This window comes from Saccostrea echinata, unplaced genomic scaffold (genome assembly GCF_033153115.1).
Source record: "Saccostrea echinata isolate AGI-Se365-2 ecotype Australia unplaced genomic scaffold, CSIRO_AGI_Sech_v1 ptg000029l, whole genome shotgun sequence".
NCBI classification, from domain to species: domain Eukaryota; kingdom Metazoa; phylum Mollusca; class Bivalvia; order Ostreida; family Ostreidae; genus Saccostrea; species Saccostrea echinata.
In genome coordinates this window covers 27,425,325-27,497,413 of record NW_026889778.1, presented here as the reverse complement: position 1 = coordinate 27,497,413, position 72,089 = coordinate 27,425,325, and the positions used below count along the sequence as shown (strand labels likewise).

The 72,089-nt window shown below is 33.1% G+C and overlaps 2 protein-coding genes across 2 annotated transcripts; both read right to left on the bottom strand.

The window, feature by feature from the left end:
• Positions 1-5,658: 5,658 nt before the first annotated feature.
• Positions 5,659-7,342, bottom strand: LOC133195169 (uncharacterized). The gene is made up of 2 exons (XM_061331030.1): positions 7,264-7,342; positions 5,659-6,920 (listed from the first exon to the last, which is right to left on the bottom strand). Exons 1-2 carry the CDS (start codon positions 7,340-7,342, stop codon positions 5,659-5,661), a joined length of 1,341 nt encoding a protein of 446 aa, XP_061187014.1.
• Positions 7,343-28,230: 20,888 nt separating this feature from the next.
• Positions 28,231-29,631, bottom strand: LOC133195168 (uncharacterized). The gene has a single exon (XM_061331029.1). It carries the CDS (start codon positions 29,629-29,631, stop codon positions 28,231-28,233), a length of 1,401 nt encoding a protein of 466 aa, XP_061187013.1.
• Positions 29,632-72,089: the final 42,458 nt, after the last annotated feature.

Below are 72,089 nucleotides of genomic sequence, written 5' to 3'. Positions count from 1 at the left end.
TCACACATGTGTAACAAGACATATTGCATCTTCTTGGTTGGGACCCTGTTCAACAGTGTCATTATTATAAGAATTGTGTAGGATAAGGAATGTACTAAGAATATTGCACTACTATAAATTTTTACTACAGTACCTTTATTCCAGCACCAAGAGAAAACTAGAAACTTTGACAAACTATGTTGGTCTCTGTTCTGTTCAGCAATTGATATGACAATGTTAATCTGAGATAGATAAAGTGAAGGAGATTTTGTAAAAATAAAATAAATAAATAAAATAAAATTTGAATTCAGTACCATTTTAGTGCATGGACATACAACATTTGGTAGTAAATTCCATACACGTTTAGTTCAGTGACATGTAAAAATACACTTTCTGCATAATGTCTAATTTGTAATCATTCATTTGTAAAACATGATCACTCGAATATTGCAACAAGTAACCTGTGTATTTAAAATACTTATATTGTCAAAGAAATAAGTGAAGTACTTATTGTCATTGATTGCTGTCCAACTGATGTGTTTGTTTGTATGTTGTTTAATGTCCCTCTCGAGTATTTTTCACTCCTATGGAGGTGCCACCACTTGCCAATGGCAATTTTGTCCTATGCTCGGCACTTAGGGCCATTGAGCAGGGAGGGATCTTTTTCGTACCAGCACCTACTGTGACACGGGACCTCGGTTTGTACAGTCTCATTCGAAGGACCGGTCTCCACGTCCCACAGTGGGATTTGAACCCACGACATAAGGATCAACTCCTTACTTCGGGACTCTAGAGCAGATGCTCTAACCACTGTGCCACGCAAATCTAGAGCAGATGCTCTAAGCATTGCGCCACGCGGGCGACCTGATGAGTGTAAGAATTTTTTAAAACATATAAAATGGTCAATTTCACTCTTAACGAATCTACAAAACACAAAACTTCCATCAGAAACATTGGGAGAACATAGACTTAAGTACATGTATATAATAGTTGAACAGGTGACAAAAGGATAATATTGAAGTTAAATTATGCAACTTCTTTCAAAAGAGGGACTTGCAAGTTAACAAGATGAACATAGTTGAAATATCTGTGAAAGTAAACCAAGAATGAAGTATTTCAGTTGTTGATCCTTTCATTGGCACGAGGCAGTGATTTTGTGCACTGGCAATTTTAAAGCACAATGCAGCCTCTAGTTAAGTGAAGTAACCTCTGAATAAAACAAAAGCAGGTACCGGGTATATTTAGACACAGTCCTGATTCAGTGAATGATGAATCCTTCATCAGATACATGTAAGATAATTAAGGACTCCTGCACTGATTTTTTTTTTTTTAGAATTTGAACCTCACTTTGTAGGACTATGACAAACATCTGATGTTGAACTAGTATATATTAGCTTTGAGCAAAATGTTATGAAGCCAATTGGAGTTAAACACAAGTGAAAGCCTTCACAGTATGATGATTTATGTAAGAGATGTAAGCCATATTGCAAGCATATCTATAATGTGATGGAATGTCTTGTGTCATTTTTAGTAGCATCTATCAAGGCTGTAGCTGATACAACTCTGCAGAAGATTTACACAGTGATATTTTGCTTTTCAACTGACAGGGAAAAAACAGGGGTTTTATCTGACTTCCTCTAACAAGTTACAACTCTCCATGTGAAGCATGTATGTACATTGTATATTTAAAAATGACTAGAAGGCTTGCAAAATATCTGTGAGATAAGTTTAGGTCATATAGGTTAAGCATTGGGTTGCATCAAGTTGGTCATTAGTTTTAGCAATCATGATTGTAGGTGACCAATCACCATATCTCATGTCAAACCTAATCAGCTATCCCACTACATGTGTAATACACTGAGAAAATCATATGACAGTGATGTATACAGTAGCTGCGAACTGAAAAAAAAAAACATACAAAAGATAGAGTGTAGTTGACATTGTAATTAGATAAGCCTTAAACTTCTATATAAAATTATATACTCTTCAAAAATTTATCATGAGTATATTCCAAATGTAAAATTATGCTGGAAGTAATCACCCTGTTTAATATGACAAGAAGATAATCTTTTTTTTTGTGTTTTCATTATCACTAGACCACCGATCAGCTCTTATACAGGAGAAGAAAAAACTTGATGAACAACTATTGTTTTTCTTTAGAAATAAGATTTTCGATGATTTGAGGACTTCACTCTATTTATCATGTAAATTACATTTATATCTTCCTCACTGATATACTTGCATATATAATCCATATCTTATGTCTCTTTTCTTTGTATCAAAACGAAAGACTGATTGATAATTATTGTTTAACGCCGAGTCGGCAATATTTCGGCGATCAAAACGAAATAAATGAAAGTCCAATTGATCTATGTATGCATCACCCCGCTACTTTCGTTATTTCCAACCAATGAAAATTGTCCTTACTTAACTAGAACACTATTGCGTCATATTACCCAAAATGCAATTATTGCACATACATCACAAGTTTATTGCATATACATCACAAGATTATCGAATATACAACACACGATTATAGAACATACATCACAAGATTTTGAATATACATCACAAGATTTTGAATATACATAACACGATATTACACATACATCACAAGATTATATAACATACATCACAAGATTTTGAATATACATCACAAGATATTGCATATACATCACAAGATCATAGAACATATATCACAAGATTTTGAATATACATAACAAGATTTTGAATATACATCACAAGATTATGAATATACATCACAAGATATAGCACATACATCACAAGATTATAGAACATACATCACAAGATTTGGAATATACATAACAAATTATTGCATGCGCATCACAAGATTTTGAACATACATCACAAGATTTGGAATATACATCACAAGATTTTGAACACACATCACAGGATTTTGAATATACATCACAAGATTATCGAATAAAGCAACGTTTTACACGCCATATTTGAACACCATTTCAAAATTTCAAAAAAGTTTTGTTCAGTTTACGCAAAAAGTCGTCTGATTTGTACTTAATACCCAAGGCAGCTTAATGAGCGCTTCGTGAAATTTATTCTTCTATTCAAAATAGAACGGACCAATTCTTTGGTTTATTGTACCGGACTTCCAAAATTCTTGAAGATTTGTCCTTATGTAGCACCACGCCATGCCCAATACATCGAACGATATTTAAAGTTATATTCCCCCCGGAATCACGCAAATCTCTGATATAATCCTGAACATCAGAATCCAGTTCGCCGAGAAGCAAAGGCTTTCCGCTTTTTTTTTTGTAAGGGGGGGGGGGGGGGTTAAGGACTTTAGAAGGTTCACCATCATTCCTCTTATTTTGAAAAAGATAATCTGCTTCAACTTTTTGCACAGTATTTTCATGTAAGTTTTTACTGAAATTTTTTGAATAGAATTGTGCCGCTTTTAAAGCCCCGTCTTGAATAGCAGAACGTGCTATTTTTGCTGTAGTTTCTGGAGAGAAGCGTTAATATTCATCACGTTTTCTTCCTCTGCTACTGACACTTGATGAACTACAACTCAATATTTCTTTATCTACAATATCATTTAGCTTTTCAGTAAGCTCTTTTTCAAGTGTGTTTGCCAACTTTTGGTCGAACAAGCTTGGTTTCACCGGGATTTTTACAACCACCGTTTTCAAGAAACATAACATTTTAAGAAGAGAAGTTCCAGATGCCGTGTGCGTTATATATTATATACAATGGATAATTAGCTATGTGTTCACCCTCTACATTATTCAGTTGAGTACAAAATAGCCAAAGGCCACTTGTTTTCATGTACTAGTATGTACAATCAAAGAGCGATTTTTTTTTTTTCAATGGCAATAATCTCAGTGAACAACAAGATGTGTTTGTGAAACACTGATGTCCCCGTATGGCAAATTATAGCAAAGGCTAAAACTTCTCAAATGCAAATCAAATATGTTGGTACCCAAAGTAAGGTTTTGTCTCAAGGTATATACCTGTGAAATATGAAAGCCCTAGCAGCAAACATTGAATATATATGGAAAAGGTTAAAGTTTTTTCAAAAGTATGTCAAACATCAAGGTCAAGGTCAAATGGTCAAAATTAATGGTACCCCAAGGAAAGGCCTTCTCCGAAGAAAAACACAAGTGAAATATGAAAATCGATGCACCAATCGTTCAAAAATTATGACCAAGGTTAAAGTTTTTCAAAAGTAGGTCAAACTCCAAGGTCAAGGTCAATGAATTACAATTGTTGGTATCCAAAGAAAGGTCTTGTCACAAGGTTTACATGTACATATATGAAGTATGAAAGCCCAACCACAAACCGTTCAAAAGTTATGGCTAAGGGTAAAGTTTTCCAAAAGTAGGTCAAACTCCGAGGTCAAGGTCAAAAGGTCAAAGTTGTTGGTATCTAAAGAAAGGTCTTGCCTTAAGGATTACATATATGAAGTATGGAAGCTATAGCACCAATTGTTCAAAAGTTATTTCAAAAGTTAAAGTTTTCCAAAAGTAGGTCAAACTCCAAGATCAAGGTCAAAGGGTCAAAGTTGTTGGTTTCCGAAGAAGGGACTTGTCACAAGGATTACAAATGTGAAGTATGAAAGCCCTAGCACCAACCGTTCAAAAGTTATGGCCAAGGTCAAATTTTTCCAAAAGTAGGTCAAACTCCTAGGTCAAGGTCTAAGGGTCAAAGTTGTTGGTATCCGAAACAAAGCCTTGTCAAAAGGATTACATATGTGAAGTATGAAAGCCCTAGCTCCAACTGTTCAAAAGCTATGGCCAAGGTGAAAGTTTTCCAAAAGTAGGTCAAACTCCAAGGTCAAGGTCAAAAGTCAAAGTGTGGTACGCAAAGAAAGGTCTTGTCACAAGGAATACACATGTGAAATATGAAAGCCATAGCTCTAACCAATCGAAAGTTATGGGCAAAGTTAAAGTTTTTGCGGACAAACAGACAAACAGCTAGACAGACAGACAGACAGACAAACACGGACGGACAGGGCAAAAACTATATTCCCCCGAATCTTCAATACGGGGGCATAAAAAGAGATAAGGTTTTTTTTCAAACATAAACTTCGTCAAATTCATCACTCTTCAAACTTCTTTTGGGTAAAATTGTCAAATTTTCAACTCGTCATAATAACCAAGATTGCAGTTATGCATTTAAAACACTTTTAGGCTGGTCTTTCTCTATAAATCAAGAGCTCATGAAACATCTGTTATGTATCACCCACCTTTCAGCCCTGCTAAAACGAATAAATGATGATGTATTGTATATAACCCATGAAGCGCAGGGCAGCTTACAAAATTTGAAATAAACCATTCATCGAAATTCATTGCAGGAATCATTTTACTTAAAGCAGGCAAACGGTCTGCACAACTAAGGGAGTAGTCCCATTCTCTATCAAAAATAGACCAAGGCTTTAGAATATATCAAAATACTCTTGTGATTGAAAAGTCCTATTGACCTCTCAGTAAGGTATAAGGGTTAAGAATTACATTTACAACTTAAAATTTAAATTCAGTTTTAGTGAATAATATATGAACACTTCAATATTGAATTTGATTCAATATTTAAATGAAACCTGTAGAAAAGATGAAAAAATCTTGTAATGTTACACATTTTCTAACTTTAGCACAAAGTTGAGAAAAAAATGTTTTAACTTTCCTCTTTGTTGTAATTATTTCATTCAAATCTATTACGATGCAGAAGTAACGAGTTTCCCGAAAATCCATAGGCCTCATAATCTTTTGTTCCGGAAAACATCAGACCAAAGCCTCTTCCGTTAACGGTGGACACCGTAACTTCACCCTCGGTTACTGTAATAGACCTGACATTGAATGTATCATTTCCTGTTGAAATTGTCTCTTCAAATATTATAGCACTTTCTTGTATTGGTAAACCGTTTATCTGAACAGATCCTCGAAAGGAAGCATCAATCATAATAGAGACAAAATTGTTAACATATCCCGTTGGGACGACGATTTTATAGTAGTCAAGGTACTGGTGTATCCCAGGTACTATAGTCATTGAGGGATCTCCCATGTTAGAACTCTTAGAATTCAGTCCAAAGCTTGTAACTAAGATAGAATTTTCTGAAAGAATGAAACACGATTGGGTGCTTGATATATGTGTATCAAAAGTGCTGGTAACATCTAATGACAGTGTTTGGCTTACACCACCGATGGAATAAGTAACATTGGTGTTCTTCATGGCTGTTATTCGGATCTTTGTGTTTCGATCATCAGAATAAGGTGGAACAATATAAGTGTTATCAACGCTCTCGATTGGCGGTAATTGCTCAATAAGATGATCACAGGCACCGAAATTCTCCAATGTGTTGCAATCGTTACCGGAGAAGGTTGCTATGGGATCTGACGATTTAATCACTGTTCCAGTCAGATCTGTACTGTGGGCGATCTGGTACGTTTCAAAGATATCAAGTGTGAGATTAAATGTATCCCCGCTTCTGTAAATTTGGCCCCCAATGTTCAGAGGACTGTTGGTTTCCATTTTAAATGTTATTGATATAGTTGTGTTGTCAGAAACGGAGGCTACTGCCAATTGGCTATTCCAGCTGTTGGAGGGCGGGGTTGAAATTACTATATACTCAGTAGACAGCTGATGTAAAGGGATATGCGTAGTACTTCCAGTTGAATAACTTCCGTTATCGTGACTTATTACAAAAACATCATTAGAAGTTTCAAAAAGAATTGCTTTTTTCTCTTTTCTGAAACTTTCTAGTTCCATTGAACTCGGTAATATGACATGCTGATATGATAAAACATGAATAAATTGCCTGTCTATTTGGGATTTCAGTAATGGATTAAGATTTGGTGAAGTTGTTATATTCAAATCTGTGCCATTATCTGATGTAACATAGACTGACTTTGTAGTAGGCATGATGTTTTTCATGAATAACACCAGGAATGATTTTCCACGGCTCCCTGTTAAAGATTAAAAAATTCGTCCAATTCATCTTTTTTTTAATCTATATTCAATATTATATATCAAAATAGCTCATGGTGTTGTTTGTAAAATCATATTTATTGTAAAATAAAAATGTTTTTTTTTTCGCTTTTCTCCATGGAGGTTCATTTACATAACAAGAAAAGAAACTTATAGAAAAGTAACCAAGAAATTTGATATCATTTAAACAACTTTGGGTAAGTTTGGTGGTGGTTAATTTCATATTTGATGACAAATGTTATTTTGTAAATACATGTACGTGTCATGTGTGATTTTATATATAAAAAAATGATACATGCAGCTCTACGAACAGACACTGACCGATTGTTGTATTTTTGGCAAAAATTGGAGCAGGTGATGTTTCAGTTTTTATGGTAACTACGGCAGTTGTGGCACTCATTTTCGAATCATTACGTGCTTAAAAAAGAAAATATAAGAACTTTCTGAAGAAAGATGAGCAATTATAAAAGCATTAAAAATGTACGCATATCTTAATAACAAATTAATTACCTTGTTTCATTCTGAAATCCACAAAGCTTGTGTCTCTGATATCTTTTTTTTCATATTAATACATGTATTGGTACCGCAGTACATACAAGTAGCTCAGTAAAAAAATAATATCTAAATACCTTCAGATTTCTTGAGAATCATTAAAATGCTCAACACAGTGACAAATATCAAAAGTAACAGCAATATTAGAAGACCGTATTGCCATCGTTTGGGTTTTGATTCTTCAATATCAGGAATTATGACTTTCTCGGCCCGTATTTTGTACTTGAAAAAAGAACAAAAAATATTGATTTTTTTTATATACTAGTATACTAACTAATAGAAATACGAGTAATCAATGACAAAAGATTAACCATCTATGCCAAAATCACAGTGCCTTTATCCAGAACACAACTTAATTCAAGTTAAGATGCATTACCTTGACATTTTTTGAAGGTGAAAATCTTCGAATTGGAATACTGTACAACGCTGCTTTCTAGGAAAAGAGTAATAAAGATATGTAAAACATTAAAGGGAGGTAATATTTTTAATTTGTTTAGTAAAGAAAAGTTTTGTCTCTTTTCTGTAGAACTTCAATTAAATCAGCTTATTCGAGTTTAGGGAAAAAGTAGCACAAATAAGCATGTCGGTTTTTTTTTTTTTTCTAAAATTTAACATCAAATGAATGTATAATTTTAAGAATCCAAAACCTCGGAAAAAACAGATGAATTGCTGCATAATATTTGATAGTTAGATCGTTACCTTTTTATTATATAAGATATCCTTAATTCCCATCCTGAACCTAGAAAAGTTAACATTGATAAAAAAAAATGAATTAAATTGAAGCACTCATTTATATATTACTAAAATTTCCTTAATAATTTCACTAAAGACGGACGCAGGCGATCTCGGGGAATGTTGAATCAATAACTTTTTTAAAAAATATCGATATATATAACTCTTTATATTCTTATCTATGTTCAGTTTGGAAATAGTGCATTAATAATAATTTTAGACTGACCTTTAACCATAAATCAAGAGCTAATAAAACAACCTGATATGTGTCACCCACCTTTCAGACGTAAAGTAATAAATAGTAGCCTGCCGATCAAGCATTGGAGAGCTTATGGGATTTTAAAATAAAGGGAGAGTGTCATTAATGTTCGTTTAAGTAACACGTGCGACAAAAATAAATGATATACATAAGAACACTATGACATATACATATACATGCAAAATAATGTACGTGGGTTCAATTATTCATAAAAATAGGGATTATTCGTGCATAAGGTTTGATATTTACAAATATATGTGAACTTAACCCAAAGACATTTAATAATAGACCGTAGATTTCTATACACCCCTTACTAAAAAGTTCTACTGTGGTGCTAGAGGGATATCCCGTTGATATAAAATACGATTATTGAATTTGTACTTTGCATTACTCATCTATAATTAGTTCAAAATTTTTAACCTTTTATTTGAACAAGAAGAAAAATTAAATACTACATTTAGTGTATTTTGATTTAGGAGGAAAACTATCTCATTAGTAGTTTGTCTTTAAATGGCTGGCCCCTAAGCTGAAAAAAATACAGTAGATAAAGCCAAAATATCAAGCCAGTTATATGTTTAAAAAAGAAGAAGATTTTTAGTAACAGTTGAGATACAGTATCGCTAATCAATGTGAAAAAAAACAAATAAATAACTTCGATGCTTTTAAGCTAATCTCGTTAATGAACATGTGACAGATTCATGTTTCTTATTATTTCATTCATTAAAGATCCTTTGATTGTAGAAGGGTTTTTAAAAGTCCTTTCTCTTAAAATATCTCAAATGGTTTCAAATGCAGATGCCACCATTTAAAGTATATTAGACCTGAAATCGCTAAAAAAATATAGTTCCTCAATAACTTGGGAACTCTATGATTGCCGTCATCAAATTGCAATATTTACATCAGGGAAAAAGTATTTAATTGAACTTTTTAAAACGATTTATGGACTGCTTGGTTACAGCAAATTAGTCTGCCATAAGTATTAGTATAGTAAAAAGGACATTCATGTGGTTGTGGATGATAAAATTGTTAGAGTTTAGGTGTTACTAACATGTTTTGCAAATAAGAATAAGAATCCGTTCTATGCCGAAGTAAGATATTAGTGTCCCCCGCTTAGGGCAAAAAGAAGAGAATGCGCAGTTCGGTGGGGGGGGGGGGGGGTGTCACCACACTGCCCTCTGTATTTGAAGAATTATTAAATGTATAGTTACATGTATATTGAAACAAATTAAAAAAAACGCCAATATGGATATAAAGATTTGATTGCTTATTCTTTAATATATGTATAGAAGATTCTTTTTAATATACTATATACAGAATATTGATCACACTGTAATAATGATTTTATGAGTTTGTACACGCCATACATTGTAACTTTTTTTTCATTTCACATGTTTTATAGTATCATTTAGTAAATCCAAAAAAATAAATAAATAAAAAAAGCCTCTCGCTTGCTAAGTGAGCAACATACCACTAGACCACGGAGGCACTAGATTATATAACAAATTAAATACAAACATTAAGCCACATATAATTTTTATATTCACGTTTGATATTGTCAAAATTTTACACAATAAATGTTGTCTAATTTAGCTTTAAAGTTTACTAAACAGTTCTAATAGATGTAATTAGAATATAAAGTCCGCCGACAACCTGTATTATAGGTAATAACTCTCGACACGCCCCTGTGCTAAAAATAGTGCCAAGCGACTTTTAATACAATAAATAAATTAAAAATTGGGACACTTTGAGAGGGGCAAGAGAGGCCATAGGGAGTTATGGTATAAAATTTCATTGCAAAATTTAAAAGCTTCTTGAGATATACCCGGAAACGAAAGTGTTACACACAGACGGAATTTATGAATTTACGACCTTGAACTTTGACCTTTTGACCTCAAAATCAATAGGGGTCTTCCTTAGGTTACATGGAGTTCTAATGTAAAATTTCATTGCCAAAGCTCAAAGAATTCGCAAGATATCGCGCGGAAACGAAAGTGTTAAAACAGACAGAATTTATAAATTTATGACCTTGACCTTTGACCTTTTGACCTCAAAATGAATAAGGTTCTTTTTAGGCCATAGGGAGTTGCTTTGCAAAATTTCATTGCGAAAGCTCAAAGGGTTCTCGAGATATCGCGTGGAAACGAAAGTGTTACAGACAGACAGAAATACAGACAGACGGACGGACGGACAGACCGACCCAAATTAATATCCCTCACTTTTATTGAAAGCGGGGGACAAAAAAGTCAATGAATGACTCTTACAGAAATACTCAATTTCATAATTAATTTGATAACCAGTTTTTATGCTTATTATTCACTTTGATACCTATATTCCAGTACAGGTTTATTTTGCAATCTTCCACGAGCTATAAGTGTCGTCCAATTGACTAAAACATTCTCTAAGTGACGTAAAGCAAACAAATAAACAATTTCATAATGTTAAGTATCCTTGTTTCCTTAGAAGAATCAGCAGTATATATAAGGTCTAGATCTCTTTACAAATTTCATGCAACCATCTTATATTTAACTGACATGTGTGATTCAAACAGAGTAATCGACAAAAAAGTGAAGGCCAAATATTTTGGACGTGTTAGATAGGACTGATTGGTTGATTTATGTTGTTTTACGTCCCATTTGAGAACTCTTCACTCATAAAGAGACGTCACCATATACGAATTTCTTCACATTTAGACCTATACTCGGCACTCAGAGCCATTGAGCAGTGTTCCTTTTTGTGTCAACGCCTACCATGACACGGAACCTCGGTTTTTAAGGTCTCTTCCAAAAGACCCGTGACTTTCGCTACTAGTGTTGGGTGCTTGACGAAGGAACAGTCACAACCTGTGTTTACGTCTTCGAACGAGAATCGAACTCGGGCCTACAGATCACGAAGCGAATGCCCTACCATTAGGCTACAGTGATCGGCCTGTAACTTAGGACAGACTTTATTTTGTAAAATAGGACAAAATATATTTTGAACGTTGCATGTTAAGAATAGACATGTTTTAAAAAAAAGAATAACTAAGTATCTGTGCGATTCGGGACAGTTTTCTTGACTTAACGCCTGTAAAGAAAAAAACAGAACAAAAAAAAAAATGTAAAATGTAAAATGCCGTTTCAGATTAAACCAACTGAAGATTGTTGAATTGTCGGAAAATAAAAATAATATTTGGAACAGTGTTATAGCTATAGACTAAATTTTTAAGAATAACAATTCGAACTTAGATTATTTTTTTCGGTATTTGAATATCACATGTATAACAACCATTCAATATTAAGGCTGCTATTCATATCTGTCGACAGACCCAGTGTATCACTCCTAATAATCAACATAAAATGCTGGTGTGGACTACTTATACAAAAATATGAAATTTGTATTAAACAGAAGAAAATGAAATGCTAGGAGTAAGGCTCACAAAATGCCATATTTGGCTATGTAGAATTCAGTCATATTTTATCAGACATTGTGCTAGATATTAAAAAGCTCATCTTGATTAAAATCATTTGATGCCCAGTATATGTTTTATGATGTCAACATCAGGAAATGCTTCATTATTCCCAATTCATCAAAATTTCTTTTAAAACTTTCGATATGATATATTGTATTTCAAGATTTGGAATAGATTCAAACCTATTTAAAATTCAAAAGTAATAGAAATAGAACTGTAATTTAATGCTTTTGTTGCAGTGTTGTTTTTTTTAATGTAGGGCTGGGCTCACGTTAAAAAACTTTGTTTTATTGTGTTGAAATTAATACTTTCCCCCCGTGAAATTCATGGACATTGCACTTGTGCAAAACTCCTTCTGCAATATGTGGGTTTGAAAAGGATCTTATTTCATACGACACGAAAGCATGGCGTGTCTCATCGTCTCACGCCACCATCCGAAGTCTGCATAGAGCTCTCTCTTAAATACCCGTGCCTGCTTGATCACATGAGGTATTGTAACCTTTAATATATTACTGCTCTGATCTGAGCTGTCATATTAAATCAATAAAAATGAGTGTTTCCATTGCAATAGAAATAAACAATGTGAAGTAACTGCAACGTAAATTGCGATTATTTATATAAAAGTCGCAAAAAGGCCATTTTCAGACTTGTTCAATATTTTAATGATCTACGAAGTATTTCCTTTTCATTGAACCACGACAAGAATAGGAGAGGGTCGTCTATTTTGGATCTGGAGTCACTACTTTATCATAGTATTTGAAGTTGGACATAAAGTGTTAACTACCTTAAAAAGGGCCATTTTATGCATAAAGAGTACTTAGTTCTTGAAAATAAATCTAAATTTAAAAAAAATGATGAAGAATTGGAATCAATTATTTATTTTCTGATAAGAATATGAAAATGATAAATGCAGATGGCGAAAAAAAATCTTTTGAATTTTGAAGAAATGTAAACATGGAGAACCTGAATATCTAACAATATTATTTTGTTTACTCTATAATATTATTAGTTTTTGAGGTTCACTGCCTACATTGACTTCATTGTTATAATGAGACCAATGTATGACTTTTTATTTTGAATTTTAAAAAAGAGAAAGGGTACTTTGTGTCTTTTTATGGCAATGTGAATTTCTGAGAAATCAAAACTGCTTGGTTTAAGTTGACAATGCATTAAAATGCATTAAATATCAATTGGCTCATTGGTGACTGTATATCTATTTAAAATGACGTAATTTTCTTGCTGTTCAATGCATCAGTGCATTATGATGTCAGGAATCTCATCGTTATCCCCATAGATGAAGCTGTTATTTTTTAAAATCAAAATTTCAGCACAACCTCTGATCCAGAAGTGTCATTACGAGGGATTATCCAAAAGTATTGTCACAAACTGCTATAAAATCTTTAATAATCAAATGTCATCAGCAGTATTTGACATACTAATAACCCCTATCTATTTTGATTTTTGCCTTAAAATTTATTTCACTCAATTTATAGAATACTGTTTAAAATATTAAGAGAAAACACAAGGTTAGGTTTTGTTTATCGCCGCACGGGAAGAATGTGACTGACGATGTAATGACGTTATTTTTCGGCACTCATTGTCAGTTCATCCGAATATCATTTGAACCTGTCTCTTGCGTCCTTTTAGTAATCTTTACTTTAGTAAAAAATTAATTTGAACTTAGTCCAAATGTTATTTCTAACTTCATTCCTTTTTGTGTAGACCTTATGCATCATCAGATTCAAAATAAGTGACGACGAGAAACGTCATAACGACGTTTTTGCTCTGCGGCTATAGACGAAACCCAACATTCTTTTGTAAGTATTGCAGATACGAGGGTCGTTCAATAAATAATGCAATAGGTCATCAAAAAGTAAGAAACGTACGTAATGCATATTCTAAACTTTTTTCAATCACTCAAAGCATTCCCTGTTACCCTTTACACATGCCTTAAACCTTTGTATCCATGACCAGAAAACCTCAGCATACTCATCTTTAGGGATGCCCCAAAGACACTGATAAATATCACTTCCCATGGCATATCTAATATTGTACAATCTTCCTTTGTTTTCATGCGATTTTGGAATAAAAGGATTTCGCAATGGCTTAGAACTATGGGGGAATATGAGGAATGCCAAAGCTCTGTAAACTTTCTTTCTTCAAAATTTCACTTATTTCGCTGTGCTTATTTGAAGCAGCGTTGCAAGGTGCAGGAAAATTACCCTGGTGGCGGTATTTTGACTTCCTTTGAGGGAATCTGTTTACCTTTTCCTCAGTGCAATTTAAACATAAAAGTTACCATTGATAGTCTTTCCCTAGGGTAAATGTACATGTTTTACTGGACCTCTTGAAAACTAATAAAACATGCTTGGAGCCCTTGCTTCTCTTTACAATAATAAAAACGAAAGCTTTTAATTTTCTTTGATTTCACATTTTATTATTGATCTTCCATAAAAAGTGCACCCGTGATTCTTTAATCTTCAGGCAAATTTAACAAATCATCTATTTTGTTAAAATATTTGTTTTTAAATAGACCATTGGCATATTTAATGCGTGATTTCTCTTAGGCAATTTTAAGAGAATAAGACACCCATCTGATAGAAATATTGTTATTCATTTCCGTTGTCAAAATTCTATAAAATGTTGTTATAATGGAATGTTTAGTGTAATAGCAATATCTTTTAATGTAAATCTGACATTTTCAGATATCATGTTGCACATAGCATCGATAATTTTTGGTGTCCCTACAAATTTCAATAGACCAGTTTGACTGCAATATTTTAACTCTCCTTTTTTACTTTTGAATTTCTGAAAATCTATATAGCAATAAAGACTATTCTTTCCACATGTAAAAATCATATTTGTAACATTAGTTCTTCGGCGATTTAAATAAAGAAGCACAGTTTTCACATGCGCTCTCATTTTCATCGTCTTGGCAGAGATCATTTTAAACAGTATTCAGCTCAGTGTAGTGTCCATGCTCACTTTATATGTGAATTTCTATACAAGGACAATAGGAATAATCATGGGTTTTATGTGGTTAGAAGCTCTTTCATTTAACGTTTCAACTGTGAAAAAATAATATATTAAACAGATCTACATTTACTATGATATACTGTTTTTTGCATTATTTATTGACCGACCCTCGTATCTAAATGAAATTTAAGAGCAGAAGTCATAACTGATTGAGTTATTAATGAAAACTGTCCATTATTAAAGCTTTTATGACAGTTGTGACATTACTTTTAGATCAACCTTGGTAGAAAATTAAGGAACTGCGTCTGAAGATTATAAACATATTTTATTTTTGGATCGAAGTGTGTGCTCATATTTTCATTCTTTGCTGAAGGTACTCAAAATCACTTGTACATGTAGGTTTTTTTTCCTTCAAAATTCAAGTAATTGCAATTTCACACAGTTGGTTTTCCGAAATCTGGACTCCTAGAGGAAACTTTTTTTCAGGGAATGAAAGCACAGAGTCTCTCTTTATATCGATGTTGAAAATGGAACATAGGATGTCAGTCAATAAATTGATATTCCTACAGAGCCATTGTATGCATGAAGGGAACCTAGCTCTTTTTTGTATTTTTTTTTTTTTTTTTTTTTTTTTTTTTTGTATACATTGCCCGGTTTGTGTGTTTTTTCTTCGTGAGAGCGACCGTCATGGTAACTCAGTCGGTAGAGTGCTTGCTCCGTGAACGAAAGGTCGTGTGTTCGAATCTCGGCCGCGGATGGCCTAAGTCGATAAAAAATAGGAAGCAACTGTTCCTTCACCAAGCGCTACAAACTTTGAAGTGAAAGTTGCGGGTCCTTGTAATGAGACCTTATAAACAGAGGCCCGGTGTCAGGGTTGGCGTTGGCATGATAAAACTCCCCCACTGCTCAATGGCCCTGAGTGCCAAGTAAAGATCTAAATTTGAAGCCCTTCACCTTATATATAGCGACGTTTCTATATGAGTGAAAAATTTTCGAACGGGACGTAAAACAACATACAATCAATCAAAGAGTCTTTGTGAAAGCAAGGATTTGATGCTATCTTGCTTAAGTATTTTCTGTCCGGATTTTATAAGGAATAAGTGTTCTTCCTTGAAATATTTACTTAGCTAGTATTTTTTTTATGTATATGTCAGATAAATATTAAAACAGGTACAGGTAAATAGTTCAATCAAGTAAGAAATTTAAATTAAACCTACCTTCATGCTTCATAAAAAGACAACAAAATGCTCAACACAAATACATACACAAAAAGACCAAGAATATTAGAAGACTGTATAATTATCGTTTGGATATTGGTTCATATCAGAATCATGTACTTGACAAAAACATTTTCATTTGTTACGTGTATTCAACAGCGAAACAGTCCTTTACACAGCATATTAAACAAAATTACGATTGAGTTATCTTTAAAAAGCATTAGATAACAAAGGTGAGAATCTTTCAAGTCTTTCTGGTGAAAATGAAGATTGATTTATTGATTGTATGTTGTTTTACGTCTCATTCGAGAATTTTTCACTCATATAGAGACGTCACCATATACCGGTGAAGGGCTTCAAATTTTGACCTATACTCGGCACTCAGGACCATTGAGCAGTGAGGAATCTTTATCGTGCCAGCGCCTGCCGTGACACGGGGCCTCGGTTTTTAAGGTCTCATCCGAAGGACCCGCAACTTTCACTTCAAAGTGCCGAGCGCATGGCGAAGGAACGGTTGTTACCCATTTTTTATCGACTTAGGTCAGTCGCGGCCGAGATTCGAACTCACGACCTCCCGATCACGGAGTGAGCGCTCTACCGACTGAGCTACCGTGAACGGTTGAAAATGAAGAAATAAAACCTTAAATTAATTGGAATTGAATTTTTTAAATTGATTTCGACATACCTACACATTTCTTTTACAGAATCTTATTTTAGTGGACATACTTCAAGTTAATTGAAAAAAAAGTTACATGCTGTAATAAATATAAGCATATTTGAAGGTGAAATAAATTTTAAAATTAAATGTTGTTTTAAGTTAACCCTTAACGACGTTGATATTTATAGAAGATGGCTACCTAAATACATATTTCAAATTATTACCTTTTTCTTTCAAGGGATCTCTTTGATCTCCATCTTCAACCTAGATGTGTTAAAGTAAAAGGAATGCAATAAATTGAGCAACCATAAACATTTGTACTTGTACCTGATGTTAGAAATTCCTCAACTGCTTATCTACAGCTGGAGCACGTGAGACTGAGGAACGTGAACCTTTTTTATATTAAAATTCTGTAATGCACCAAGTCTTTAAAGCAAAGAAAAGGTTCTTTTTATCTTGATGGAGTGTAATACCAATGTATTCTTCAAAATTCTAAACAAGATACTCTACTTGTATAATGTATGCCTTTCTCGAGCGTGCAAATTTCTCCTGTCAAAATCTGCACAATGAAAAAGTAGTAAATGCACTCATTTAAATCAATTCCTGTGAAATGATCGATTGTTATTTCAAAGGTATATTAAAAGATTGTTTATCAGGTATCCAAGTAAGTATACCTTGAACTGAAAACAATTATATCTACATGCTGAATAAAGACCGGACCTATATAAATCAGATCTTTTCAGCATGTTTCCATCAATAATAATTTCAAGTCCTGCGCTTCTTCTATGAATAATGAGAACACAATACAGTCTAAATTTTATCATCTGGCTTTCTCATTTTTGATTATTATCGTGGGTTCTAAAAGACATTGATAACTAGTTTAATTGATAAAGTAACAAACAACATTCAGGCAATAGACTACTCAGGTGGAAATTAAATAGTTAGGTGCTGATTTTATGTTCGCGTTATTCTTTGATTATAATTGATGATATACACCGATGATACTTAATATTTAATTCTTAAAGTTTATTTGCTAAAGTATTTGCCTTAATTCAAATGAGATAAAGCTATCACTTTGACTGGGTTTATCTCGATTTCTTCTTCCTCTTTATGTCTTGTAGATTCAATTTTATGTATCCAAACGAGGTTACATTTATATGTAATACTTTTTCTAAAAGACATGATACGAAATGGAATTACATGTACATAAACCGTTCGAAGAAATTTATTTTTATGAACATTAAGTTTAAAATTTATCAAATAGATATGATTTTCAAAACAAAGTACACAATTTTTTAGCTTTTGAAAACTTCAAATACAACAACTGATCTGAGCAAAGTGTAAACTTTTTTCTCTCTTATCAAATGATCAAAACCAAAACGTTTGTTTTATCATGTTAAATTTGTTTATGTCTACTTCAACATATGTGAAATTAAAATGAAAATTAAATATGCAAAGCATTTAAACATAACTAATATGAAACACATAAAAATAACTAACATTTTCTAATAACGTAAGGAATTGGGTTAGTCAATGTATATTTTAATTCAATTGTTTATCTTCATTTGGTAATATCATCTGATATCATCTAGATGTGTTAAATAAATGTAAAAGGAATGCAAGAAACTGAGCACCCATTTTCACATATGCATATACATAATAATAGATGATATTAAAATTTCCCGAACTGCTTACCTACATCTGACGCAGACACCAGGGAACTCTGAATCGATAATTTTTTAATGTTGTTTGCCTTTCTTTTGCGTGCAAGTTCTGTTTCTCCTGTTAAAATATACACAATGATAAAGTGAATGCACTCATTTAATCAACAGCCGGACCTTCTTTTCTACTTATATCTTTGATCAATTTATTAACTTGTGTTTTATATTCAAGACACTCTAAAAATGACGTATCAAACCAGTGTCCCTTCCTTTTATGTATAGAGAAATTGAATTTTAATATTTTATTATCCGCCCCTCTGCTCCCATTATTACGAGTACCAGGATTTTTACGAAGACTGAGTTTTTTTTATATTCATCAACAGAGATGAGGAAATAAATATAAAATCTCTGCGACTGTTTGGGACATTGTTTGCATCGCATCATGTGTATCCATAAAGATTAATATCTTTTCTTTCCACAAATCTATCAATTCCATATGTTTAAGAATTTATTTTAAAATCTCTTTTAAAATCTTTAAACTTATACCATTGTTAATTTTTTTCAATACATAGTTTCCACATTAAAGGATATCACTTGCGTTAATATTGGTTGATTTATTTATAATAAATTTTTCATTCCTTGGAGTCGCCCGTGTGGCGCGGTGGTTAGAGCCTTAGCTCTAGAGTCGCGGAGTAAGGAATTGATCCTTAAGTCGCGGGTTCGAATCCTACTGTGGGACGTGGAGACCGGTCCTTCGGATGAGACCGTATAAATCAAGGTCCCGTGTCGCAGTAGGTGCTGGCACGAAAAAGATCCCTCGCTGCTCAATGGCCCTAAGTGCCGAGTATAGGTCAAAATTTGCAGCTCTCCACTGGCAAATGATGGCATCTCCATATTAGTGAAAAATTCTCGAGAGGGACGTTAAACAATAAACAAACAAACAAACAAATCATTCCTTGGAAAATATGACACCTAAGGTTTCTTTGTTTGGTGCATTAATATTGATTAGCCTATATGCAGTATCATTAATATAATATTAATCATTAGTTTCCTGTCATCATTGCTCTATTTAACCCTTTTCTGAATAAAACTGACAGGCTTTTGCTTAATGTAAAGTCAGAGAAGCGATGAATAAATTTCCATTCCAAGCACAATCATATTGAAAATATTTTTTTTAATTTCCAACAATATGCGCATGCATTTATTGAAATAAAACTACATCATTTTTATCATAAAACTAGCTTTAAAATTTATCTCTTTTCCTTGGTATTTAAACCTGCTGTACTTATTGAATTAGATTTTAATAAAAGCATAGTATTTGATCTAAATTAAATAATATAAATAAATAAGTATTCGTATACCTCAATACCTATGAGACAATCCAAAGAAGTGTTGACTCTTAATTTAAGTCCTTTTTAAGAAAAGCTGTCGATAGGAATGTCACGTACTGAAAATCTTTCCATATGACTTAAGCTAGCACTGTTTGTCTGACTTTCAAACTTTTGGGATTTTGTTTTTTTTGTTTTTTTTTGTTTTTGTTTTTTTTTTTCTCGAACAAATCGAAAGTATATAAGATGCTTCTGTGAACTATACATCTTTGGACATGGACTTTGTGTCGTATCTCCCGGGGAATGTCCCTCCGTCTTGCAGACATTACATCTAGGTTGGTTAGGACAATTTCACCTATAGTGGGACACTTCTCAGTAATTTGTACATAGGGGTGTGCTCTTATTAGAAGGCTATGAGTAGTGATGTATGAAGCATTGCCAGCAAGCATATCTATAGGTTCAGGGTAGGATTTTATTTGTTTTCTGGAAGCGGACGCACGTTATGAATTGATTTCCATTCAAAATATCCGTCATTTTTATTATGTATCATGATGTCAAATTAAATCAAATTGTTTTATAATTCATCATCATCCACATACATTGGGACCCCTTTGACAGTGATTTTTTGTACCTGCTCAGATAGATTCTTGATTCCTGCGGAGAAAGGTTTGTTGTAATAAGCACTGATGTGTCTGTTTCCTACATCAAATTCTCCATGTTGAAGTTTTGATCTGCTCTCTGTGGATTTGAGAAAAACTCTACAAAGGTGTATGTCTTCTGGAATACATAGAATATCTGACACCGTTTTACTTACTTCAACAGATATTTCATATTCTGTAAGACGGTTAGCATCATTAATTATGTTCCTTTAGAATTCCTAACCCTTGAAATAAATAGGCTTGCATGAATGGGTATACCTGTAAGCTGCGAAACAAAATGAAACGAAACCTAACAAAACCAAATAAAAATGAAACGAAACGAATTCAAACAAAATGAAACCTAAATTGAAACCAAATGAAATGAAAAAGAATAGATCATGAACGGCCTGGGAATGTAACTTATCCTTAGCTATCTAGCACTATGTAGCAATCTTGGAAGCATCCCTGGATTGTTTGGAGGGGGGGGGGGGGTTATTATCCGCTAATTTGCCGAAACTATAACACAATAACTTAATTAACTAGTGTATATTCTATAAATATTCATTTACTTGTATTCTATATATTTTTTTTTTATTTTGCAATTTGGTTTCACATTTTGTGACAAGAGGTAGTCCATGTAGGCATACTTTTGTTAAATGTTGATGAATATAAATATTATACTATCAGAATTCCAGAAAATAGAATTATATAACAATTTTAGAAGAAAACGAGGTTCCTTAGGTGTAATATTGCTTAGAAAGCAATTAAAATTATCAATCATATAGATTTCTAAATAGAAACTGCATAGAGATAGGCAGTAATTTAGTAATTATTAATTTTGTATTGATTTTGATCGCGATCGATATAATTTCAATTGGAACTTGCACCAATTTGAAAATTAGCCAATTTCTTCAGTTTTACAATTTCTTTTCAATTTCATTTCAAAATATGATTATGTATTATGTCTTTCTTATTCGAAACTGGCTTTTTGAAAAGAAAAAAAAATAGCCATAGGTTTCAAAAATATTATCAAATTCTGTGTTTTATCTTCGTAAAAAACAATTATAAAAAAATTGAAATTCCTATCTGACTTTTCTGGACATGTTCTGTTAGATATTTATAGTGTGCATTTATTGATGGCAAATTTTGAATCTAAAACATCTTATTTGCGAATAAATCAATTTTACATCTTCTCTGAAAAAATACAAAAAAAAATCCTATTAAATAATAAAGAGCTAAGATCAATCTATTCATGCTGAAACCATATTTCAAAAGAGATGTATTGAAGATCCATTAATTAAACTTTGGTGTAGCATTCCTCCTAAATGCATTAATATAGAAAATATTGGTCTATTAACTTTTCTCTATCTATTTCCTCGCTTTATATGGTGGGTTTCAATAATGATAAATACAATGAAAATGAAATAATAGTAATAACATTTTGAAAGTCTATTCAAATCCCAGGCACTTGGTATTGCTTTTGAAAGCGGGATTGGAGGGAGAAGACAAGAAAACTGACAACATACTGAAAAATCTGTGACAAAATAAAACCAACATTTCGAATAAAAAATCTTTGAATACAATATCATATCAGGATTTGACTATGCTACAGCAAAAAGAGTGTGTGATAGGGAAAAAAAGGAGGGTGGGTGGGAGTCGTTTACATACTAAATCAATAGTAAATATGTAAAGACTACTTGCCTGAATTATATGAAGTTTTTCACAATAATACAACGTATATTTACCATCCAAGAAATTTTATTTTAATAACCCCATTATTTAAAAAAAATCATTTTATATCACTTTTAAGATGCTTCTGGCTGAATGTGCAGTGTATATATAAGACCTGTGCTTAAACTTTTCCAGTCACCCGGGATAGGTAGCTGATTTAATTATCATATTTGAAAGTTAAAGAGTAAAGCCGTAGTTGCATTTCAGAGCGTAAAATGTACCGATTTTTTATCAACGGTAGTTGGAGTGCCTAAACCTTTTGTAAAGCAGTTACTTATGAAGTCAAAATTAAGATTTGTAATTAATTTATCGTAAGAAATGACAATTTCAAAGTGTTGAAAAGTCAAAATCTAAACGTTGTTGATTTTGCAGAGGGGGAGTGGGGTTGATTCAAATTGTGATTAAAAATTTATTTTTGATTGAAACTTCTTGAATGTAGTTTCTCCATCAGAACAGCTATTAATTTTAGGAATAAATTAAAGGTATGGGCAAAAAGAGTAGATAACCTGTATTTCCTAGCAATGTATCTTTGTTTATCAGGAATTTTATGAAGTTTTTGAGTCAAGTAAACAATGTAGCTACGGTAGTTCCAATTTTCCTCAGGCTACTCGAACTATCCTCTGAGTATTAGAATTACATACTAAATAGGAATAAATTAAAGGTATGGGCAAAAAGAGTAGACAACCTGTATTTCCTAGCAATGTGTCTTTGTTTATCAGGAATTTTATGAAGTTTTTGAGTCAAGTAAACAATGCAGCTACGGTAGTTCCAATTTTCCTCAGGCTACTCGAATATTAAGATTTACACAACTGTAGTACACGTCGTAAGTTATTCTTCACAGCAGTAAATGTTTTGGTGTTCAGTAAGGATAGAGTACTTGGTTGAACATTTACTCGATCCTGCAATTTATCTTTGTAAGGTTTTCTAATCCTGTAAAGGTACGGAAATTAGACTCACTTTCATTGACTGGAATGTTTAAAGATTTTTAAACTAAAAGGTGGATTTAAAAAATCATCTTTTGAGAGGAAAATTTGAGAATAGGTTGCATTACCAGATGTGTAATTCTAATACTCAGTAATGATAATGAGGCTTAAAACAGCTTCTGTATTGTTTACAAGTTATATCAGCTGAAACCAAAAAATATTTTTATGTAATCTTTCTAATTATTTCATCACTTCCGGTATACTGAAAACGGAAGGAGGATAGTTCGCATTTTGCCCTTTAACTTTTCTAATGCGATTCATTGATAAAGATTTGAAACGCTTAATCCATTCTGACATAGTATAAACGTCTTCCTCTTCATATTCATCCTCTAGCATACACCCAGACAGAATTCATGATAGAAATGAAGTTCTGTCGCCATTTGAAAGATGTGGGTTCCTTCCCTTAAATCAAGACCTTTGAAATAATAGATCTTAGGTCGTCATTTTTCATTATACTTTCATAACCACAATCACATAAACTAATATGTATTCTTGTGCTGAAGAATCCAAATATGACCTTGCTTTAGCTTCTTCGAATAATCCATATAAATGTTTCAAGGGCACAGAGTAAAGTTAAGTGCAAATCTAATGTAAACCTAATTGTTTATTGACGAAAGATAATAGCGAATCAAATATAACATCGTATATATTTGGCTTATTGTATGAAAGATAATTCAGTGCACACTCTGACAAGAAAAGTATATTTGATAGCAATGTAAGATACATGCACCGCGGTGTAATAGTTAAGAGTAATTTTAAGAAAAGAAATGGAAATATGAAAAAAGAATAATAGGACTGTACATTCTTGTGATATGGATTTTCAATTACTTAATGTGGAGGACTGTACACCAATATCAAAAAAAATATTTGGTTGTGTGTATATGTCGCTTTGATTAATTTCTCTTTTATATTTTATCATTACTGTTCTGATATATTCACAATACCTCAGAACTGTCAATGCAATTGGTGTGATGTTTTGAAGCTTACACAAGACCATAACCTTGGTTTATTAGTGATTTTTTTTCTCAAATTATCAAGTGTGCAAAATAGGTCACTACAAATCTAAAATATGATACTCACAATTTGAGGATTTGTGTGTGAAGCATCTCTTTAAACATCTTTTGCATCATTTTCTACTGCGTTGTCCTTCCAGGCAGTGGGATTCAGCCAAGAGTGTCGTCATAAGTGTAAGAAGCTCATATTATTACTGTAGATCACTTAATTTAATATGTGACACCTTATTTCGCGATATTGTTACATGTATTTGGTATTTATAAGCGAGATAAAATTTTCAAGAATAACGGACATTGTTTTATATCATCTTTAATACATGTAATAGCAATATATGCGATAGTGAAATTTTCGCATGCTGACAATTTTGCATAATAAAAGATTAAGTTCTCGCAAATAAAAAGTGATTTATAGTATTTAAATTAATTGGATTCACTCCTAAGCATAATGGCATCATGTATTACTTCGTGTGAAGATCAATTTTTACAACTTATTCTCGATGGCGGAAAAAAGGGATGCTAGTATTTGCAAAACAAAAACCAGAACCACAAGAAAGAACTAATGTCGACCGACATTCTGATAAAATTCAAGGAGAATTACTATAAGGTGCTGGATAACGTATTTTTCGTGTGCCTTGTGGATTATCTAGTTCTACATTGTAGTGAATCATCAAATGTTTGCTTCTATGATAGCAAATGCAGATGCTTATCAAGGAACAAAAATTGCAAAAACTAAACAAAAATGTGTACAGAAGAGGGAACTTGATCATCAACCAGCAAATGTCCCCGATATCTTGTACAGACAAAAAAAAATACATTTCTTTTCAGCAATAAATATTCAAAATCTGCGTTGGTTTATCAGTCTAGTTATTTATAAAACCCATTACCTTACACTTAGCAAGAAAAATTTTGTTATCCGCACTAAGCTATGTTTATTGTATTCTTTGCATATTTCTGGAGCGGAAGAGTTTCTCCTTCTTCCAACAGTAATGGTTTTGGTAGACTTCTTAAAGTTCATGGCCATTGGTCTAATGATACATGTATCGCAAAGGATGGGTATATTGAATATACAGTGTGGTACTCTTAGAAACTTTTTGAACTAAGAATCTGGATTCATTGACACAACTCCCAACCTTTCAATCTCAAAAACAAGAAATAAACGCCATGTGTAAATATATAATGTATATATAATAGTGTGTAGTGAAATTCACTTTTACAAGGATACCACTTCCGCCCTAGCCCGGGGTTGAACTCTCAATTCCCTACGGAATGTGTCTCCTAGCAGTTCAGGAACAGCTCGGCCATCTAGGCAAGTCTAAAATCTTGCTTTCGATGCCGATGGAATTCTCGCGGCGCTGTCCTACACTACACCGTCATTGAGAATTGAAGTGATATACAGTTATTTGGACATTAGTTTTATTAGAGGATCGTTACCGATACGCATTGTAATGAATTAATTTAATTTATTAAGCAAATTTTACAAAAACTCTTAAACTAACATATCTGCCCTAAGTGAAGAAATATTGATATAGAAAGCACAAAAAATTAAACTTTCACAAGGATACCCACTTCCGCCCCAGCCCGGGTTTGAAATTTCGACCTACGGAATCTGTCTCCTAGCAGTACAGGAACAGCGCGCTAGACCGCTCGGCCACCTATGTAAGTCTAGAAACTTGCTTTCGATGCCGATGGAATTCTTGCGGCGCTGTCCTACACTACACGGTCATCGAGAATGGGAGTGAGATACAGTTATTTAGTTTCATTAGAGGATCGTTACCGATACACATTGTAATGAACTAATTTGATTTGATTATATATATATATAATAAGAAGAAATTATTTATATTCACTAGTTAAGATAGGGAGTATTGGCACAAGCAACTTTCAAAAGAAGAGGAATTCAGCTGGCTTTACAACTTGAATAAAAACTCTTACAAAATTATTCGATGGTTATGATTCAAAAAGTAGTGACGTGCATCATCAATTTTGAGAATCAGAGCATCATTTTAAATTTTCAACTATGATGGCAAGCACCTAGAGATTTTATTTTGTCTTTCATGTCAAAGAAAAACAACACTGGTTTAAACTGGATAAATTTTAAATTCTGAGCTTAAGCCTAAATGGTTATTGTGATTCTTAGATGACACCTTTTAAATCCGATATTAAAGGTCGTGGCTATAAAGATGTCTAGATCAATATTCATATATAGGCCGTGCTTCCAATAGTTACTCTGCCGCGACTGACTTAAGTCGATAAAAAATAGGTAGCAACTCCCGTGTGTAGAAGTTCCAAGTTGCTTTTGCAATTTCCATGTTAATCACTTGGAATTCTTCATTTGGAATTTCCAAATCACCATTCGGAGTATTGGAACAAATTTCCAGATGGTTCCAAATGACTTCCAAGTTACTTCCAAGTTGTTTCCGAATGACAAAAACTCAGATTTTTCTAGAAATTTCCAAATGACTTCCAAGTTACTTCCAAATGACTTCCGAATGACTATTACAAATGTGATTCAACAAATAAAAACAAGATTTCATTGGCATATATTTAACCATGTTGTTAAGATAACAAACAACCAGCGATTTGATAATATATATCATACAAAACACTATTCTTTTGGCATCATTTAATGTTTAATATTCATTGCATTTGAAAAAGACAAACCTTCTTGGTTAAAGATTATCCTGTAAAACTGTTTTTAATTAAAATATTCACCGATAATTTTGCAAAATTCAAATCCAAGTCACAAACGCTGAAGAATAGGTATTTAGGTATTTCCTGGCTTCATGTATTTACGGAAGTAATAAAAGTCGAACACGTTGTATTATCATCAGAACATGCACTGACATGACGAGTAATTCCAAAAAAAGACACTTTTCACAGTTTCAGCAATTTTTCTCCGAGGTACTAATTTTCTGATTTATTTTCTCTACACAAGCCCCTGTGGTCTAACTTTTTTCAAAGACAAGTTGCGACATAAAATGAAGATTTAGACACCACCGAGTCATGAACTCAGAAAATGTTAATTATCTCCATTGCACTACATTTACTTGATAGAAGATCAATCCTCTTTTAATGCGATCTTGATGCAACACTGTTTAGGTTTGAACCGCCTGATTTCAAAATCCACGAGGTCGAGCCCGAGACAAGACCTCGAACCCGATCACCTGATAACATAACAATCTGCTCATTAAACACATATAGACTAAGTTTCATCTCTGCACTTCCAAATGGTTCCAAATAGATTCCAAATTAAGTTCAGATTCTTCCAAATAAAATTCTTCCGAATGACTTTGAAGTACTTGGAATTCCAAATGCTTCCAAATACTTCCAAGTAATTCCAAGTGACTGCCGAATGAGAATCGACGGGGAGTTGGAACTTCTACACACGGGCTGTTCCATCGCCATGCGCTCGGAGCTTTGGAGTGAAAGTTGCGGGTCCTTGGGATGAGACCTTAAAACCGAGGCCCCGTGTCACAGCAAACGTTGGCACGATAAAGATCCCTCACTGCGCAATGGCCCTGAGTGCCGAGTAAAGGTCTTTATATGAAGCCATTCACCATGCAGTATATGGTGACGTCTATATATGAGTGAAAAATTCTCGACGGGACGTAAAAAACATACAATCAATCAATCTAATAGTTACTTTATAACAGCTTTAGCAATTATATTTTTAAGTTAGTTTATAATGATATATACTAACCTATTTCAATATTAAAGAAATCTATTATACAACACATTTTACGTGTATGTCACATCATTTTTAGATTTCTGTAAGAAACACATGCCTATGGTCCTCCTTTTGTAGTCCTTTGATTAGAACTGCAGCTTGCTGTATACACGAAAATATTTTTGCACACCTTTGTTTAATTGCGAGAGAAACATTTACATTATTTCAAGTTCGACTTAGAGAGAGAGAGAGAGAGAGAGAGAGAGAGAGAGAGATTCCATTTCAATCGAACTAGTAATTTTTTTTTTCAAAAATCATCCACTAAATCTTCTGCTGAGAAAAATTGAAGGAAATTGAGTTATGAAAGTGCTTTCTCTATTGTAATCATTTAAAATATTTTTAAATAAAACTTTAATACATTGTATTTAGCCAAAGAAATGTACTTTGTAATCACATGGACTTAAATCTCCAAGAAAGAATCGGCTTGATGAATTTCCAGTAGGGCCTGAATGATATGCTCTTTGACCAATAGGCATGATTCCCACCGAAGAAAATGTAGAGCAAGATTTTGCATTTTCACTGAACCAACTGTAGATAGTGTCAGCATTTTCCGAATTCTTGTAACTTCCACAACGTCTTATTCTTCGACATGGTCTGCTCCCTACTAGGTAATCATTACAAGATCTACGGCCCATACAATTGCCATAAGGATACGAACAAGGATGTTCAGGTGCACATGGAAAGAAGTTCGCTGTGTTTTGACACGTTTTCTGTAATGACTTGTATAGGAGTTGAGCAACGGTAACATTTAAATATGGTTCCCCTTTCTGGACGCTATCAATTACGATATCCTTACCATGAGCAGTTTTCATTATTCCTTTACAGACATGGGAGTGTGAATAAACACCGCGCATATGAGTGTGAACTATGACAAGCCAGTCTCTCCAGAAATACTTTGATGAAAGTTTGTCGTACAAACGTTGACTAAACTTTTCATAGTCAAGATAAAAATTGTCAAATGTAAATGTATCGATGTCTTTTAATGACTGGGTATAATATATGTTTTCCAATTCTAAATCAACTGTTTGCATTTTGTTTTGAACCCGTTTAATTCGGTTATTCCATTCGTGAATATAGAAAAGAATAATATTGTCGTACCCCTTTAGAGTCAAGTATCCTATTTCTAGTTTTGCAGAAACGATAAGCAATTTTAATATACCCAGCATAAAGGTCCTCATCTTCGCTCTGTCATTATCTGTGTAATTCATCGCTGGTCTAATCAAACCTTCACTAATTGCGCCATTGTCGAACATAAATGCTGCAAACAGTTTGGAGCCACTGTCAAAATAATCTGTCTCATAGCTTTGGATAAATATGTTCTTTTGTTCGTTATATCCTGACTCTGGTACTTGAAATAATCGAGTAAAGTGTTCCGAAACAACATGGATCTTGGCCTCCAAATCTGAGTAAACGGTTTGAGTAGTTGACCAACGAATCAATCTGGTGACATCCAAAAAGTGAACATCTATTTGGTCGAATCTTCTGTTAATGGTGTCGGATAGGTTCCGGAGAAATTTTAGTTCAGGAGATTCGGTTGGCCTTGAAGATAGGCCAAAAATAAGTTTTATAACAGAGGGAAAAATACGTATAAAAGGTGCTACTTTCTTTACCACATTATTTACAGCATTAGTAAAAGCTCCTTTGGTTATATCATCCGAGACAGTTTTAATTCCGAGTAGGGCACTGTTTTCCTGGGTCTTGACATTTGAACACGCCACAACAATAAAGATGATGCCAAGAAAAAACAACTTAGGTGGAGCCTGCATTTTCTTGAAATCTATAAAAATAAATATAATTTTCTGAAATTTCAAATACTGAATGTTTTGCGAATAATCAATGTATGAGTGCAATAATTTGTCTCTTCATTTTTTTTTTATGTATATACTGCGGTAAACACTACTGTATTTTTTTTTTCTGAAAGTAAATTAAACACAATTAATAGATAATGGATTGAAGAATGACTGATTTCTAGAATTTTAAGTTATATTTTTATCTAACGATATAAAAAAAAGTCTCAAAATAGGAATTTCCATTGAATTTCGGCCAATGAAAGGCCAGGATTTAACCATTTCTAACAAATTTTAATATCTACGACTCATGGGTAAATGTCAATGTACTAATTTAGGTATTGCACTCCTGACTTTGGTTATATCATTGATTTTTTGAAAAGTATATTTTATATCTCTACTCGTATAGAATTGCTCAAAATCAGAAAGAAAGTTGGGGGGTAAGTGTACATATTACTGAGCACCTGTGTGATAAACGTGACCTTTTTGCATATAAATTATGACTTTGCTATTAATTACTTTAAACTGAATAAAATTTTATCATGTGTTTTCATGGCAATAAATAAAATCTTATTTTATGTAAAACAGTTTCAAGGAAATATGCGCTTGATAAAATTGTGCCAATTAATATTCATTAATTTTTCTGTGAAGTTTTTGCACTAATAAAATATATTATTTGGGAATTTTAAAAAACTCTAAATATAATATTTTCTTATATCAACCTTTTCTTGAATTTATAGTGCTGATCGGTTAAAAGTATCGTGTAATTTCAAAAAAAAGAAATAAATAAGTTTTTGCCAGTGATGTAAATTTTGAGATGTGGGTTAAAAAATAGAAATTTCGGGCTAATATCAGGGTTTATTTTATATTTACTTTTTCAATATTTCTACAATTTTTGGAATAGTATCCTACAAAATGTGTAGAATTTATTCTAAAAATATAATTTGAAACCTACATTATATATTCCTGGAATATAAAAACGTGAAAAATTCTGCGAGTAAAACTATGTAGGTTCAATGTTCCAACACATTAAATAAAACAAATCTGCAGAGCTGGTTTTGATAAATTTCTTCTTAATATCCTTCCTCTACAAGAAATAGTCCCTAATAAATTATATTTCTGGGTAATTTTTAGAGCTGTTTTTAAACTGAATTTTGTACAAAATTCATTGTTAAAATTCATAGAGCATATATCGATAAGATTGCTCAGCGGCACACTTATTTTCATAAAAAAATCAATTTACTTTTTAATAACTTGTTTCGAATTCACGATAAATATAATGTACACTAACTTTATATATAGCATTATATTTCAAAAATAAATATGAAAAGGATTCACACCGTAGTTGGTCGGTACAAAGATGTACCTTTAACGAGTTAACATTAGGTTCATGGGGAAATATAAGAGGGTGGCATTCAATAATCGATTATTAGAACATGGAGTGCAATAGAGACACTCACCAAATTTTGCACAGTGACTAGATATACACTGTGCACAAATATTTAAAATTATAATGAGTGTTGTGTGTGTAATTCATATCCAAATATTAAAAATTGCAGATAATTTGCATTTTTAAAATTAGAAGCACCTGGTCACTTGAACTGACTCATTGAGAAAATAGTACGCCAAAGAAAGCATACTTTTTTAAGTACGTAAAACTATATGCCCTATGCCCTATTGATCAGAGCTGCCTGTATGTAACGATGCAAAATGTAATGACAAAATTTTAAAGGATTATTATATTGCATTATTACACCTTGTGTCGAGATTAAGCAGAATGCAATAACGCAAAATGTAATAACATAGTTTTGGTCAATAAAGTTGAGATTAATTTACAATTGAGTAGAAGATATATAAAACGTGTCAACAGATCTACGAGATCAGTCATTTCTACCTGCAAATTAACACAAATAATTACATAATTGCTTTATTATACTGTTTCCTGATTAAATGAATATATAATACAATGCAAGTTCAATTTCAAGGGGTCAGATATTTTATTCCGATTTCCAGACTTTCAGACAACGACAAGTTTATTATGTTATCTTTCTGTATCATTAAACGATATGAAATCAGATGGAGTAAACTGCCAAAATCATGCACTCGTCCATGCACAAGGGTTGTTCCAAAGGTAATGCCGTAACTGCTATAAATATTTAATAATCGAAAGTTTTCAACAAAATTTTATTTACTAATACCTCTTTCTATTCTAGTTTTTGACCCTAAATTCCTTTCAAAAACATGCAATATTTTATAGAATACTAAAATAAACACAACATTGTTTTTTGATTGACACAATGGAAAACAATGATTACATTTTATGTTATTACATTTTGCTTTACTACATTTTCCGTTGCCCTCAGCGCAAAAAAATGAAATAAGGCAATCAAAACGTGCATTATTACAAAATGTGAGAACCCAAAAGGTAATAACTAAAAATTGTGTTTTACAATTTACGTTAAAACATTTTGTGTTAATCTTGCAATCGACGCAAAATGTTATAACGCAAATTGTAATAATCCTCAAAATTTGTTATATTTTTTTAATTATTACATTCTGTGTTGATCTAGACGCAAAATGTTACAACGTAATATATATTACTCCCAGTTTATTACATTTTGCGTTGTTAATACACTTTTCGTTGTAACACGAGCTATGTAATCTTTGGATACCTAATGAGTATGTTTCTTTTATGCTTTTATTCACCATTTGGTGATACTTAAAGTTTTTGCATATTATGACAAAATATGTTTGGCTGTAATTGATAGAATTGATATCAAATCCATTGCAGCATGAAGTTAAAAAAAAACATTTATTTATTCATATTTAATAAAGAATATTTTTAAGTTTCGTATGAGTTATTGGTGTGTAAATCACACAGACTTGCACGGAGGCATATTATTCAGGAAGCTCTAGCGCACTTCATGAATATGCCTACGTTACAGGTCTGTGTGATTTACACACCAATAATTCACAAAAACCTAAAAAACATTCCTTGTATGTACTTTCTATGTGTTAAAAAGCACTAGAAATATACTTAATATTTGAATTTCTCGCTGTCCTACATCGTTATATTTTTTTAAGTAAACGTCTCTATGACCTCATTGTGACGTCACTTTAACGCGAGTTTCTCCTTGTGTATTTCTACGCGTGAGTATATATGTAAATGACACTCAAATCAATTTCATGGTCGGGTAAGTAGAAAAACACACCAAATGTAAATTCTTTGCATTTGTTTTTATCTTACCGTTTTTTCTTCATTTCGAATATATCTTTTTTAATTCATATTGATGACTATATTATGGTATATTCTTTTAATAGTACCATAACTGCAATTGATAAAAATACATTGTTTAAACCTTTATATGACCGTTTTGACTTTTACCTATCGTCTGTCTTTCTTTTCATTTGTAATTTTCTTATGGAGAAGTGCTATATATTTTAAATAAATTTTATTTACATTCAAACTTCGTTATCCCAAACTCAGTGGGACCGAGAAAACGAGATATCCGGGGATTCCAGATATCCAGGGTAAAATAGTTAAAGAATAAGGAGTTGAGACTTCCAAGTCACTTCGACATATTCATAGTATTCGAGATATTTGTTTTCGAGATATATAAACTGTAGATTAATTCTGATTTTTAAACTCTCTGTATATATTAACGTTTTATAAATCAAATAGAACTCCTTTAAAACTCCTCCAAAAAGTATTCAAATAATTTTTTTTAATATATATTTATTGTGAAAAAATATTGATTTTGTCTTTATTCAAATATATTCTATTTCATTAATAATTTTGACGATGAAAAACTTCATTATCAGGTTTTAAAATGTCTACTCCAAAATATGAAGAAGGTTGCTTACATAAATTTGCAATTATCACATGACCGGAAATTGCACATTATTAATTATTTTCATATTTTTTGAAAGATAAGAAGTGTATTTACAACATATTAAAATTTCATAGTATTTCTTGAGCCTTGTCTAAACTCCTCCTTTAATTTGTTATAATTATTGAATTGTAATTGATAATTATAATTTCAAAGGTAACTAAAAAACTTTTCTCAAAAGCTGATGAATGACATCCTCAAAGCTCTTTAGATTGGTTTTAGAATTTATCCTTTTATGAATACTTACCTTGTCAGTTCACAGTTCAATATACTGTCATAAATTAAAAGTTAGTTATATATCTTTTTTCTTATCAACCAAGGTTTATTCCGTACAATATTGTCCACAATTAAAGGAACATATTGTAGTTCACACGGAAATGTGAACCCGGAAGTGTGAGCGTTCTGTTTTCATAGAGTCTAATTAAATGTGTGTTGTTTAAGAAATAAAGTCCGCGTTATCGTGAATGTTGCAGGATAACCTCCGAGGTCGAGAAATGTTGTCTGAAATATAAAAGCCGAGGCTTTTATATTTCAGACAACATTTCGAGACCGAGGAGGTTATCCTGCATCATTCACGACAACAAGGACTTTATTTCTATTCTACTAACAGCTCTAAAATTTGGCTGATCGTTTTCTCTATAGAGAAACGAATTAGGTCACCATGTCGCGATTTTGCTGTTCCATTTAACACCAGAGTCAATTTGTTTGTTTACTTGTGTATCGATTGCATAAAATGCAGACGGTTTCAGCTTTCGTTGGATTAAAAATATCCTTTAATTATTTATAAATTTGTTTGTAACATGTATTGATTAATTTTTTTATGAATGTAAAATAACAAAATCAGTTGTCTATTTCATTGCTTTATCAGTAAAATCACGGAGTGTAAATGTTGTGGGGAGTCCGTGGAACAACCCGACCTGGCTATAAAAAGGATATTTATCAGCTGTTTCAGGCAATACACACTATTTAGACTGCGTAAGACGACACATCGATATGGTCTAAATAAGTATTAGAATCTACATTGAAATATTTATTTCAACTGTACAGGTTTGACATGTGTTTCTGATCTGATAATTTTTTGATGACGTTCGTGATTTATTGGAGAATAATGTCCGCGGCATTTCTTTGATCTCGTCAATAACTGTGGTGTCATGCAATGTCTAATGCAGAAAATGTTACTCAAGTTTAAAATGTTAGTCTGGGAAGACTTGAAGGAAAACAAAATAATGACAGACACTTTAACAACCTTAAAACACGAAGTGGCTTGCGAATACTCAAAATTCGATAACCCATAATTCACAATTCACTTTTTTGAAATTCTCATAATGAGTCTTTTTTTTTCTAAAAATATATACCATTTTAATCACTTTGAAGTATTAAAAAAATTACAATTTAAGAATAAAGTTAAGGAATTAGTACAAGCTCAGGTTTTTAAAAGATGGATAATTAGGCATCTGCATGATCCTTTTCTTAATAGAGAGAATATTTGAATACGTCATTTTATTTCCATGGTAATATGTCTGAATTAAATATAAAAAACATAACTTCAACACAAGTATCGAAGAATTCTTGTAATAAAGCAAGTGCAAAATGTTCAAATGGATCATAGATTTGTATAACTTAGGAAGTTACATCAATCAACAAAATTCGAAGCGAAGAAAACTTTTGTGAACCTTGACACCGTTCTTGAAGAAAAGCACATCTCAATCAGACCCTCGACACATACGATAATTTAATGTCCTATTCTAATTACGTTCACAATTTGATTTTTTATCGCTAAATGGCAGGAAAAAAAGAGACATCGCACTACTAGAAATTATCCAGAACTGAGAAAAGCTCTGGAAGAAAGATCCAGATCTAGAAGAGCTGTTGGGTTTTTTTTTTCAAATTTATTTAGCGGTTACTTGGCGTATTCTGTTGCGAAAAGACCACGAATATTAGCAATTCGCACGTAAGTTATCGTGCACGACAGTTAAATTTACAATATGATAGAAAACCTTGAAATACATGTATTTACTGGTAAGACTAGGTATTACAGCCATGTATTTTTTATCTCCTGACCTGCAAAAATCTACAAAGCGAATCACTTTTTAGTCAATTCAAGTATTCTTATCATTATACAATGCATATCAGCCAAGATAAAATAGTTTTATAATTTATTTGCATGTGTTCTCCCTATTTGATTAAGCAACATCAGTTCATCAATATTTTGTTGTCTTTGAACATACATGACAGGGGGATCACGGGTACCCTTTGTTGGAAGTGAAATCAGAGATTCTGTTTTTTTCATAATATAATTTTCATAAGTCCCATTTCTCAATAGTGTAAAAAGGGTTCTAATTTTCAGAATAAATTAAGTTTGAATTAATCAAGGACCATCTACTCCCTAATAAAAACGTTCGTTGAACATTGAGGAAATTAAGTAAAAATATTGCGCATGTATTCATATGTTTCATTTTTCAACACAGCGTACCATCCATTCCTTGAGGTATTTTAAAGCGAGAGATTTGATAAACATAGATCACGTTTGCTTAAATGGAATAGATGGGTGCGAAACAAAAATGCAAATGAAGTATTAAATCAACTTTGATTTTTTTAAATTGATTATAACATTATTTTAAAAATGCAGTGCATATTCAATTTTATTTCATTTTTGCAACTAAGGACATATCAACTTAACTGTGTAAGATACCAAGGATTTAGATATCTTCATACATGTAGAACAGTTTCAATATATCAATTGAAAATGTATATTAATATTATGCATCAAGACAAAAATAAAAAAGAATCTCTCCATCCTTCATAAATATGGTAGGAACTTTTGCAAACAGACATTTTTCTGAAAGTGCATAACCACTTGATTACAAGACAGGTTTCTGACACAAAGACATTGAGGCATTTAGGAGTTCTGGAGCAGAAAACGTAGAATTTTAAAGAAATCGCCGAAAATGGAAAAAACCTCATTATTCGTATATATACCATAGAAAATTATTTTGCAAACAGATATATTTAATTTGAAAAGGACACAACCCCCTGATCATGTATCCAGTTTATCCGGTTGTTGACATTCAAATAAAAGGGAATCTGGGAGTATAGTTGCAAAAATAGGATATTAGTTTAAAAATCGCCAAAGTGGGTAATATTTTAACCAAAAACAATGTCAGTAAAAGCAGAACGCAATGCAAAATGTGAAATGTATTGAAAAAATTCAGTAAATACATGTATTTCCAATCTGGTAACAGTAAATGCACGTATTTATTTTCCATGCATAATAGGAATTTTATGTATTTCGTAAAATTCGGGAAATGAGTACACATATTAACCGTGACCTCTATAAATGTTTAATTGCATTAAGTTTTAAACGAGATAGATATATTGAAAAGATATTACATCCTAACATATCACTCATTTTAATAGACATAGCTTTTTTCCCCAAGGGGTAAAACATCCAAGCATATACAAAAACGTGCAACTTTTCATCTGTTAAGAAAACTAGTCTTTCCCCTTAGAGTTGCTTGGTCCGATTGAGACGCATATTTTTCTCACACATTCAGTGTAAATATATTGATAAAATATGTATGAAAAATAAAGCATTTTTTGGTTAACAATACTATCTGTAAGAAATATCTCAATCAAAAATCAGACCGAGTGAATTTCATGATACAATCGATTAATTTTCAAGATGTTATGTGCTCTTAAAATTTGTTCGTAAATTAATATAATCTACTGCTGATTATTAAAATCCGAAGGTTTGTTATTAAGTAAAAAGAAGTCTTTTTGGTAATATCGGTCGACATTAATGTTCCTTGTGGATAGAAAGTAGATGTTTGACATTCTTATAATTAGTTGAAAATCAACTAGATAAGGCCAATAGAATTTATGATAAAGCTGGTGCCTCTTCAGCAATTTCAATCTTTTCGGCATTCTGAGAGGTTCTGCGTATGGGATAATTTTGAAAATGACCAATGACAAGGTAAGTATGTTTAGGAGTTCCATTTTAATTGAAAAAGCAGCTGTCTATATTGTCAAAAAACCTGGATTCGTATGCATACACATTCTAAGTATTTTCTGAAGAATGTTCTTAAATTTCGTAAGCACATACCTAGCTGATTATAAGTAAGATGCTTAGATTCTGTTGCATAAAACTTCTAAGCAACATGCTTAGTGATACTTAGCTAAGCATATCGTAATCTCCTTAAGTACACTGTTTCCATGTCAATAAGGTCATTTCCACCCCAGGCAGCGGTAGTCACTACCGCATTTTCTATAGGAGGAGCTTATCAAGATAACGCAGAGCAGCTGGTTATATTTAGCATCACTTTCCCTTATCAGGTGATAAGCACATGGCTAATCTTATAATCTGTTGACCATTGCTTTCTACAATTTACCAGTTTAAGAAAGTGTGAAGGTTAACATATGTTTTATTTAGTAGCTTTCAAATAATTAAATATAGTAGTGAAAAGATTTTCTGATAAATTACGCATACAAAATAGAAATTTAAAAAAGCTACCATCTAATAAAGTATATTTTTAATATGATGTCAACAAAATTATTAGTATTTGTAACAATTAATTATACCTCTTTGAATAAGTTTTCACTGTTACAACACAAAGAGAATGTCATTTTTTGTAGAATGCACTAATAATTTTATCCCACAAGATAAGTGTAAATTTGTTTTAGGCACAAGGTTTTTCATGTTTTTATGTCCGGATCTTGCTCGTGGTCGTCTAGCATCCTCATAATTACTTATTGAAGTATACTCGCGATCAACGTTCTCATTCCAGTCTAGAACAGCCATATGAGATCTGCGTTTGTATTCCTCATCACCAAATTTAATCCGTTTATCGTGATAAATAAGAAGAACGTTATTAAAGGATTCAACATAATGAGTTTCAATACAGTTGACATAATCATCTGGTGTTTTGTAAATTTGAAGTTTTCTTATTTCATTTTTCAAAATTCTCTCTGCATCTGAATCCTTAAGAACGTGTTTGGATGGTTCATAGTTGGGATCACATTTACATCTTGACTCTGTGGAACAATTTTCATGATTATTTTTATAATGTTCAACTATGTTGTCCAGAAATTCTCGGAGTTTCTTTGATGATCCTTGGCAGTTTTTCATGGCATAATAAGTATGTGTTTTAATAGATGCAACTTTATCTGAAAGATCCGGATGCCAAGTGATGCCTCTGTATTTCAGTGGACCATTTGCAATTTTCTTCATTTCCTTGCTGACATTCTTGCTTGCGTGCCATGTATCATTTGCATTTGTTACGGATGGCTTATTCTCCGACAAATATTTGATAACACTTGCATTTCTGTCAGAGATAAGACCTGCTGTAAACCAGGAGATAATAGTCTGCAGCACAAGTGAAAATCCTGGCCAGAATGAGGAGCAGCAACCAGCGGGTGGTAATCCTGGACATGGAGATGATGATGAAACACCACAGGTGAATGACCAGGAATGCATGTATTGTTTTTGTCATCCATGTGTAACTACAAACAGACAGAGTTGGCTTGGAAACGGTTCACCACCTCATGTTAGGAACTCCGCAATCAGGAAAACCAATACAAGAAATTCTGGACAATGATGTCAAGAAGATATGCGTGGAATCATCCCCGATACATTGCTAAGAAGGCTGAAAAACTTAATCAAGGTGACTGTGAGAATATAGTGTGGACACTCAGAGAAATAATGTCTGAATGTGTATTATCTTTAGTTAGGAATTTATATCCTAATCCTTCAGGAAGGCCATACATGGGACACAAGTGGTCATAAATACTCTAAATATTACACAACTAATGTGCATTAAAACCTTTGTTTGCAATAATAAGTATGACAAATATAATATTTTTGTCTTAAATATTGATTGGGTATATGGATTTATTCAATTCAGCAAGGAATTTCAATGCAGTAAGTGGCTAATAAACTTGTTTATGAATCCACATGGCTCTGTTTATTTACATCTCTGCTTTGTTCATTACAATTCAATATGACCAGGGGTCAACTTGCCATATATAGAGCAGAGGTAAATTTGAAATCTGTTCACTTCAGATGTTTTGATGTATATTTTGGCATATAATATAATCAATCAATGAATATTTTTACATACTGGAATAACTGAAAAGGAAAAGTACTACTGTGCCAATTTTTGAGCCAGTACAACATATTAAGATGTGATTACTTTTCAAAACATCTCTGCTCAGCTGAACATGTACAGTGCAGGAAACTAATTTTGTTACAGCATCGATGCTGATTTGAATGCTTCCTTTGCTTGCTGATTTGAATGCTTCCTTTGCTTGCTGATTTAATGCTAGTAATCCTTATCCTGATGCTGTTTTATAATTAGGTCAATGCTACCGGAAGCAGCATCATGCTACCGGAAGTAGATAATGAATTTCAGCATTGTCGTTTAAAGCAATAAAAGTGCCTTTCACAATTATTTGATCATAATATCTCACTATGTATCAATAATGTGAATACTTTGACCAATATTCTTTCTTTCTTTTTTAATTTTTTCCTGAATTAAAATTCATTGATTTTCTGATGCTAGTAGGATAATGCTGGTTTTATGTAGGTCAATGCTGGTTTTATCCTATGCTTGCTGATGCTTATCCTGGTAATGCTGTTTTTTAAATGCTGATCCTGATACTAGCTCTATCCTGATGCTACTAATGCTTATGCTGATGCTGGTTTATGTAACAAAATTAGTTCCATGCACTGTAGGATAATATGTGATTTTCAAATTTAAGCTCCTCCCATTTCCTTTTATACTCCAGGCCTGGGTTTAACTTAATGTAAATATGCACAGGTTTTGATGGAGAAATAAAGAAATAAAATAATGAAAATATAAATCATATTAATTTGAGGATTCACCTTCCTTTTATAACTATTTTTTCTTATATTTTGATCGGTTTGATCACAATTATTTCATTTGATATCGGTGACGTGTTAACATGTACCTCCTTAAAAAAAAGGAGGTACATGTATACACACTGGTAAAGATGGCTTAAGAAGGCAACAGATCAAAAACAAACAAAAACAAAAAACAACAAACAAAACAAAACAAAAACTGGACGCCCGATGAATTCCTTTGTTTTAGTCGCTCGGTGGAAGAGAAGACTTCCACAGAGGATACTACTTTGAAAAAAAGACAGACATGGAGAAATTAAATATCACGAACAAAACAAACTCTACTTCTTCTACATTGCGAACTGAAAGAGAAAACGTGGCACAATTGAGAGGGAGAGTGAATCAAACCTTTAAGTTATTAGTTTTGAAATTGAAGTAATTTTTTGGAGAATAAAAGGACAAAGTGTACACTTTTTTTCAACGATGAACTTAGGTTTAATTCGTTTATTTAATCACATACGTAATATTTGGCGCTTTTTTGAATACAGTCATTAGAAAATCTCTCTCTCTCTCTCTCTCTCTCTCTCTCTCTCTCTCTCTCACGTTACTTAATCAGTAGTCTTTAGCTGTGTTTTGCGCATGTAAAATATTTACCCCTAGGGTTCTTTTTCTAGAAAAAAAAAATACATTTTTCTGCGATTAGAAGGCCATTTTTTTCACCGGCGAAAAATGACCCCAGTTAATTTTTTCTACAGGGGTCATTATTATCTTTACACCGGTAAAAAGCCGAATAATGATCCCCGTAGAAAAATGACTGGGGGTCTTCGAAAAATGACCCCCTATCCTATTTTTCTTTCCATAGAAAAATGTAATTTTTTGTAGGAAAAACGAAACCTAGTGATACAAGTGCAACCTATAAAAAAATGACCCCGTTGGAAAATGACCACCATCCCTACATAGTGATAAAAAGTTAGAAAAAAGATGATTGATGCAAGGTTTGGGTCTCAAGGTGTATTTTTCTCGCCTTTTTTTGGATACACACTAGACGAACGCGCAATTTAAAGTGCTAGACATTTTAGCGCTTTTATCATTGTTCGGAAAAATTAGACATTTCTTCGGACAAGAAGATAATAGTTCTGACAAGTTTGTTCTCCATTCAGACGAACACAATATTTGTGTGGTGTTTTACGTCCCGTTTCGAAATTTTTCACTAATATAGAGAAGTCACCATATACCGCAAAATGGCTTTAAATTTAGACCTTTACTCGGCACTCAGGGCCATTGAGCAGTGAGGGTTCTGTATCGTGCCAATGCCTACCGTGACATGAGGCCTCAGTTTTTAACATCTCATCCGAAAGCCGTAACTTTCACTCCAAAGTGCCAAGCGCTTGGCGAAGGAACAGTTGCTACCTATTCTTTTATCGACTTAGGTCAGTCGCGGCCGTGATTCGAAAACACGACCTTCCAATCACGGAGCGAGCGCTCTACCGACTGAGCTACATGCCGGTACTCGTAGGCTAGAAGAAAGTAGATTATATTGTTTTTGTTCGAAATTGTTCGTATGAACTGGATATTTAATTACTTGTATAATTTAGCGAATTACATATTTGTTCGAATATAGATTTGATGTCTCTTTTTTGGACAAGACTTTTCACTGATACAGGAGGGCATCCAGAAAATCAAAGATGGTACATGTATAAAACATGAATCAAGTGCACGTTGGTTTCGAGCTATGGATATTTTTTCTTTATTGACTCCAATCCTTTGCAGTTTAGGTAAAAATTCCTAGCATCTCAACTTTTGTTTTGCCATATTAACTGAATAGTTTATTAATGCTTGTTCTGTCGGTTTTCATGAAAAGGTAAGAAAGTTTCTAAAATATTGCGTAATTTTTCTGATTAAAATTGTGATACACTTTTGCTAAATGTCCCAAAAGAACATGTTTGTACACTGTTTAATTCATTGATTAAAAAAAAACAGGCACTTGGATGCAACTTAATCAACCGAAAGATAGACATTATAAAAAATTCTTTTTCTCTCTAGTCGCCGGCGTTGTGCAGTGGTTAGGTTGTTTGCTATATAGTCGCGACGTAAGGAGTTGGTCCTTCCCTTACAAAAATTGACTGTAGTTAACTATAGTTAACCATAGTTTTCTATAATACACTAAAGTAAAAACTTTGATAGTTTGATTTACTATGAAACTTTATTCTGGAACTTTTTTTGAGATTTCAAAGCTTTAAAAAATCTCTTAAATTCGATAACAATGCTGTAAAATTTGGAAATAATATGTAAATATCCAAGAAATAGTTCCATTTAATATAAAATATTTGCATGTATGAATTGAAGAACAAAAAAATATAACAATCTGAAATCCATAATAAAAATACTTTGATTTACTAAAGTAAAAAAAACATTGATACTATAGTAAACAATAGTTAACTATAGTATTTTTTTAGGGTTACGTCTTGGGTTCAAATCCACTGTGCGACGTGGAGACCATGCAATTCTGCGGATGAGACGGCGTATACCGAGGTCCCACGTCGCAGTATGAGCTGGTATAAAAAATATCCCTCATTGCTCAAAGGCTCTAAATTTGCAACCCTCCACAGGAAAGTGGTGTCATCTCAATATGAGTGAAAATTCTTGAAAAGGACGTTAAACAACAAACAAACAAGCAAATCTCTTTTTTCCACTTTTCTACAGGCAAAAGGGTCATTTTTGACGTCAAATAATGATCGGGGGTCATTTTTCGACTTCAAATAATGACCGGGAGCCATTTTGCTACTGCGAAGAATCGTGAAAAATGACTCCCGGTCATTTTTCTATGGGGTCATTATTCGTCAAATGTAACTCCGTTGTAACTACACACATGACGCCCTATACTACTTTGTTTACTATACACTAAAAGCTCCTTGTGAATTTTTTTAACATGTTAAAGAATTTCATTCGGAAGTACACTTTTTACGGAAGCCGGTAGGTGCCAGGTAGAAAAATATTTTATCTGGCGGTCGCCAGAAATTATATGGCGGCCGCCTGATAAGTTTTCTGGGGCCGCCAGATCTTTTTATTTGGCGGCCGCCAGAAAATTATTTGGCTTTTATAACAGTCAAGTATTTTTCCATCGCTGGTGTTTCGGAAAGCAACAAAACTATACACGTTACATCGAATTCAGAAAGCGCGACTTGTCCTATTCTGTCTATATGTATTTATATCATGATGGACTTTCAGCCTATTTGCGTTTATAAAGAAAATTCAAAAACCGATTTCAGTTGATATATATTTTGATTTACATGTACATGTATATTGAAATGACGATTTTTAAAACAGCGACTGATACCTCAAATCACCATATGGTAACATCAAGACACATGCATATATAAGATATTATAACCGTACGCTAACTCTAATTATAGAATGTACCGATTAATTTTGCACAAGGCTAATTCCTCTGGCGTTTAACGGAAAACGTTATTCTTAGTCCTAATGTATTGTTGCTAGTATTATTCCTGAATATAATAACAAAAAATCTTTTACAAAATTGACTTGGTGAACTAAGCAGATTAAAATAAAGCATAAATACTAACTAAAAGTTTTATTTCTCAATAACATTAAATTAATTTCTCTGTAAAAAAAAATTGATAGTTATAAGTAATCTATCTACTATTTCTTTGAGATTTTAAACAGAAACCTTCTAATAGGGCTATTCTTTACACATCATACACAGCTGAGGAATTATGTGAAGAAAATAAACATATTCATAGGACTTATTTTAAAAAAAAATAAGTCAATTGAATTTAAATTTTTCTTCAGGACTTTGTATAATGCTGACCATGTGCGGATCTAGAGGGGGTCGGGGGGACCCCCCTGGAATGTGCAGATATTAAATGTATATACATGTATTTCCTGGGTTCGATACGTCTGGGAAAGGAGTTTACTTGTGTTTTTTTTTTTGTTTTTTGTTTTTTTTACTATTAAGACTACTGATATCCCATGCCGATCATACATATAAAAGGATTGCTTATTTGCGTTCATGATCAGATGCTTATCATTAAAATTTATTTTCTGAATAGCATCTCTGATCTTCCCTTTGAAATTAAGGACATACGCAACATACCTTACCTACTGATAATTTTTCAAGATATTCTTAATTTAAAATTATATTACCATTAGATGTTCGCACACAAAAAATCAGCATGCATTACCAGGGGTTTTGAATAGATATCAAATGATGAAAATTCTTGTATTATTCAAAGAAAAATATACAAAAAATACTAAACATATATTCTAGATATTTTTTCATCCAAATTTGTTTTAGAAGAGGTGTACAGCACCATATATAGACATTAAAAAGAGTTGCACACAGGCCCTTCTAGTATTGGAACTCTTCAACTCCAGGGGAAAAGACAATAAAGTTCTAACTACGTTGCGTATGTCCTTAAACTTACAATAACATTTAAAAGCACACAAAACATTTTAAATATATCTGATAAGAATGTGTAACACCCAGTACTTTCGAATCACACTAGAATAAAACTTCCGGGTCTAAATTTACATGTGAATTGCAGTATGTTCGTTTTATCGTGGGTAGTCTTCTAACCTATACTGTCCTTACTGATAAAAGAAAGTACAAATATAAGATTCTCTGTTAATGTTAGTATTTACTATTAGAACTGACGAGGTAAGACTATGGAAGGGTGTACCTCTGTTAATCTTATTGTAGTATACTGCAATCTCTCTAGTAATTATCATATTTATTACATACTTGGTAATAAATATTGGATTTTTGTATATGCGATAATTATATGCCTGACTTCACGATAGCCGTATCAGCCCTGGAGGGCAGATATGGATTAATATCACACCCCTAGTAAATTAAAACTTAAAAAAAAGTACTGTGATGATACACATATTTTTTGGTACAGATTCTCTTAATTTTAAATTACTATTCTTTGAAACAATAAACTACGTACATGTCAGTAGTCAGTTATTTTTTTTTAAGTTGATGTGTGCTCTATTTTTCGGTTACTTCCCGATCATGACAAGGAGCACACGGCGGGTGTGACCGGTCGGCAGGGGATGCTCACTCCTGCATGACACCTGATCCCACCTCTCATGTTTGGAAGTCCGTGTTTGCTCTGCTCCTATTTTGTATTGTTTAATGGACTTTTGAGCTTGAATATTGTTCGTTATCTCCATATATTTCATTGTATTATTAATATCCACATCAAATCCTGTATCAGCTCTCGACCAATATTCTAGATATATATGTATATATATAGAGAGAGAAAAGTTATGTATCATGTACGGATGTTAAAGTCGCATATTTGTTTTGATAATACAATTTTTATATGATTGTTGAGGGTGTTGCAGAAACTCGCCATTTTTCCCTACATCGAGAAGGACATTTAAACACCGAGTTATCTCTAAATATAAGTACAGCTACGTAGATGACGTTATTTACAAAGAGGGTATGTCCTTGGTAAAGCAAAACACACACATTTTACGTCCATTTCTAGTTTTTTCCTCCAGCAATTAAAGCAATCGATTGGCGACCTGTTGATGAATTTTCGCCTCTTGAATACTTTATTGTAAATTTAGATTTGCTGCCTTCATATTGTGTGAGAAAGTTTAGAACTAAACAATGGCCAATGCACTTTGTACGGCAATATGAAAGATGTACACAACGTGTGTGAATGTATATTTTTTTTCATAATGTGTCCCATAATGTTAATGCTGCACACAAGACATTTACTTGAGTCATTTCAATTTAGTTTTGCTTCAATTTAGATTTGGGCCACTACTTAACAGAGCAAATATGAACCAAGATAAGTATGTAAAAAATAAATCAATTAAAACAGTACTTTATTTTCCATTACCTCACCACTCAACTGAATAACATTTTTATGTCTTATTAGTTTAAGATCACAATATCAAGAAAAACAATTTAAATCTACACGCATTTAAAATATTACTTACTAAAAGCAACTTTTAACCTTTTATTGCCATTCCAGGGTTCGAACCCATTCTCAGGTAAAAGAATAATTGTACTAAGTGATAATCCACTTGCTTTACCACTAGACCGACACTATGATTGTTTCTATTATTTTATGCACACTTTTTGCATTTCAGATGGATAATAATTTTTATTCAATTTTTACGTTTTTTTTTTTAAAGTATGCATTTGTGAACCAAAAATCGGAAATGGCAGTTTTGAAAAAAAATCCCTGCCTCTTTACGTGTACATAAAATTCACACTGTTTCAAGGAGCAATTTTTCAGTACATTGGAAAACCCTACTTAAATAAAACACAAATCCTGACTTATTTTGTTGTGCGACTAATTTAGACTCCATTTAATGACAAATAAGAAGTCAAATTTAGTGTTTCAAAATATCTACAGTGTGTTATATATATTCTTGTGTCTGAAAAAAAAGCATCGTTTTCAGTTACTTTAAATTGTTTGTATTATATGCTACACCTTAAAAAGTGAAAATAACAAAAGAACTGCAACATCCTCTTTCTTTGATGAAGTTTTTAAAGTTTTCCCTGTTTCCGTGAGACCAAAAGTTTTCAAATTTTCTCCATCGGTGTCTTGTTTTTGCTTGCTACTTAAATACATTGATACATTCCTCTATAAAGGTTTACTTAGTTTACTTGCAGAGTACAAAATTTCGCAAGATTGTGATTTTTCGCCAGAATCATCGACATTTATTTATTTAAGTTCAATAGAAAATCCGATGGTTTTTAAAAGATAAGTCTGAAAAATATAGATTGTATGTCTTATTACAAGAAAATAACCCTACAATTTCGGATGGGGCCAAACCCATTAACCCTAATTGTATTGTGTTCAAGGACTTACCGTAACCTCTTGTCTGGATGTGCGGTCACGGTAGCCTAGCGGTAGGGCGCTTGCTTCGTGATCGGGAGGCCCGAGTTCGATTTTCGTTCGCCGCGCCGCGTCAAACCCAAGACGTGATCAAAGGTAATAAGTGTTCCTTCGCCAAGCGCTGGTACTAGAAGTGAAAGACACGTGTCTTTAGGATGAGACCTTAAAACCCGAGGTCCTGTGTCATAGTAGGCGTTGGCACGATAAAGAACCCACACTGCTCAGTGGCCCTGCGTGCCGAGTTCAGGTTAAATTTGAAGCCCATCACCGACATACGGTGACGTCTCGAATGGGACATTAAACAACATACAGTCAATCAATCGTCTGGGTGCGAGATTAACCCTAATCTTGGTTTACTCTAATCATTCGAATAGTATACAGGTTAGCGAATAGCCTTTATATCTCAGTTAGTGCAAGACTAAGACTTATCAGACGAAGACTTTGCGAGTCGGCGATATAATCTTAATCTCTCAGGTGAATGCGAAACCAACATGTGTTACACCTTTAAAAATTGGTTCCTATATAAATCTAAACAAAAAAAGTCTAACATTTCCATTTTTTTTTTCTGAGCGGTCATAAAAAAGTCGATGTCTGACCTCAGAGTGAGATATTGGACCGCTTACGTCATACTGTGGGCGGGATCAGATATATATATATATATATATATATATATATATATATATATATATATATATATATATATATATATATATATATATATATATATATATATATATATATATATATAAAGCACTAAAAAGCAACAACACTGTATATCCTAAGTGTCGGATCTACTAAGTAGATACAAGGTCACGATGGAAATTTATACAAAGCACTAGAAATGACCAACGACACCAACAATAATAATTGTCAACTTTTCGGGACGACCTGCCCCTTCCTCAGGACGAAGAAAAAGTTAAGAAGTCATAAAAACAAAGGAAATAGAGAAACAAAAACAACTAGCACTACTACTAAACTACCAAACACTAAATATTTACAGTGTTACATGTTTAATTTCAAGTAAATAAATAAACAGTCGTGAACAAAGAAATCCGGAGCGCTATGAATTGCGTCCGGTCTATCGGGTGAACTCTGGTGAAGTGCGATTTCCATAATTGAACGAATTAATTATCGCTAATTAATTACGACAAGCAGTATATATATATATATATATATATATATATATATATATATATATATATATATATATATATATATATATATATATATATATATATATATTATGATATGTTTCTGACTGAATAATTCCAATGACATAACTTATAATCCTTCTGACAGTTAATTACACTATAAGACTTAAAGCAGGAAGAAATACTTTGTTCAAAATCATACAGTTTAGAAGCAGAAGTAGATATCCTCTTTCCCCCTTTTTTCTAAAAACTTAAGAAATACCTATTTTAAAAAATACCTATTTCATTAATTGGCATTTTCTCTTTACATATCTGTAACTTTATTTTGATACATGTACCTGTTATATGTATATGTTATATGTTACACGTACATATTGTACTTTGGGTGCTACGTTTCTATTTCCATCAAGGATAAAAGACGCAAATATGCACATCATTTTACTGATAAAGGATTTTATCAGCATATTTTTTTGTAAAATTTAGTTTTTTACGTCTAATGTATAAGCCTAGTATATAATACTAATTATTATAGAGTCTATTTATAGTCCCTATATAATCTATACACACGCAAACGGTTCATAACACTACATATTAGAGAGGTTGAGATCTTAAACTTCTAAGCGCACGTGTACATATACATGTACTTTGACGTAAACGTTCGTACATATTTTTGTAATTTGTCTGTTGAGATTTTAATAAAGTGTAACAAGAACGTGTACATTGCGACCTGTGTCCCGTTTCAACTATTTAGTAGTCTTGTGACATCAGTGTGACTTAAGTAAGTATAAAACTCATTTTAATTAACTGTAGTGATAGCGTTGAAAACTGATTTACTACATGTATAGTGATCACTATGTTACATTAATGATAACTATGAAAACTTTGAAATTCTATAGTGATAACTAAGAAAATTTTGCTAAGGTGATAACTTTGAAAACTTTGATTTACTATAGTGATTACTTTGAAAAACGTTGATAATTATGACACATTAGTGATAACTTTAAAAACTTTGATTTTCTGTATTGATAACTTTGAAAATTTGATTCACTATAGTTAACTATGGTAAATTATAGTTAACTAAATTTTACTTTAGAGATTTTTTTTTGTTTTTTGTTTTTGTTTTTGTTTTTGTTTTGTTTTTTATTTGTTTGTTTGTTTGTCTTTTGTTTTGTTTTGTTTTTTTTTTTTTTTGTTTTGTTTTTAGCTCACCTGAGCCGAAGGCTCAAGTGAGCTTTTCTGATCACATTTTGTCTGTAGTCCGTCTGTCCGTCTGTCTGTCTGTCTGTCTGTCCGTCCGTCCGTCTGTAAACTTTTCACATTTTCGACTTCTTCTCAAGAACCACTGGGCCAATTTCAACCAAACTTGCCACAAAGTATCCTTGGGTGAAGGGGGTTCAAGTTTGTTCAAATGAAGGGCCACGCCCTCTTTCAAGGGGAGATAATGAAGAATTAGTGAAAAATTAGTAGCATCTTTTAAAAATCTTCTTCTCAAGAACCACAAAGCCAGGGAAGATGAAACTCATGTGGAAGCATCCTCAGGTAGTGTAGATTCAAGTTTGTTCAAATCATGACCCCTGGGGGTAGGGCGGGGCCACAATGGAGGATCAAAGTTTTACATAGAAATATATAGGAAAAACCTTTAAAAATCTTCTTCTCAAGAACAGCAAAGCCATGATGAGTCATATTTATATGGAAGCATCCTCAGGTAGTGTAGATTCAAGTTTGTTCAAATCATGACCCCCGGGGGTAGGGCGGGGCCACAGTGGAGAATCAAAGTTTTACATAGAAATATATAGGAAAAACCTTTAAAAATCTTCTTCTCAAGAACAGCAAAGCCATGATGAGTCATATTTATATGGAAGCATCCTCAGGTAGTGTATATTCAAGTTTGTTCAAATCATGACCCCCGGGGGTAGGGCGGGGCCATAATGGAGGATCAAAGTTTTACATAGAAATATATAGGAAAAATCTTTAAAAATCTTCTTCTCAATAACAGCAAAGCCATGATGAGTCATATTTATATGGAAGCATCCTCAGGTAGTGTAGATTCAAGTTTGTTCAAATCATGACCCCCGGGGGTAGGGTGGGGCCACAATAGAGGATCAAAGTTTTACATAGAAATATATAGGAAAAATCTTTAAAAATCTTCTTCTCAATAACAGCAAAGCCCTAATTGGTCATATTTATATTGCAGCATCCTCAGGTAGTGTAGATTCAAATTTGTCCAAATCATGACCCCCAGGGGTAGGGCGGGGCCACAATGGATGATCAAAGTTTTACATAGAAATATATAGGAAAAATCTTTAAAAATCTTCTTCTCAATAACAGCATAGCCCTAATTGGTCATATTTATATGAAAGCATCTTCAGGTAGTGTAGATTAATTTTGTTCAAATCATGACCCCCTGGGGGTAGGGCGTGGCCACAATGGAGGATCAAGGTTTTACATAGAAATATATAGGAAAAATCTTTAAATATCTTCTTCTCAGGAACAGCAAAGCCCTGATTGATCATATTTATATGGAAGTATCCTCAGGTAGTGTAGATTCAAGTTTGTTCAAATCATGACCCCCTGGGGGTAGGGCGGGGCCACAATGGAGGATAAAAGTCTGAAATAGAAATATATAGGAAGATATGTTCTGATGAAGAACTGCAAAGCCATGATTAGTCATTTTTATATGGAAGCATCCTCAGGTAGTGTAGATTCAAGTTTGTTAAAATGATGACCCCAGGGGATAGGGATGGGCCATAATTGGGGATCGAAAATTTTACATAGGAACATATAGGAAAATATCTTCTTCTCAAGAACTGAAAATCATGTTTAGTCATTTTGATATGGAAGCATTCTCAGGTAGTGTAAATTCAATTTTGTTCAAATGATGACCCCCGAGGGTAGGGTGGGGCCCAATAAGGGGATCGAAAGTTTTACATAGGAACATATAGAAAAAAATTTCTTCTCAAGAACAGAAAAGCTATGTTTAGTCATATTGATATGGAAGCATCCTCAGGTAGTGTAGATTCAAGTTTGTTCAAATGATGACCCCTGGGATAGGGAGGAGCCACAATGGGGGATCAAATTTTTACAGAGGAATATATGGGAATTTTTTTTTAAAATCTTCTCAAGTACAACAAAGCCATTTGTTAAAACAAATTATATATTGACATGGAAGCATCATCAGGTAGTTTAAAATTGAAGCCCCCCCCCCCCCTGAATCTTTTCAATACTGAACTGATTTGTGTTTTTGCCTAGCCAATGTGCTCAGGTGAGCGATGTGGCCCATGGGCCTCTTGTGTTGTTGTTGTTGTTGTTGTTGTTTTTTCTTTTTTTGTTTGGTTGTTTTTTTGTTTGTTTTTTTTTTTTTTGCCCTAAGTGAAGAAATATTAATATAGACAGCTTTTTAAAAAAATCACTTTACAAGGATACTCATTTCCGCCCCAACCGTGGGTTGAAATCTCGACCTATGGAACCTGTCTCCTAGCAGTGCGGGAACAGTGCGCTCGACTGCTCGGCCAATTAAGCAAGTTAAAATACTTGCATTCGATAGCCTCGCGGCGCTACCCTACACTACTCGGTGAAATAAACCGCCGCCTTTTGTAAATCAAAATCCTGGAGGTATAACGAATTTGGGGATGAACTGAATTTCCCATTTTAAGAAATAGAGTTACTGTTCTTGGAAATAAAACATAATTTACCGTTTAAAATACTTTTAGTTTTATATAAAAACACATTTCAAAATTTGAACATGCTTCACAGGTACATGCATGCAAATCTGAACGGCTGGTATTAAAAATAAAACGTGCTGTGACGATCGACGTAAGCTACAGCCGATATTATGTAAAATGAATTCCTGTAAATAGATTTTTTTAAGGCATCCTTGTTGTTTAAACTTTTGGATTTAATAGTGTATCATTATTTTTAAAGCAATCTTTGCATTGTTTGAAGTAGGGATCGTTGAATTAATATCGTTTTTTGCAAACTTAAATAACAACAACAGCTTTCGTTGCGAAACCATGACTAAATCATTTTTATAAAACAGAAAACAAAATGATAATTACAGTTAATGTTAAGAAATATCGTGTATTTAATTCTTTAATAACTTGTACCTTGTCTTGCTTTACAACGGTGCTATAGATAGCTACAGCTAATAGCCGCTTCACTGACCTACATTCATGTCCAGTTCACTTTGTCAATTCCATATTGTCAACATCGCAATGTAGACAGCGTTGGCACGATATGGTATTTACATCGTCTACATTGTTAGTATTTCTATATTGACATTGTTGACATCGCAGTGTCGACAATGTTGACACGATATCGTGATTACATCTTCTACATTGTTTTCATTCACTATGTGGACATCGTAGACATCGCAATGTCAACAATGTTGATGCGATGTCGAGTTAACATCGTCTACATTGTAATTATTTCTACATTTAAGGTCGACATCGTCGTTGTCGGCATCGCATTAGAGAAAATGTTGTTTTGATATCGAGTGTACATCTTCTACGTTATTAATTTCCAGGTCTGCATCGTCAACATAGCAATACAAACACTGTTGATTTGATACTGAGTTTACATCGTCCAGCGTTACAATAACGACGAATTGAACGATGTAAATAAGAAGAACGGTTCAATTCTGAAACGATGCCGACTCAATATCGTCCCACATAGCAATGTGGACGATGTGAACGATGTAAAAAAGAAAACAGAAGTTAATGTTAAGGCGATGTCGACTCGATATCGTCCAACATTGAGATGTTGACGATGTGAACGATGTAAACTAGAAAACAAAATGCAAGGTTGAAGTAATGTCGACTCGATATCGTCCAACATGCAATGTCGACGATGTGAACGATGTAAACAAGAAAAAGAAGACAATGTTGATAAGATGTCCACTCGACATCGTTTAACAATGCGATGGAGATAAACAAAGATAATGTCAAACATTGCAATATCGACAATATAATCAGAATGAGAGAGTGCAATGTTAATGCGTTGTCGACTTGATGTCATCTAACATTAGGTTATTGAAATTGGTACAGTAACAATGCTAGTTGAATGTGTGTATATATATATATATATATATATATATATATATATATATATATATATATATATATATATATATATATATATATATATATATATATATATATATATATATATATATATAAATAATTATAGGATCCAAAGAGAATGCAGATTTTCCCGAAGTTGTTTCCTTTCGGTATCATCTTTGTTACATTTTGGTCAAACGTCCAGGCACAAGACAGGGCTGGTGCTTTACTTACACTTCAAAGTTTCTCGGACAGTATTCACAAAGGAGATTTTTCGAAAGTTGTGAAAAACGTAGCAAAGGATGTATCACCATTTATAAATATTTTCTCTTCTATTTTAAATATCATTTTTGATTTTACCTCTACTGAATCTCCCGAATTAAAATTTCTGCGAAACCTCTCGGACACAATAAACAGAAGATTTGACCAAGTTGATGCCAAATTCAATGATGTCACTAAATTGATGCATTGGACTACAACTCAAACTGTTTACTCACATTTGGAGGCCAGCATTCATATAGTTTCTGAACAATTTACTCGCTTATTCCAAGTACCACAGTCTGCATACCTTGCTCAAAAGTACCTATTTATCCACAGCTATGAGACAGATTATCCTGACAGTGGTTCCAAATTGTTTGCAGCATTTATGCACGACAATGGCGTCATAAGTGAAGGTTTGATTAGACCAGCGATGAATTATACAGATAATGATAGAAGTAAGATGAGAACATTTATGCTGGGTATTTTAAAATTGCTTCTCGTTTCAGCAAAATTAGAAATTGGTTACATGTCTTTGAAAGGATTCGATAACGTTATTCCATTCTATTCTCACCTTTGGATTGATCGAATTGAACGGGTTCAAAATAAAATGCAAACAGTTGATCTAGAATTGGAAAACGTATATTTCACCCAGTCACTTAAAGATATTGATAGATTTACACTTGACAATGTTAATGTTGACTATGCAAATTTCAGTCAGGATTTGTACAACAAACTTTCAAAAAAGTATTTCTGGAGAGACTGGCTTGTTATTGTAAACTCTCACACGAGTGTTTTTTCACACACCCATGTCTGTAAAGGAATAGTAAAAACGTCATATGGAAAGGATATTGTTGTCGATAGTGTTCCGAAAGAAACACCACCACTGAACATGAATGTCATTCAAATTTTGTACGAATCGTTAAGAAAAACGTGTCAAAATAGAGAGCACTATTATCCATGTCACGAATATCACGGCCCGCATAAAATTCGCCAGGATGACCACACTAAAATCCGATTATGGCGAAGGTACCAACATTGTGGAGAGTATGTAAATAATGATGATGCTGACAAGATATTCAGCTGGTTCAGTGCAAATGCAGTATCTTGCTCATTGTTTTCCTCTGTCGGAATCATGCCAACAGGCCAAAGAGCATATTTTGCAGGTCCGTCGGGAAACTCTTCCATCAGATTATTTGTTTGTGATTTAGGAATATGCAAATACAATGTGCATTTCTTTGGATAAAGACTTTTTAAACATAAAAAATATAGTTTAAAGATTTTTTTGTTGTAATAAATATTTTTGTGTCGCCTGCAGAGCAGAGCAACACTTAGGTATCACTTAAACCGGTGCCTACCTGTTAATCTGTTCGTCTATCTGTCCGTCAGAAACGTATTATATACCTGAGGCTGTAAGAGAAATGTATTTGATATACTGCATATATATATATATATATATATATATATATATATATATATATATATATATATAGATAGATAGATAGATAGATAGATAGATAGATAGATAGATAGATAGATAGATAGATAGATAGATATAGATATAGGGATGTCAATTTTACTCGGAGAGCTCAGTCGAATAGTCAGAGGCTTTAATCGAACGATAGTCGAGTACTCGTTGAAATTTAAATTAATTTTTCATGTTATTTTTCCTATTTCTCTTTAACAGAATGCTAGCCTGTACAATATTCAATGTAGGCTATCACCATTATACAACGAATTACTGAATCGTTAACATTTACGTAGTAATAAATGTATGCATCCAATGTATTTGGTTTCAAATATAATATTTATAATATAATATTTATTGCACATTTTATCTATATGCAGATTATCAAAATCAAACGCTCGCATTTATTTTTTTTTCTTTTCATGCTGCTAGTACATGTACCCGTTATTGATTTCTAACATGAAGCCATTTGAATGCGTCTTGTCAGTGACCAGTGATTGTTAAACAATTAAAGCGTAACTCTTATGAATACAAAGAGAGCTTGCAATAAATTTTTATTACGAGTTTTTTTGCAAACAATCAATACAATTTTAATATGATTGTTATTAATATCAGAGAAAAGCACCTTTAAATTGCGCTCATAACCTTCCCCCAATTTACATGCATTTACAAATATGTAACAGCTGTTTAATTATTCTTCATTAGTTGATAGTTATATTACATGTATATGAGATCTTAAGGAATTTGGATCTTACATCTTTTAAAGTATGCCAATGCATGATGGCAGAATAAAAAAATCCTTTGAACAATTAACGAAGATCGGTTAAGCCTTTCCCTGAGTTTTTTTCACGAGAACACTGAACACTCATACGTTAATAAATGAACTGAGCAAATCCATTTTTTTCCCTTGATTTTAAGATTACTATTAAGGAGCCAATTCATTACGAATAACCGACTAAAAAAATGTTAGTCGATAGTCGGTATAATCGAACGATAGTCGAATACTCGAATATTCGTTGACATCCCTATATATATATATATATATATATATATATATATATATATATATATATATATATATATATATATATATATATATATATATATATATATATATATATATATATATGTATGTATGTATGTATGTATTGCTTGACACTATAGTATAGTAAAATACCATTGTTATATGATGTACCAACCTCATGGTCCTTTAACTTGATCTTTAATCTACTATCGTTGTGCTGATAGAAAGATTTTAGAGGACACATGAACCTTTGGCTTTGGCCCCAAGAACTGGAGTTTAAAACCATGTAAAACCATGTAAAAATCCCTCCTTTAAAATCAGCTGCTCTTTGACCTGAGTAATCGTTTTATTACTATAATTGGTCAACTTTAATATGGTTTTTTTTATAGGACCCATATTTCTCTGGGGTCTATATTGTTGGGGTCATGTACACGTAGTACTATTGACACAAGGGGCTCGAAGGGGCGTTGAAATCGGGGTATTCCAGGGGGAAGGAAAGTGATCACTATGCTGGTTATAATATGGATGTGATCCCCCCTTTAGTGACTAAAATTAAGCTACATTTACTTTTTTCAAGGGATATGTTGAGATGTAGCGGCCTTTATTACATTTTATGCACATATGCAGATACCCACATGCCTGCTTGTTACAGAAGCCCCTGTAGTAAAAGTTTAAACATTTGTTGTGCGATTGTCATCTGCTGTGTGTAAGCACTTGCGTGCTAAAATAGCTGGTTCATATGTTTCATAAAATTGACTGATTTTGTTATCTGTTATCAAAAATATCAAAGAAATTACGATTAATTGCATTTCCTGAAATACGAGGGTTGTTCGGAAAGTTCGTGGACTATGCCAGTCTTCGTTATACTATCTTCAAGAAATTTAAAATGAGCACATTATCATATGTAAAAATATTTATTTTGTTTAAGTGTGAAGTTTCATTCCTTGTGATTTTATAGAATCCATGTTATTTAATTTTAAAATCAACATGTTTTGTAACCACGGAGCAAACTCAACAACACTCTAACGTCAAAAACACACCGACATGAGGTTCTCAAAAATACTATCCCTATACATTTCACATGGTATTTTCAATACCAGTGCACTTATTAAAAACGTTTCTCTATCACTTGAAATCTATTTTGCTAACAATTGTTCCAGTAGCATCATTTTGTTTGTCAATGTTTTTTTTTTTTTTTTTTTTTTTTTTTTTTTTTTTTTTTTTTTTTTTTTTTTTTCCCACTACATACATGTAAATGTGCTTTCACAAGATCAGCATCTGTGAAGCGCCAACCTCTTACATGTAGCATGGAATTACTAACTTTTCAATTTTTTTTAATAAGATTATACAGATAATCCGTTTTTTCACAGATCGCCATTGTCTAAGCAGAGTAGTCTATCATTCAAATACCGCTCGTACCATGTACACACACATGTATTTCTCGCTTTTGACATATTTTCTACTTCCTCCGGCATTTTCAGATTTTTTTCTGGAGTTTTCCTGAGTATAACACAAACGAATCAGAAACGATGAAACAATTCTTAATTTGGACGTGTAGAATTTTTCCGTTTTTGTTACATGACTTCAAACATTATTTAGTGTCTTGATTGTAATTTACAAAATTTTGACCTGCTCCGTGATCCGATTTTCGCATTTTTTAAGTCTAAATAAGTTTGAAATAAACCACGATATCTTCATTTTTTTTTTTAATCACATCATTTGAATTAACTTTTGAAATATTTCTTCCAAACTTGGATATAATATGACGTTAAGAAAAAAAGATATGACGGTAGTCCAAGAACTTTCCGAACAACCCTTGTATCTATCTTATGAGTTGTATGAAATTGGGTAATGCAACCGATACCAAAGAAGATTTGATTTATTGCAATTGCAATCCAAAACCATCGGTCGTTTAAATATAAAAATATTTTTTAAGATGATATAATTGTATCAAATATTGTCCAAAATTACAATATCAATAACAATTATCTTTTTTCCCCAATTAATTAGGTGTATTTTTACCAATGTATGCTCTTGATGAATCTGTATCCCTGTTCAGCAACCAAATTTAATAGGGATCCCAAACTCGATGTTAATTTTGAAATCTCTATATCATCCACCAAACCCGACTTCTTTTCTCATAAAATAAATACATTTATTTTTTATTATTAAATACATGCTTTTATTTTCAGTGCAACTCCTTCGTATTCATCATAATCATTTCGGTGCGGATTCGCTCCGATTTGCTACATTTCAACTATATGGGACTATTCTAACTGTTGTAAGGCCTTGTCCCGAAACACAGATTATAGTATTCTAACTAGGTGCGGAAAAATTAAAATTCTTTGCTAACTACAACAATACATCGAGACTATACTGTAAAACGGAGGGCTGGTCCTAGGGCCTGCTGATATGACATGGAATTGTTTTGAATGAATCTCAATGAAATCAAAAATAGGTAAATAAAAAATATGATAACAAAGAAATTTACTGATTTCTACCGAGTTTTTTTTTTTTTTTTTATCAAATGAGGCAAATTATGCATATATTTCTCTTCCACAATATGCATGCAAAATGACCGGAAATTTAATTATTTTCAATGAACTGCATTGTATATTTGACAACATACTAAGTCTATATTTTTTCTTTCATCAAAAATGTAAGGGAAAAAAGTAACTTTAAATAAATTTTCTAACGTCATCTTATCTAATGTCAGTTTGACGTCAACGAAATTTACTCCAGTTGACACGATGCGCGGTGTCTCAGTCATTCATAAGAAGAAACTGCATGAAAATATTTGAGTTTTTCGACCGACACACGACGGACGATGACGGACATAAAAAAAATGAGTGACTCTGGTGACATAATAAAAAATGAATCGAGACAGTAATGTAAATGTTGAGAAATATATTCTTCCAAAGGTTTTTTTTTTTTTTTTTCAATACATTATCTATATATTATCTTGAAAATATTGCCCCCCTCTCATTCTCCCACCCTACACACAGGAAATAATAATGAATGTGCAGTACTGCTGATTATGTTACCCCTGCTGATCTTGAGATTATTAGAGATTTTTTTCCATTTTATTCTCATGTAAAAGTTTGGATCATAGTGGCCCCAACCCTGAGGGTCATGCTATATGAACGAGTTGAATATGCATTACCTGAGAATGTTTGCATATTTTTATGACTAATCATGGCCCTGTTGCTCTTTAAGCCCAATTTGTAAAACAAAAACTTTTTTTCTGAATTATTTCCCCTTGAAAGAAGGTGAAGTTTTTCATTTGAAAAAAAAAAAAATTGACTCCAATCAGCAGAGAATGGTTAATGACAAGTTTATTTGAATTCGGCCAAGTGGCTTGGAGAAAACTGAAAATGTAAGTGGATAACAGATGGCATAAAACAGACAGGCAGACAGACGCCGGACACTCTTCACTTGCGTCTTATGCTGATTTGAAATAAAACTATGTCATTATGCCAAACCGAACGAAGTAGGAATGTTATTGCTAGACCTAAACGTTTGTCCGTGAATACTCTCACGGATGGCTTGGAGAATTTTTACTGAGACATCTGACACAGAGGTTCACACTCAGCAAAAGTACATTAAGAAGTATAGACTGCAGGAACAAAACAGTAATACAAAAAGTCAAATGATTTCATAATCTGTCGCTCTTATACTGTATCACAGCATTCTCAATTACTCTCTGTAATCTTTAAAGAATCATATTCAAAAAACTTGAATCGCCGCTCTTTTAATCCAAGACTGTATTCTCTGGGCAATATAAATTAAAAAGGTTTGGGTGCATAACCGTACAAAATTCATTTAGAAGACAAAAAAAAAAAAAAAATAAGTAAACGTCATTAGACTTTTTCAGGGGTGGGGGTGGGGGGTTAAAGCTCCATAAAATACTATGATACTCCGCGTCACTGATGAGGATTGCCGATTGATATTAATAGCACTAGCCTGGTCCCCTGGCTCATCACGCGGAGTATCATTCTCTATCCAGAGTTGTCTTCCGCTACGCTCACAAGCGTAGCGGGAACGACAACTCTGGATAGAGAATGGTGGAGTATACGATATTTTAGTTGTTTTATATTTTGAAGGAATAAAGTAGTTATAATTAGTTTAGTGAAGACATGCATATAATGCTTCAGAAATTCAAAAACGAGTTTGCTCCAAAAATGGAAAAACTTAAAAGGCCGCTTGGGTGGATCCTAGCATTTTATCCGGAAAGAATGTGTAAGAATGAAATTTCTCAAAACTGAATTGAATTTTCGGAGAAAAAAATGTTATTGAATAGTGAAAATCTCTACTGTACAATTTTGATTCAATCCAATTAGAATCAAACTTAATTATACATGTAATTGCATGAAAGGTAAATGAATGTCATCAAACTAATATACAATTTATAATATCAGGGAAGTTAATTTCTCGACATTTGATAGTAAGAAAAAAGTTTTAAAATATCATTTCTCACTTAAAGCTGAACACGACTCGTAAATAGGCATACGCCATTTTCGATTCAACACCGATATCAGAACCGGGATATACCCTTTGCATTCGTTACACTTGAATGCTTTATTGTCACGAGTATCGGCGTGGAATGTCGACACATGTTCGCTTTGTTTATCTTACATTACCTTTGTTTACATTTTATTGCAGTTACGTGCATTTGTGTTTGTTAGTGTAAGTTGCACTGACCTGTGCAACTGTTGTAAGTTTCTTTGGTATCTTACTCTCCTGCATTAGAAGAAGTACACAGTTATATTTTGTCGCTAACGAGTGCTGTATAGCATACATCCGTCTACACCGGTGACGATAGATTACACTGAACAGTGACCAAGTCAGAGGCTTTATATACGGGCCCTTAATTATAGCGAGAAACCTATCGAATATGACGGACAAATTTCTTTTACGAATCATGTTCAGCTTTAATCTCAACTTATTTTAAAGATATCAATGAAGTTGCATTTTTGACGGAAAAAAAGTTTCATAACCTTTGTGAAAGTCATAAACAACAGAAGAACTCCAAAACAAAAGTAATTTTTTTTTGTTCGCTGATTAACTAATCATTTCCGCATGCATGGGTGAAAGACAAACACAGCTACAAGAAAATTATTTTGAGTCTTTAGTAGATTTAAAAACGATCCTAGGTCGATTTCGGGTTAAGAGAAATATTCTTATGTTGAACATTGTCATTCTTGGTGAGGCGCGCGCGTGTGTCTAGGTGTGTGTGTGGGGGGGGGGGGGGGGGGTTAAGTAAAAATGTTATATAACTTTCTTTAATGTACAATTATAATGTAACATAATTTCCGTGTTAACTCAGCTAACAGTTCTGACGAATATAAATGAAAATAAAAGTGAATATTTTGTAGTGTTTAACATGTTATAAATATTAAACAAATAGTCTTTTTTCCTCATCAAAGAAATTTATTCTGCACTCTTAACAAATATGTATTACCATAGCAAAGTTACTATAAAATGACATTATCGATATAGTTAACGTTAATAAACATAATGTGAATAATTTAAAGTTTGATTAAAAAAAAGAAAAAGAAAAAGAAATAAACGTATGTTCAAGGTTTTTGGCCATTTATCGTAACAAAAAAAATGCATAAAAATAAGAATGTAAAATAATTCCATGGACTTCGTTTTCCCCGGAAACATTTATTCAGCCAGATTTGGATGACGGGGAATTTTTGTTTAACCCACACACCTAACAACACCTATCAACCAAGTGTATTTTCCTCTAGAGCTCTAACAAAACAATCAACGGACGCATTGACGCTCGAGGAGGAGGACCAAACAGATCAGGATTTACAAACTAATTCATTTTTTAGGACATCTTGGAAATAACAGACAGTGCGGATATTACATCTCCACATTTATTCAATGAAGATTTGGTAACCAAACATCCAAAGACCCCACAAACCTCTGATCCAAAAACTTTGGACACTTTCCCTGAGAGCTGGAACCAGTTGAAGGACACTGTTACTGGGATATTTCCAGACGGGAACCTTGGACAGTTCTTGAAGTCGCCCCCCCCCCCAGACGTGGATTAAACGACGATCCCACTGGTATTTGGGACAGAGAACTCTATCACGGACAAGACGAGGACCAAAAACCAAATCAAAAACATTTGACTCAACACCAGAGCCGTCGAACGACCGACGAGACATTTCGTAAAAGACCAGATACATCCTGGGTAGGACCAACGAATTTTGAAAAACCAATTTCGACCGCGAGTTCAGTGCAGCAAGCTACACATCCTAAAAACCCCCCTGCTAATCGTTCGTTCCCTTATACGACCATTGCGTCTTCTCGTGTCCAGGAAGACGAACTATCCAATATTCGGAACCATTACGATAGTGCCGTGCCGGAGCAGGAACATCCGACACGCAAAGCCGACTCTTCGTTGAAGGAACAAAGACTTTCGTTCTACAGTCTCCTGGGCCACCCAAGAAAAGAGCAAAGCTTGGACGAGGACAGATTTTAAAGACTTTGAAAATAAAGTTAAGACAAAAGGTAGGACACTATTTTTTTTTTTCTAAAATGTCTTCCAACATTAAGTTAGAAAAATTTAAGGTTGATGGTACACAAAATGTTATTGCGTGGTTGACAATTTTTTTTCAATGGGCAAAATTTCATGACTGCCATCCTCAAACTTCATTGATTGAGGTATAAAAGGGTTATTTTAGGTTGGAGTCCAGAATGGGTTTGACCCGGTTATGATGCATTCGTACTAAGAACCAGCAAATATTTGTATTAAGTATTTATATAGACTTATAGCTCTATAAATCTCATACAAATATATTCTATAAGAAAAATGTCGGAGGAAAAAGTGGGAAAATGTTTTTTTTAAAAGAAACTTCTGATAGCATTCAATGGTCACATGACCGCGACTTTTCTTAAATCATTTATTCTTAACCTTGCTTCAGCGACAAATTTTGAAAAAATAAAACATTCTATACACAACTAGGGATAGCGATTTTTATTTCTGTAAAGTAATATAAAGATTTTGAAAGCCATCTACGAGAACACTCGACTACAAAAGTATGATTAACCAAAATACGACTTCGTTCCGGTGGCTGAAGCGATAGACCTACTGCAATTTGTTTGCGGAAACCACTTTGATACATTAGAAGGAATAAATCTTTAAAGTTTCCAAAAGATTGCTTGCGTAATTACTGAGAAAAATAAATAATAAGAATTAAAGATTTTTCTCTTTTCGTCCGTTTCCATGGCAACGGTAGGAATCTACAAAATTTTGAATGTTGACTGCACACCTAAAATTTCCAATCATCATTTCTGTAAAGTTTCATCAAGATTGTCCAAGCCACCTCTGAGAACATATGTGAGCATAATACCTTTTTTCTGTTTTGTTTCTATGGTAACTGTGTGCAGCCAATTCCAGTTTTTTTAAAGTAGAAATCACTTAGACACAATGCAAGGAATCATCCGTTAAAGTTTCAAAATGATTGCTTAAGCAGTTACTGAGAAAATTGAAGTGAAGGAATGTTCACCTTTCCCTGTTTCCATGGCAACGATTTACAATTTGAAAATTTTAAATGCGAATCGCACAACTACAATTACCGATCTACATTTCTGTAATGTTTCATAATGAATGTTCAAGGGACCAGTGGGAACACTCCAGGACAAAATTCCTCGCTTTTCGTATGTTTCCATGGCAACCGTAATCATTTTGAAACTGAAAGTCTGCACTGCACAAGTACAAGTAGTGATCGTCTTTTGTGGAAAGTTTCAGGAAGATTCTCCCAGCCATCTGTGAGAAAATCCCCGGACACAGTTTTTAGGCGTACAATAGCAGTATGTCGCCCGACTTCTTTCGGGGCGACATAAATAATAAATAATTATGTCTTATTAGTTTTAGATCACAATATCAAGGAAAACAATTTAATTCTGCATGCATTTAAAATATTACCCATTAACTTTCTGACATTCTCTCACTCTCTCTTTCTCTCTCAAGAGAGATGTTACATTGTACTTCCATTATTTAAGAAAAAAATATGTATATATATTATACTTTCTTGTAAATTAGTTGAATCTGATTCGTCGAGAAACATTTGTTAAAAACACTATTACCCGCTGAATGGTGAAGCCACGCCCTCCAGCATAGCAATAGTCAACATTGCTTGACGACGGGTGGTATTCCAAAAAATAGTGACTGCGCAGAATTTATGCGCACAAGGCTCACTGTTATATGTATTTATATAAAACATTCAGTATAATATAATAAATATTGGATGTAGTTAAGTGTAACATTGAAAATTTTCACCCCTAGAATACCATTGTCAACCTCGACTGCGCCTCGGTTGACAATGGTTTTCTTGGGGTGAAAATTTTCAATGTTACACTCAACTACTTGCAATATTTATATAATATACCAGCCATTCCAGGATTCGAACCCATTCTCAAGTAAAAGAACCTTTGTATAGAGTCCACACGCTTTACCACTAGACCAGCTCCGACAGTGAAGTATTATGTGCTATTTTATGTGCACATTTTGCATTTCGGATGGATAAAAATTTTTGTTCGATTTTTGTGATTTTCAAAAATATGCCTCTTTGAAACAAAATCGGAAATGACAGTTTTGAAGAAAAATCCTGTCTCTATATCAATATTCAATATTCGTTCTGTTTCAAGGAGGCATTATTCTTAACCTTGCTTCAGCGAGGTATTCCAGATCATAGACGTTTTAAGAATGTAAATTATATCACATTACATTTCAACATAATCCGACTTCACTCGTATAGAGCAAGTCCAAGAAAGATAACTCGTATGATCTCCTATTAGTTCAGCTTCGGTAAATGTCGTCAGTTTCCGCAACCCCAGTTTCCACGAAGCATGCGCAAAACCCTCCTCCTTTTGGAAATTTCTAGAACAAAGAAAAACCAGCAATCCCTCCCTCCCACCCAGTATTTAGTATAATTGCAGTTTATGTATAATCTTCATGTATTGTGTTGTTGCTGTTTCCTTTTATGTTTTTTTTTTTCAGGATGATGTTATCTCTTGTACCATGTTAGCCACACAGAAGTTACTAGTCATGACATTGCTTATTGTGCGGTTTGACTATCGTCTGTGGAATTTTGCTTGAAGCACCGCTACAGGTTCTGTTATCTTCCAGGGACTGTGGCCAATAATTGTGCTTCCGTCAATATGTCATTGTCATTGAACTTTTTACATCATATACTATTGATAAAGTCGATGTAGACCATTGTGTGTGAACTCATTGCACCATTGAACAGTCATTCATATTTGTTTGCATTGTATGATTATTCATTTCACATTTTATATCAAAGTAAAGCCTTGATAAAAACTGCCAAATCATAGTTGCTTTATTCTATCGAAATAACTTTGAAGAAAAAAGAAAACATCGCTGACAATTCTATTTTTAAACGTCCAAAAATCGCGGTGCTCCGACAACCGATATTTAACATCTTATAAATATTTTTTTCCACATGCAAATGACAATACTACGGAAGCCGGTAGGTGCCAGGTAGAAAAATATTTTACCTGGCGGCCGCCAGAAACTTATCTGGCGGCCGCCAAATAATTTTCTGGCGAAATATGTATATTTGTATATGAAAATATACAAGATGAACTAAACCTTTTTGTCGTTCAAAATAAATGGAGGGCTATTCGACGCTTTGTAAATCAGGAAGCTTTAAGACCGCTAACCTTTAATGACTAATAAAATGGAACTTCTTTATAGATAACTTCTAAAATGAAAACCTACGGAATATGAATGCCTGTTGACAGCTATTTAAAGAAAGATAACTTTTTCATGATTATATTTAAAAATAAAAGATTCTTAAAATGTTTCAGTTCTAAAATAAACTCGCAAAAAGGGTCAAAGAATGTCTTATACTTCTTAAACTCCAATATAAGGGGTGAAAAAGTGACCCCAATAAACATATTTCCCTCTGAATTAGAGAGAAACTGTCAATCCTTGGGGTTCTTGAATCAGCAATAAAGTCACTTAATTTTCTAAACGTATATATATATATATATACGTATACATGTATATATATATATAAATATATATATATATATATATATATATATATATATATATATATATATATATATATATATATATATATATATATATATATATATATATATATATATATATATATATATATGGTCTGGATATATTCTGGATCATGCTGTAAATATTATTGTTTCCATGGGAAAAGATTGCCTTTTTGCCAAAACAGATGCTTAATAATCAGCTTTTCGTATAATACCCATTCACAATGAGGATCATGAACTATTGGGCTTTCAATGGGAGAGTTTCATTCTATGATAAGGTTTGCACTTGGGTTGTCATGTTCTTGCGCTATTTTTTGAAATTTTTTCCATGGCCTTATAATGGATTGGTAAAGTCAAGGGATATATTCTCTTTATTACTTATGTGTTGGATGATTTTTTATCTATTGATCCACAGGCATCAGGTATATGTAATAAAAGTTTTCAAGTTTTTAAACTTCTCTGTAAAACTCTAGATGTATAATAAAAAACTTCTTGGGCAGCTACAAAGTTGGTATTTCTTGAAATTGAATTTGACACATTGGCAATGGAAATTCATTGCCGCACGAGAAATTGGAGAAATTAAAACAAGCTACAGATGCAGTGAAATTTAAACCAACAGTTTGTCTCTTAGTATGATATCTTCAGTTCTTGGTAGAATTCCTATTTTCCATGTTTGGTGGTTGTGCGAGGGCATATATTCTTAAGACAGCCTATTGACTTAACAAAATGCCTTTCAAAACCTCACCAACACAAGGACATGGTCAGAGAGAGTAGGTGGAATTTGGGTGCATGGTCATTATTTATATGTCAATGGGAAGTCATTATTATTTGAACATATACAGGTTATTTCAAAACAAATGCATCTCTACACTAAAGCAGCTGGTTCTATAGGGTTCAAAGTTAGTGTCTGTAAAAAAAGAATATATATAGTTCAATGGGTCTTGGTCAGGAAAAAATCTGATGGATTACAATATTACCCTCAGGAATTATTAGTCCCCTACCGGTGAACCCGGAGGGGACTATAGGTTTCCTCTGAGTCTGTCCGTTCGTCTGTCTGTCTGTCTATCAGTCTGTCCCACTTGGTTTTCCGCACTTTTTTCCTAAACTCTTGCAGATATTGAGCTGATTTTTGGTATGTGAGTGTATCTAGATGAGTTACAGATCAAGTTTGCATTTCGTTCCGCTTCATTGATTTTTGACGGAATTACGGCCTTTTTAATTTTATGGGGGTTTCCGCAATTTTCTTCTAAACGCTTTCAGATATTGAGCTGATTTTTGGTATGTGACTTTACCTTAATTAGTTATAGATCATGTTTGTATTTCGTCCCGTGTCATTGATTTTTGACTGAATTATGGCATTTTCAATTCTTAACGGAACCAGATTACACTTACAGGTAGGGGACTAGTATTGCTAATGCAATACTCTCAGAATGCTTGTTCCCAATTGTTTTAGCCGTTAAATTATGGGACTTTCATTTATGTGTCATATTCCATTCTGATAATGCAGCTGTTGTTTGCATATTGTAAACTTACAAACATCGGAAAACTCAAGTTTCTTGAGAAGATTAGTTTTGGCTCTTATGGCATATACCATATTCTGTTTTTCTGCAGATCACATCCCAGGAATGTAAATATTTTACCAGATTTACTTTCATGCTTATGAGCAAGATATTCAAAGAAGTGCTTGTGGATATTTAAGCATACCAATCTATCTTTTACAACTTTCCAAACAAAGCATGTATTTTTGTTAGATACAGCTTTAGCTCCTAACGCAAAGAAAGTGTACAGGCACGCTCTAAATTGTTTTAAGAGTTTTATTCAGAGTTATTAAGAGACCAACTGTATTTAAAGTGGTCTCCCTGGGGCAGGTTATGTCTTTTGTGTCTTACATATACCTATTCAGTGTAGGAAAATTACCAAGTTCTATCTCACCTGGCAGCATGGACATACTATTTTCAAATGCCAAACACCCCGCATCTCTTAAACCATTTGTTAATCAGGAAAATGTTAAGTGGGACAAAACAGCTTGCCAGGTCAGCTGATGTGTGAAAGCCTTTTAATTTGGATATTTAAATTTAAAAAAAAAAACTTTTGGTGGCAATACCATAGTTAGTCAATTCTAAGTAACAGGCATGTTTGTACATGGTAATGTTCCTTTTAGTATTTTATGCTTTGCTGAGAGTAAGGGAAATCGTGGTTTATTCAGACTCAAGCCCAAACTTGCTGCTTTGAAGAAATATTTCTTTTCAGGCATGACAAAAATGAGTCTCAAGGATTCTTACAATGAATCAACTTTCAATACAATTTAGGTAAAATAAAATCAATCTAGAAATAATTTCCCAACCCAATTGCAGCTTTGCTGCTGTGCAAGCATGTGAAATTATTTGGAAATGACCCCTTTTTTTGCTAGAGCAACAACTCTGGCACATTTACAGTGTTTTTAAGATTCACAAAATAAGAGACATGGGATGGTTGCATCTGAATCTGGTAATAAATGCTCTTTACTATTAGTCCGCTACCGGTGAAACCGGAGGGGACTATAGGTTTCCACTGAGTCTGTCTGTCTGTCTGTCCGTCCGTCAGTCCGTCTGTTCCTCTGTCTGTCTGTCAGTCTGTCCCACTTGGTTTTCCGCACTTTTTTCCTAAACGCTTGCAGATATTGAGCTGATTTTTGGTATGTGAGTGTATCTAGATGAGTTACAGATCAAGTTTGCATTTCGTCCCGTTTCATTGATTTTTGACGGAATTATGGTATTTTCAATTCTTAACGGGATCCAGATTACACTTACCGGTAGGGGACTAGTATTGCTAATGCAATACTCTCAGAATGCTTGTTTGACTTGCTACAGAACAGAGCTGCAAATGTGCTTCAGGTTCATATGAACTGAATTGTTCATCAGTTTCAGTATTTAAATAATATTTACATAAAAAACATCATGCAACCTATTTTTAGATAATTGCCAAAGCCAAAGTATTTCAATGATATTTCACAACAAGACACGGAAGTTAAATTATCACGTAATCTGAAAAAAGTTCGTTAATTAGAATGGTATTCTCAAGTACTCTTTAATATTTTGATGTTACATTACCAAGATATAATATGTTTTACGGTGCCACCGTAGAAGCTAGCGCAGTTGTATAACATAAAAAAAACTCCATATAGCTTGTTATAATGATTACACTTTAAACTTTGATCCGACTCTTGCCTTCAAACTGCACGAGGCTCTTTAGACTGTGTATCATATGACGTCGTATGTAATGAAGTTGCATTCCGTAACTCTATATAGTCTATATAGGCCTATTGCAATTCTGTAGCGAAAGGCATATTACAAAACGTCAATTAGCTGGGGACAATTTGAAGTTCAATACACTACTATACGAGATCGATCACTGTAGATTTATAAAGGACTTACAAGAAAGAAGTCCCGGGAAAATATCTTGCTCGGTGCACCACGCTGATGAAATTTAGGAGATGCTAGCTCTCTTGTGTTACATTTATGTAGATATTTTCCGTTAAGCAGACTCTTCTAATAATAAATTCAACCATTTATTTCTTATAAACTTTACTTTTGGAAGTCTAAACATTCCAAATAAGAAGACTCACTTTCTAAAATGCAAACAATTGGCAAAACATTGTACTTTCGCCATACTCTTTGTTCGAATCATTCAATTGTAATGAGAGTAAACATTATGTTCTGCCCCGAAAATGAGCTTTCATTACTTTATCTCTAAATAGCAACAGCCAGTTAGATAACCGCGAGATAATTGCGATACTTAGTATTCATTATTCAGTTGCCTCTGATCCTGGTCCTGCTCCTTGACATCTTCATTTCTGTTGTTAAGATCTCTCTTTCTCACATAAACAATATCCAATGCAATTACGTGATGGAAATTTTTTTCTAAAACCAGGCTTTAACAGATTAAACCAAAATACATAAGCAATTTGTAACTAAAAGACTAGCATTTATACTGTATATTGAAGAGCCAACTTTGTGCATATATTTATCTACATATTTATGTAGAATTATAATAAGAAATACATGTACATCAAAACCCTTCATTTCTCTCACATCGAGATGTTGAACTTTCTAGGGATTCATACCAATGAGTCTTGAAAGTTCCACAACCAATCTGGCATGACTTTCTCACAATTATTTAATCCTCATTAACTATGAAGTTGTGCAGAAGCTAATCCGAGGGATTTTGTATTTTATTTTTGGTTCTTCTGCATTGTCAATGGAGATAGCGCAGGATTTAGTTGACCATTCAATCCATGATTGTTTTCTTAAGCTCTTTGCAGGTCTGAGGCAGAAAGAATATCATTTCCTTCGTTCAGAAATCTGTCCACATGCATTCGTCAGAAACAAGTTTTCTTTTCCAGATTCTTCACTGCTTCACTGAAGTTGAATTCTTTGATGGTAATAGTGGCAGTAAATCTGACTGATAAATGAGATGAGTGGTGTACAGTGGCAGCAACCAGCATTGTCCGTCTTTAAATTTGTTAAAATTGTTTGTTCCAATCAAAAATAAAATGAACAATTATTTTTTTATATAAAAATTAAAATTTAATTTATCAGTAATTTATCAGTGAGTGCAAAAGCTGCGTGTGCAATAATGTACTTAACTAGCATTGTATTGTATATCATACGCGTATCACTTGCAGCACTGTGCTTTCAGAATTTCTTGAGGTTTGCAACATATATACAAGTACCTTTCACCTGATAAATGATTTTTTCCTTATATATAATTCAATTATTAAGAATGTTGCAAGGTCCTTGCTAGGTCACAAAACTTTTTTCTGCAAAATTTCAACGATTTGAATCTGAAAATTAGTTTTCAATTTCCAATTGAACATGCTGCTTTGGCCAAAGTTTTTTTTCACTTGGTTTACGATTCCGCCGACCCTAATTTTCACCAATCATGAAAATAAAAATAATGTCTTTTTCCGACATATTTTTCCGGATTTTTCTCAGCTGAGCTGGTGGGTTTTAAATTTTAGAATGCATCTTAGTCAAATAAGCGTTTATAAATTATATAGAACTTTACAAACATTTAGGTGACCGTAAATAAACACATGTGCAAACCAAAAATGGCGGTTCTGTCATGTAACAATGTAATTCCTCACTGAAAGCAATGACACACACTTAAAGAACTTTTTCTGCATGGAAAAGTGAATAAAATCTTGGATGCATGATCCCTTTCCCCAGTTGCAATGTCTCAATTGGCTAAATTCATACTGTAATATTGAGGAGTGTATGCCCAACCCTGATCGACCTAACAGACATACACCTATAGATAACAGGGATTTATCAGTGCCTTCTCAGGGGCCGAAATTCGGCCCCATTCCCAATTGAAAATGAGTTCAGTTTTTCCCAATTTGGCAGTATTTTTCCCAGTTGGTGAACACTGAACAATGCTTTTATTTTTAATTATCTTGGAAAAACACAAAGTAAAATTGTCAGATTGTCTGTATTTTTCATCTATTTAACTCATTAATTAAAGCTACAGTCATAACACATGTTTAACAACACTGTAAAAACATCGCCAACTTTTAATCCGAATTTCCTCCGTTTTTCTAAAAATGATGATATTGAGTAATTATATACATTTATTAAGTTATTTCCACCTACTCAATTGATCTGCGAGTGAATGGTAAGGACTTTAGGCATTATTTCAGATAGAAAAATATATTTTCAATGCATTAATACATATTAAAAGAGGACTTTTAGAAAATGTGTACTTAGTATAATTTTTGCAGGAGGTTTATAATCTCCAGAAACAGATTCACTATAA

Excerpts from the sequence above, each read along its gene's own strand:
- LOC133195169 (XM_061331030.1), bottom strand. The coding sequence starts at position 7,342 with ATGAGTGCCACAACTGCCGTAGTTACCATAAAAACTGAAACATCACCT. Across the intron at positions 6,921-7,263 it reads TGCCAAAAATACAACAATCG|GGAGCCGTGGAAAATCATTC; the intron begins GTCAGTGTCTGT and ends AATCTTTAACAG.
- LOC133195168 (XM_061331029.1), bottom strand. The coding sequence starts at position 29,631 with ATGCAGGCTCCACCTAAGTTGTTTTTTCTTGGCATCATCTTTATTGTT.